This window comes from Meriones unguiculatus, chromosome 11 (genome assembly GCF_030254825.1).
Source record: "Meriones unguiculatus strain TT.TT164.6M chromosome 11, Bangor_MerUng_6.1, whole genome shotgun sequence".
Classification (NCBI taxonomy): Eukaryota; Metazoa; Chordata; class Mammalia; order Rodentia; family Muridae; genus Meriones; species Meriones unguiculatus.
Genome location: NC_083359.1, coordinates 89,498,988 through 89,571,076, shown reverse-complemented (window position 1 = coordinate 89,571,076; position 72,089 = coordinate 89,498,988).

Genomic DNA, 72,089 nt, shown 5'->3' with positions numbered 1-72,089 from the left:
GGGTTCTGCTTCACCACATCCTACACAAGGACTTTGGCCAGATCATCAGGATGCTTCTGTATTGCAAAACCCTGAAACTCTTCTTAATGTGGGTCAGCACCCATCCCTGGATACCCAGCTTATCCAGCGCTTTCCCTAGCTGTATATTCTGCTATCAAACTAATCTATTTCTCTTCCTTTTAATATTTTGAATAGAAGCTGCTTTCTACATTTTTGGTCTACTCTCTGGAATAACTGTTCATATTTCTTCCAAATAAATTGAAGCTTCTGTGGAGTAAGGTGTTTGGCAATCAGAGTTTTATTTCCTCCACATCACATCTGCCTTTCCTGTGGTTTCTCGGCTTTCCTTCAGTTTGCTTCCAATTATGGACTAAAAGTTTACACCATCTTTATTTGATGAGATCCAAAAGTGAAAAAAAAAATGGTCCACTCCTCATTACGTTATACTTAGCAGTAATTCCCATGCTTTTGTAATTTTAATCAATTAATTTCACTACTTGAAAAATAAAATGACTTGGAACCTAACTAACTTGAGATCAACCAAGCTCTTTTCTGTCTGGGTACCCCCTGCACTCACTCACTTTTCTCAGCAGCCTAATGTCTAGAATAGGAGGGCTGTGCTGATCTACTCTACTTAAGATAAAATAGGAGAAAATTATTACTCAAGCATTTTTTCATATATTATTGTATCACATAAATAATTGGCTTATTGAGGCCACCAAGCACACCCTGACAACTACTATCTCTTCAACTTTTTGTTTCCAGAATTCATTTTATTTTTTGGTTCTTTCTCTAGAAATCTTTCTTTTTTTGGTGGAGATTTTAAGAGAGATACAAATGTTATAGACATATTTCCTCACAAATTATCCTTGAGTATTTTACGTGCCTCTTCTTAAAATACCCAGGTATTTTATGAAATAATATGCTCATCTATTTCTGATTCAAGTATTCATATTCCTCCCTTTTATTGGTCTAGATAGAATCTTTTCAAAAATACCATTTTCTTTATTTTTCTTCTTTTCTTCTCTAATCTAGAGGGTAGTGTAGAAATTCTAAATGCCTATCCTATGCTTGAAGAAAGATCTGAAAACTTTTAAAGTATCTAAATACATTGTTTTTTTTTTTTTAAAAAATCAAGTACATAGACGATCTCCATAATTTTATTGACAACAGAAGTATCTTATGTGGAAAACAGTGAACAAAGTCACCCATACGCACTATTGATGTGTTAGTTTATTCTTTAGTTTACTTTCTTCCTGTTTCTCTTCCCCAGAGACCCAGATTTGATTCTCATTCTGTCAAATTAGTGCGCCTCGGATTAGGCCTACTGAGTGTTCATGCATCCATGTTCTCTACTCTTGGAAACATCACAATTTAAGGTTTCATCAGAGTTTACCTGGTCCAAGTTCTCATCAGTTATTGTGAAGACAAAAAGATCTAGGTGGATCCAGTATGCTACAGTACATTTGCCTTGCTAATATCAATTCTCTGTCTTTACATTTCCTGTAAATAAGGCATGTGGGGTTAAGAGGATGGTCTCTAAGTTCAACTCCTGCCTCTAACTATTAACATTAGAATGTTAATCCCATCTTCAAGCTGTATGCTCTTAATTTAGAGAGAGGTTTGGTTGGCTGTTTTCTTGTGATCATGTTCTTGACAAGCAACTCAATTTATTTTAGCTTAGAGTTTGATAGAATACAGTCTATCATGGTAGAAGAGGCATGGAAGCAGGGGGCTCTGGGGCAGCAAGAGCATGCTGTTGTGACTTTTAACCTCTTCAAAATTAGTGAAACAGGAAGCAGAGGGTATAAGAAATGGTTGGATTAAGCTCTACCCATCCTCAGTCTTTCAGCAAGGTCCTGTCTCCTAAAAGCTTCCTTCGCCTTCTCAAACGGTACTTCCAGATGGGGACCAAATGTTCAACCACATAAGCTTGTGGGGCACATTTTATACCTAAACCATATGAACAGTCATAATAGCAGTATTATAGGGTTGTGATGAGCATTAAATCACATAACTAATATAATAATTTCAGCACAGTATGGATCACATTATATAATAAGCATTCAACAAATGCTGGATATTGTTATCATTTCTATAAGCCAAGCTTGCTTACAACGGAAATAGAGCAACGATGGACAAAATAAGGTAATGGACTAAGACAGCTAGCAGTAACTCAATTTAAAGATGTCCATTCTTAATATTCATACACACAAAAATATCATTTATAAATTTAAACTTTCTACTTGTCATTTTCTAATACTATCTTCAACTTGAAGAATGTAAACAGAAACCAAGCTTAGGTTTGGTGGCTTTATTATCAGTTTTAAGCTAAAAAATCATTCATAGGAAACAATAAGAGAAGTAATAGTTCTTTAGTTTTGAATTATGAATATTATGAGGATTTTTCCAGCCTTCTATAATTGCAATGTGCAGTTAACCTTTCATTGGGAACCTGTGCTACAATTTTGGGAATTTTCAGAGTGCTGCATAATCAGTGTAACCCACGAAAACACCTGAAATCTGTGAAGTTGACAAAAAACAAACAAACAAACAAACAAACCCCAAACCACTGAAGAAGGCATGTGAGTGTGGAGCAGCTGTGTGGGGTACACTGTAATAGAATCTGAAACATCAGGCAGATTTGGCTCTGTAACACAGGGCCTTGTTTGACTGTTTCCTGTTCTATTGCTCATTAACTCATGTATTTGCTTATTCTGTCTTTAGTATCTACCCACTGCAGCCCCATCATACAAAGGAGCCACAGGAAACAGACATCAGTAAGGTAATGTCACAATTTGAAAGCATTCATCCTTAACAAAAGGAATTAATTTAACTAAAGAGAAAGTTTTGTCACATAATGGTAAAGAGAATATACAATGTGAAGGGAAGCTACGATGGGAATATGAAGGTAAGTGACTTGCATTCATCCTGGAAGAAATCAAAGAAAGACCTTTAAAGGACATGATGTCCAATTAAAGTGAGTCTTACTGTGTGAATTGTAGATTATTACTAGGGTTCCATATGAATTTGAATACACATTCAAATTGTTTTAGCTTCTGTGCATACTTTGCTTCTGGAATTAGCACAAGTGCCTGTCTGTGCTCCAGATTTGAGAAAGATTACCTCCTTTTTCAAATTAAATTATTTATTTATTCACTTTACAAAAGTGAATAAATTCACCTCCTTTTTATACCACTGACTTTCACTTTGTTCTGTGCCTGTGACTGCTTTTGGTTCTTCACTCAACCTGCAAGTGATTTTTCTTCTTAATGACTTTATTTTGAGACTTCTGAGCTGGAGCCTATCTGTAGCTGGGACATATATTTAATAACTCTCAAAGAACTGTCGTCATGTGGTCACAACAGAAAGCTGGGAACACTCCAGAACATCAACAAGGAAGTAGACAGTAAGTCTAGTGTGCCCTTCTCTCCAGATGCTCTGAGGCAGTGGGACAATTTCTAAGTCTCCCAGCTGTGGCTTGCTTCATTCAAAAGACAGTCTATTGAGTGCCACATTTTTAAAGGTATCTTTTTCTTAAAAGCTCCCTATGTCACTCTTTTTCTGAGAATGGTGTGTTGATTACAACAGAAATAATACGGCAATAGGAAGCAAATGAATCAAGAAAGCTATCAACAGAAAGAACAAGATGCCTCATGGAGTCAAAAATAGGGGAACTTGGAAGATATACAACATAGGAAAATCATTGCTGGATGGTCAGTTTGCTCTCATGTCTTTGCAAATGGCAGCTTCAAGTTCTGTTCAAATGGTGTGAGGGCTTTCATGGCTGTCATCAATTGCTATCACCACTGCTTTTAACTGACATGATCACTGATAGTTACAATTAGTGCCCATTAGTATAGAGTAAAATTAGAGTTTCAGTCATATAGAATTGCCCATTATGTCCATAAAATACACAAAGTTCATCACTTATGATTATCATTACCATAATGAATTCAAAGGGAATTATGAAAGACCTGTCACTTTATAATATTGCCACATGTGAATATCAGAATGGCAGAGCAACTGTCAAAACTCAATATTCTGATACAGGATACACATTAAATTTAAAAAATGAAGAATTAGGGTAAAACATGTTTAATACACCAAAGTATGAGAGAACACATAGACAAGAAAAATTGTTGAAGAACAAAAATAAGAATGCTTTTGAGAAAGTTAGGATTTTAATAAACATATGCCCCTGGTTTTCTGTTTTTGTTTTTCTTTTCTTTTTTAGGGTTTTTTTCTTTATTAATTACACTTTATTCACTTTGTATCCCCCCCCATGGTTCCCTCCCTCCTCTAGTCCCAATCCCTTCCTTCCTCCACCCTCTGTATGCATGCCCCTCCCCAAGTCCACTGATAGGGGAGGACTTCTTTTCCTTCCTTCTGATCCTAGTCAATTAGGTCTCATAAGGAGTGGCTTTTTTTTTTTTTCTTTAAATGTGTGCGCTATTCAGGGTAGAAATGCAGATTTACAAAGGGACAATGTGAGTGTAATTTCTACCCTAACATTTTAATTACAGTGGAAATTGGCCAATTGTAATATTCTTGTGATAGTGATTGTTAACAAGCACAGGATATCTTATGAAGAAGCAAGGGGAATAGAAGGACAAGGAGGGTATGGGAGCTCCACAAGGAGACCAACAAAACCAAAAATCTGGGCCCAGGGGGGCCTACAGAGACTGATGCATCAACCAAAGACCATGCACAGAGAGGACTTAGATCCCCTGCTCAGATAGCCAATCCACTGATAGTCTTCACATGGGTTACCTAGTAAGGGGAGCAAGGGCTGTCTCTGGTATGGACTCGGTTGTCCGCTCTTTGATCACTTCCCCCTGGTGGGGTGACCTTACCAGCCCATAGAGGAAGAGGATCCAGGCGGTCCTGATGAGACCTGATAGGCTAGTGTCAGATAGTAGGGGAGAAGGACTCCCCATTTCAGTGGACTGGAGGAGGGGCAAAGGGGAGGAAGTAGGATTGAGGGTGTAACTGGGAGAAGATGAGGGAGGGGGCTACAATCAGGATATAAAACGAATGAATTATAAAAAGTAAAAATTTTTAAAAAGAAAATTTTCAAGAGTAAAAAAATAAAAATAAAAAACCCTAAATGAACACAGTTTAAACTGAAGACTGAAAGACTGAGACTTAAGAAAAAGTTATGTGTTGCCCAAAGTTGCATCTTCCATCTTAGATGGTGCAGTGATCCTGAGCTTAAAATATCCTAGGATGGGGAGAGCAGAAAGATGGAAGAAGCCTAACTCATGTGTTCAACTCTCTTTCCCCCCTCACACCGCCAAATGCAAATCATAAGATCAATCACCACAAGTTATGTGAATATAAAAAAGTCCACATTGTGGACCTCAATAACTATTGGCTATTACTTATGTTCCCTCGAGGTGACAACAATTCAGTGTCTATTTCAGACATTTGAGTAAAACACCTGCTCTTCAAAATCATCAGCCTAGGTATGGAAGTAGTAAAAAAATAGTTTCCATCCTATTCCTTTGCCATGTCTTCTTAACAGCTTCCTGTCTCCTTTCTACCATTCCCTACACACGTGAAAGCATTGGTGCACTCCGGTCTTTCTCAGCCTGTGGGTTGTGGCCCCTCTGGGGGTCTCGTATCAGATATCCTGCATGTCGGATGATTACACTACAACTTGTGTCAGTAGTAAAATCACAGTTGTGAAGTGGCAGTGAATTAATTTTGTGGTTGGGGTATGATAACAACATGAGGAACTGTATTAAAGGGTCCCGTCATTGGGAAGGTTGAGAACCACCGATAGACTCATTTTCATTACATACGTGACTGCATCTTCGGTATACTTATTCTCTCTTTTTTTTTTTTTTTTCCAGAGCTGAGGACCGAACCCAGGGCCTTGCGCTTGCTAGGCAAGCGCTCTACCACTGAGCTAAATCCCCAACCCCTATACTTATTCTCAATGCACTCAGTTTGTATTTCAAGAAGGGTCACACGGTTATAAGCTATTACAGTTTCCTTTGATCACAATATTCATATCATATTTTATATTTTCTTTCATATTTGGATTAGAATGTATTTAATAACGTGGTCAGTTTTGAATGGATACTTTGTTTACACTCATTTATGTTATTAAACTACAGTTATATTAGTTAAATGATACCAAACAAACAATGATGCTCTTTTTTTTTTCTGCTGCTGTTGGTATTTTCTCTCTTTTCTCTTTTTCTTTTTATTTGTTCTTCTCTCATACAACACATCTCGACTGCAGTTCCCCCTTCCTCCTCTTTGCCCAGTTCTCCCAGCCTCCCCTCTCCTCCAGATTCACTGATCCTCAATTTCCCTATAGAAAAGGGCAGGCCTCACAGGTATATCCACTGAGAACTGCATAACGAGGTACAATAACACTGGGCACAAACGCTCATATTAAGGCTGGACGAGGCAACCCAGTAGGAGGAAAAGAGTCCCAACAGCAAGCAAAAGAGTCAGAGACACCCCTATTCCTCCTGTAAGGAGTCCCACAAAGAACCCAAGTGAAACAACCATAATATGTAGGTGGAGAATGCAGTGCAGACTCTTGCAGACTTCACGATTGCGCCTCAGTCCTGAGAGCCTCTATGAGCCGTGGTTAGTTTAGTCTGTAGGCCGTGTTCTCCCGGTGCACTACAATCCTTTCTCCCCCTCTTCAGGGTTCCCCAAGCTTTGCCTAATGTCTGCTTCCATGAACTGCTGAAGGAAGCCTCTCTGAGGATGACTGGACTAGGCACAATCAATGGGTATAAAATAATATCATTAGAAATCATTTCATTGATTTTTATTTTATTTATACTTTTTAATTTAATTTAATTTGTTTGTTTGTTTGTTTGTTTATTGTTTGGCCAGTTGTGTTTGGTTCTACCCTAGGTCTCTGGACTACCAGTTCTTAGCCATTCAGGCAGTATTGGTCATTTGCCTCCTCTAGTGGGAGGGGCCTCAATTTAGACAGGTCATCGGCTGGCCACTCCCACAAGCTCTCAGCCACCATTGCCCCAGCACATCTTGCAGGACTGTAACCCCAGCATTTGAGACGTAAGAAGATCAAGAGTTTGAGGTCACCCTCAGCTGTGTGATGAGTTACAACAATGATGCTTTAAAAACTCTTTTACATTTATCTATTTGTAGATACTTAGAATTAATCATTTATTTGCACAAACTGAACCCTAGAATGTTTAATACAATTTATATTGGTGACATCATATAACAACACATTACCATACTTAGTTCCTTGCCAACATAACTGAAAAGTGGTATTTTATTTTAATGTCTCGATTTTGAAACCATATTGGCATTAACAGTTTATATTTCATTATCTATGTCCTTTGGTTTTCAAGCGTTTCTGTCTTTGATATTGATGACAGTTCTCTTTTTCTCTTTGACAATTTTATCAGGGTACCATGTCTAAACTAATACAAAAGTCACAATATAAAATGTGACTTCATTAGTCTTGGTGTGTTCACAAGTCTATGTAAGCATCATCACAATTTAATTGTATACTATTTTCTGCTTTTAAAAAGTTATGTGTGTATCTGGGTGTGTCAGAATGTGCACATAAGTGCAGGTGCCTGCAGGGGCTGAATGAAGCAGACAGACTGTTCTGGAGCTGGAGTCGCAGGCATCTATTAGTTGTCTGATCTGGGTTTTGGGAAACAAACTGAGGTCTTCTGTACTTTTAACCTCTGGCCCATCTCTCCTGCCATACGCCTTTTATGCTTTCAACACTTGCCTCAAGAGTCACAAGCACATGCCTCGTCACTGTTCATTCCCTTACACCATCGCTGGATCAGATGCAAAGAAACATGGATCTACTTTTGCATGGACAGATTTTCAAGTCCTGCATGGGTCACATACACGAAATCTTTTCATCTCTTCCAGCTGTGTTCCATGCTGTGCTTATAGGATGGTATTTATTCATTTAGCATGGGTGCCAACTCAGTACTCATTACTTGTTAGGGTGGACACCTATCATAGACACCCATTTATTGACATTTATCTTATTTCCATATTGCTGCTATCATGAGTAATGTTTTCATGAATGTTGGAGTGTGGATGTGTATTTCCATTTCTTGTGACAGCATAACTACTAATAGGATGCCTAGATTACATCATAATTATACAACTAACATGGTAAGGTGTCATCAGCTATTTTTCAAAACAACTCTATCACTTTACATTAATACCAGTGACTGAGTAACAAGAACAAAAAAATTCCAAATTGTTCTTACAACTTGTTATTGTGGCTTTCTAACTTTACCTACTGTAAAGGTTAGAAAGTATGATGTCATTTCCCTAATAATTAATGAGGAACACCTTTATACATGTCTCCTTTCCACTTGTATATATAGATTAAATAAATACCTATTCAAACACGTTATCTGTTTTAAATTATCTTATTTTTCTCAATACTATTGAGTTGTAAGTGCTTTTTGCATATTCTGCCAAAACAAAAACAAAAACAGTCTTCATGGTGTTTTTTTTTTTAACTACACATTTTTTTTCTATTTAAATATGACCTATTTTTTGTTTTGGTATGCATTTGGTGTCACTAAATGAACAATCATTGCTTAACCCAACACAGGGAAGAATTATTTCTATGCTTTCTTTAAATAATTCCATAGTGTTTTTATGTTTACATTTACCTGCTAATGATTCATGAGCTTTTCAGTGACTATCAACATTCAGTCATTGATAATATTTTTCAGGGAGAAGCACTCAATTATGTTGCACTGTTTACATTGTTTGTAGGTTTCTCGCTGATGCCCCTCATCAGACTGCAGCAGCTTCTTTCTTTTCCAAGTTTATTCAGTATTTTTAACATGCAAGCGTATTGAATCTTTTGAATTTTTCTCCATCTATTGAAATGATTGTATGGCTCTTGAGTCCATGGCTCTTCTACTAAAGCAATCTTCAGTCTTTCAACCATGAAGGTTTGACCAGTTACCATATTTAATCTGCCAATATTTTTTTTAATTATGGTGTAAATGCTCACAAGAAGTGGTATGGATTCGTTTTCTCTTGTAGCAGTCTCTCTGCTTTTATTGTGTAGCTAATCCCCATGACGTAGAATGATCTGAAAATTGGCCCTTCTTCTTCTAGTTTTTGAAAGTCTGAGAGCAGTTGAAACATTGTAGAAATTATGAATAAAGGTATGATAACTTGGTCTTCTTTTGAGACTTTAATTTAATTGTTCAACTTCTTTACTTATTATGCATCCATCATATTAGCTAATCAAAATTTCCTTAAGTCAATCTTGTGGTTATTATATTTCTGTAAAATTGTCGATTTTTACTGGATTTCCTAATTTTTTGGCATAGGGCTTTTCAGTGTTCTTTTATTACTCACTTTTACTTCTGTAAATGAGAACTGCTCATTTTTATGCTCCACATGCCTGAAATTCCCATAGTGAGACCCTTTCGCCTTTCTCTTTATAACAACACTAAATCAATGCTGCTAATTATACAGATTTTATTGAAGAATTGTGGTGAACTCTATGCAATTTGAGTTCAGACATAAAATAACTTCGATTTGAATTTCAGATAGACTTCCTATAAATGATATGGATTGGGACATCTGAGTTTAAAGACTGTTGCAATCACTTACTAGCTGTGTGGTGTTCATATTGATGCTGGTGAGCAGTTGTTCAAAGTGTATCTGCTCCCACTGTGCCACTGTTGAACACACCAGTGCATACTGATTTGATTCTTTATCAAGAATGAGAAGTTTTCTTTCTTTCTTTGTTCTCTTTTGACCAGTTCCTGTTTTGTTTTAGGATTTTTTTTTCCTTGTTCGTAAAGTCTTAGTACGTCTCAAACAGCGTTACTTTTTAACACTTAACATTTTAAGAAACAATTTGCTTTCTCTTTGACCTGTAATTTGAGTTCTTTCTTTATTCTAAGAAAATAGAGTTTACAAGTAGATAATCGACTGCCCATTTTCATTCTAATATAATCATTTCATAACTTTTGGCTCTCTTCTGTTTTGTTTCATGTTATTTTATGCAAGTCATTTTTTTTATAATCTTGACTTTTCTTTAAACGTTTATTGTAAATATTAACTCTTCTAATGTGTTGTTCACTTCCATAAAAAATTCTCTTCCCTTTTATTACTCCTCTTTCCTTCCCTTTTTTCCTATGCTTCCTTTTGTTTTCTCTGCTTTCTCCTCCTTTGCATTTCTTTGTTTTTTCTTCCCCCATTTCTTTTTACCTCTTTCCTTTTCCACAGTGAAGACATATATTTAAGGACTTCTATTATTTATATTTCCACTTGAAATCAGAAAATACTGTATTCAGTTTACTGTACATGAAATTAATATTTTCTCCACATAATTCTTGAAATTAAAAAAAATAATCTTTACTTCTCACTTTTCCTCCTTAGTTAAAGTGAATCTCTTGCATGTGACTAATATTAGATATTGTCTTTGTTTTAATGAGACATGTCTTTCGTAGGCTCCTGTCTTTGGACAGCAAGCCGCCAATAGTTGCACTTTTTGGGGGACCTTATAAAACCTTTAGGAGGTGGAGCTTCCTGAATGAAGTGCATCACCAAGGGTGGTCTTTGGGGGTTTACAGCCTTGTCCTGCTTCTGCTCCCTCTGCTTCCTGTGCAGGGGAACCGTGATCTCTCAGCTTCCTCTTCCTGCTCTCATGCCTGACCCACCGCTATCAATGCTGAGCCTCCTGGAACTTTAAGCCAAAATAAAATCTTCTCTTATTTGCTTTGGGTCGTGATAGTTTGTCATGGCAAGAGCTACAACTGAGTAATACAGATATCTTTTTCATATTAACTGTCTTCAAAGGGGAGAATGCTATCTCAGCTCACCAATGGAAACAATCTAAGAAAATGGGTTGAGGAAGTCAGCATGTCTAATTCATGTTAATTACTCTTTAAAGAAAGAAAATGTGCTCTCTTCTAATTTGGATGAATAAATTTTCCAAGATTATATTGTAAGATGAACGAACTATGTTGACCAGAGGATAAGATAATTATCATGAATACTTCTTCATTTTCTTAGCTTGTGTCTATCTCTGCCCAGTGACCTCTTGGCACCAACTGGAGTTGTTTTCTGTAAATTCTCTTCTACATGTTTTCTGCATTATATTCTTGTTTATTTGTTTGCGTGTTTACTTAGATAGGAATAGAAGTACATGGAAAACATGGAAAAATCCCCACACTCATTTCCTCCCACCGTATTCTCTTATAGGTGGAACGACCCTCTCTCTAGAAATGTTTTCTGCCTCTTTTTATGCCAGAGCTCCTTATCAGTATGTAGGCCTGATCCCATCATTGTGAAGAAAATAACATTATTAGGACCTCAAAGACTTCCTACCTCACTGCAGAAAGAGATATTCTTGAGGAGGCAGTTCATCCCCATTGACAAAGTGCCTTATTTTTATAATCTCTATTTGGCTGACATCCATCTTTCCTTCTTGGAAAATGGAATTCTCATTCTTGCAAAATAGGTTTGGTTTTGTGTTAGCGTGCACATGTGTGAGACGGACTGAAATTTAGGGAAACAGGTAATAATCATTTTATGCTGTCATCCTTTATGAGCACTCTTAAAAATAAGATTTTTAATATAATATTACACAAAAATAAGAGCATGCTTCCCTTATCTTGATTGCCAAGCAAAACTTGTTATTTGCTGTGGGATGGGGGTGTGTCGATTTAAAATACTAAATTTTTAACCAAATGCCATTTGTGGAAAGAATCTCTCTTTTCCATTTTTGTGAAAACACTATGCAAGGGAGTTGAAATGTACCTTATCTTGTAGTATGGTTGTGATGAGGAGTTGATGTAAGTATGTGCACAAACATAAACCTGAACAGAGATGCTTTATAACCCGATGAGTCCTCCATTTTACAAGCTAATTAATAGTCCAGTCTTGGCTTCTAATAGGTAGTCTTCATTTCTTGATTGCTCAGCGTTTTGGCTATTGCTACATCTCCGTAGGTTTCTCCTGGGGGATACCAGGCCTTCCTTCTTTTGACCCGCTGCTCCTTTGTCAGCGAGTCCTCTCTATTCAGTATTCATCCATGACATTGTCTAGGAAGGGTCAGCAACCCCAGCCTTTGTCTGTTTGACCTGAAACAGAGAGTTGGCAGATGAGAGAAACCAAACGCAGCCCCTGACACTGCCCTGGTCAGGCGTTTGCGGTTCATGCTTCTCTCTCTCTCTCTGCAGAACACCTTCACTGCCCTGGTCAGGAGCTCACAGTTCAGGCTTCTCTTCGCAAAGGATCATCAACATCAACATGCTGTCTCCACGGCCATAAATTTGCAATGTGATGAGACACAACCAGATGTTGCCAAACGTGAACTGACTCGCAAAGCAGCTCGCCCCTGCTCTGCTTTGCTTTCCCACTCTGAGTAGCTGGGTAGCCATTTCCTTCTTCACACCCGCAGGGAGCTTTGGTGGTTTGGACTGAAGTCTGTCATATTGGGAAGCAATTTTATTTTTCAACCTGCCTACAGAAGTACTCATTATTTCTCTTACACAGAAGATTCCCCTGTGTGGCCAGAGGGTGGGGCAGACTTTCATTTCTTCATTTCTCGGTCTAGTAGTGGCAGACATAATGACTGTAGTCAGCATATTTCGAGGGGACAGGTTGTCCATCTTTACTCTTAATCTCAGCTCTGGACCTGGAGCATGAGTTTGCTTGCTTTAATTAATTTATTTTTTTTCTGTGTATTGGTGTTTTGTCAGCATGTCTGACTCTGTGTATGAGGCTGTCAGCTCCTCTGGAACTGGAGTTACAGACAGCTTGAGCTGCCATGTGGGTGCTGGAAATTGAACCCAGGTCCTTTAGAAGAGCAGCCAGTGCTTGTAATAACCGACACATCTTTACAGCCCCTGGAGCTTGTGTTTTAGATATGATTCCAGTTATTTGTGTGTGTTCAAACTAGTCTAATACCCCAGAACATAGTCCATTTCAATAAATGCTCTTTTAGTCCCTCTGGGTTCTTGTATATGCTTTCTTTTGAGTTGAATCACCTAAGTCCACAGGAGATTTAAAAAAAAAAAGACCCTGGTTTCCAGGTTCAGCTCATCTGCTAATCACCCCAGGCCCTGGTACACTTCTGAAAACCACAAGCTGATTTGCATAAATATAATGGTGGTGCTTTAGGAATAAAGCCAAGCTAAATCTAAAGCAAAACTCACTGTGACTCAAAACAGACCTCAAAAGGCAAATAGTACAGCCATACAAGCATGCAGTCCTGGGTTCAGATCCCCATTACCTGCATAAAAAATGAGAGACAAGTGAAGCCGATCTCTTGGGCTCCCTGACCAGCCAGACTAGTTAATACACACACACACACACACACACACACAATTATGATCTGCCATTATAAATAGCTTTTTTTTTTTATTTCCAGCTACTCCTTATAAAACTGCAGTAACAGTCACTCTATCACATTGGTCAGAAGACCTCTGAATTGTCTGTGAAAAAGACACCAAGTGTTTTCTCTTTTACAATTTTACCCAATGTTTTCCTTTTTATTTGCTATTAGTTTGAGGTGACTATTTCATTAGCTCATAATGCCAAGCAATTGGCTATTCCCATATGACCAGTAGAGCCAAGAAATGACACAAAAAAATACAATCACTATGACAGGCAAGACACCTTCGTTAATAGTAAGAATTCTCTAAGATACTTCAATATTTCAGAGGGGAAAATCCCTAGGTTCTTACATGGCCTTCATTGCTCATTGTTGTCATTAATGAATGTTGTATTGCCATTTCAAAATTAATGTTCTTTAATTTTTTATTTTATTAATTACACTTTATTCATTTTGTATCCCCCCATTAGCCCCTCCCTCCTCCCCTCCAGATCCCACCCTCCCTCCTCCCTCTGCATGCATGCCACTCCCCAAGTCCACTGATAGGGGAGGTTCTCCTCTCCTTTCTGATCTTAGTCTATCAGTTCACATCAAAAGTGGCTGCATTGTCTTCTACTGTGGCCTGGTAAGGCTGCTCCCCCCTCAGGGGGAGGTGATCAAAGAGCAGGCCAATCAGATTATGTCAGAGGCAGTCCCTCTTCCCATTACTATGTAACCCACTTGGACACTGAACTGCCATGGGTTACATCTGTGCAGGGGTTCTAGGTTATCTCCATGAATAGTCCTTGGTTGGAGTATGAGTCTCTGGGAAGTTCCCTGTGTTCAAATTTTCTTGTTCTGTTGCTCTCCTTGTGGAGACCCTTCTTTAATTTTTACAGGTAAATTTGCAATCAGGTAAAATGTTAAGTTTTGAGGCTTTTGTATTTTGAAATATTAACTTTATATTTATTTTGTAGTTTTTAGTACCTGAAATTAAATTCCACTGTACTAGTTTATCTCAGTTATCAAAATACTACTACATTTGGTTTGTTTGCTAGCTGCAACCTTAAACATCATTTAGGAAACAGAAACTTAAGTCTAGTACATTAGATCACTAGACCTTCCTAGCATAAGGCTCACTTTGGATCTTGGTCTTCAGTATATTAGGTTCAACTGATTTGAAAGAATATGAGTATTCATATACTCATTCCTAAAGAGTAGGATTTAAATTACTGAGAATTAGGCCCAGGCCTAGGTGAAACTCAAGTGTGCTGAGGTCCCACACTGTTCCCAAAATGGTTCCAGAACCAACCTTTCTCCTTCTCATTCTGTCTCCATGCTTTCAAAGCACAAGACAGAAGAAATCTGTGGCTGATTCTCAATGATTTCCTCTTGCCTTGCCCAATATCATGCACATTAAAAGTACGTCATAAAACATTCCCTAAATGTAGAATGGATAAATAATTGGATGGCTCCCTGGGTCTCCTCTATTCTGTATCTTCATTGAAATAATGAGGATACTCATACCTAAATATGCAGACAAGCTCAGAGTGTAGGCTTTGGTAGATGCTCTACATCCTCTCTGACTTGATGGGAATACTGTCACAGTCCTTGGCTATGGATACTTTCTGATTAGTACAGAAAGTAGCTGGAGAAACTGATAATGCAGGAAGGTCATCTCAGTATGTAGCATGGTGCTTATGGAAAGGACAGAGACTTCTGAACAAGTTGAGTCACAAAAGGAAGGCTGTAACTGTTTCCATAATCAAATACAAAAGTGTAGGGAGATTCATCAATCTGAATATCAAGAATTCAAAAAGGCAGGCACTCAAAGCTCTCAGGGACCAAGGCCTGTCTATTGTGACTGCTAATCCAAGTGAGTTTGGGTTAAAAGGGGTTAACAGCCCTCTGCTGTAACACATGATTGGTCTTTATGAGGTTGAAGCTCTTGTCTGTTTGAGGCCTACAGATGATGCTAAAGAGCCAATAATGACAGCAATTCAAAGCAATCTAATTATGCAAACGGGAGGCTAAACAATTTCATCATCCTTAAATTAGATTGTCCTAATGAGATAAAGACACCAATTAATCCTGAATTAATTTCAATAGCCTATTTCAGGCAAACACTTTAATATGCAAATGTAAATGAGAAACAAAGCCTACTGTAGAATGCCAGAGTTCAGAACCTCTCTCTTCACAGCTGCAGCGGGTGTAAATAGTGCCTAATGAGTTTGCATGGAAAGACACAACCAGTTGAAAATTTCAGACTTCATAAAGCACAGCCGGAGCCTCAGGTATCCTGAATGTGTCTGAAGTCAGACATATGAGGAGGGGAAGGTTTCCAGGGGAATGTTGTGGAGAGGTAGATACATTGCCAGAATCATGCTTGCTTTTTTCCAACCAAAAACAAATCAGTTGTCTAGGTAAGTCTTCATCTGTTTGTCTACATATATGTGTTTCATGTGTGTGCCTATGTCTGTGTATGAGTGTGGTTCCATGGGTGCGTATGTGTGTATGTCTATGTGTGCAAGCATGGGTGATGAAGAGAAGCTAAGCAAGAGAGCATGAATGATGATACAATAAGGTTAGGCAAGAGGGGACATTGAGAAGATACTCTTTTAATGAGTTGATGTTTAGAGAGCCAAGTTGCTATAACATACATCTGGACAGAAGTCTCTTCTGTACATAAAGTTGATTTTTAATTAGTGACCACTTAATCATTTTCAATTAGCCATCCCTGACCCATTTGATATTTCTAAATAATTAATTTCCTAAATAAGACATGGGAACTGATTCAAAAATCTTAGTTGCTTATGCAGAATCCAAAGGTCTGTGATTTTAATGGTATCTGGCTGGAGAGCTCTCTGATGAGCTAATCCTTTTGTAACTGACAGAATTTTCTCATACACAATCAGCATGATCATAATCTCTCCTGCTTAGGAAGGAAAGTGATCACTGATATGAAGAATGAATTCAAAAGGGGAACAGTGTTCCTCATGCTGTCTGTGTCCAACTACCAAAATATGAGCTGAGAGAATTAATGACTGATGACCAAATTCCTTGTCTCCATGGCAATATAAGCTAATGGGTAAGAAATAATATCAGTTTTAGGCTCAGCCCTAAACAGGATATTTATATTATTCCTTTGAAGGCTCAGGAAATATAGCAGAAAAGACACGGGAAGTATGTGAGATCAGAAAGACAGGGGGAAGGGTTGTGAAATGCCATCTTCTAGATTCAATGCAACAATTGCAATTATGAACCTCTGGCTGTTAACTCAGCCCTCCCAAATCAGCCCTATTAAGGTTTAGTCATGGAAGGAGGGGGAGCTCATGGCATCCACCTTTTTACCAAAGAGCGGTTGGCTAGTCACAGATTCTGAGAGAAGGGAAACCATTTTCTTTTGATGAGTACTCTCTGCTGAGAGGAATGGGCTCTAGTGGATAGCTCCCCCACCCATGGGCACACAGAATGCCCTTGTTAAATTCAATGGGTTCACAGAACAAAACAAATCATCATGAAAGTGGGAGAGAGATTGGTCGGGAAGAAGGGGTGAAGAGCAGTGACGGGGAGATGAGAGGCTAGATGTAGCAGTTGTCAATGTGCATTGTGTACATACGTGAAATTGTCTCAAGAATAAATTTGATTGGGAAAAATAAGAAATATAGGCTGCCCACACAATGTTCCAAGCACATTTACGCTAAAATAATTAATTTTTGAGCTAAAAAATGTATTAGAGTGTCCCTTAGTTGCTAAGTCAAGCAATCCTAAAAATGCTGTATAAATAGTAAGTGTGCAGGAAATATTTGTTAAAGATATCAGATTAACCTCCGTCATCAGATAGTTGAACTACCACTTGGAAAAGGAGGATGGAAGATATGTTCAAGACAACAGCTTCATTTTCAGGACCTAAACTAGTCTTGGAGCAAGATCCTCTAAGGTATGTCAGTTGAACATTTAGCTGGATGCTTACAAAACATGTGTGTCCAGGACAGATACCCACCTCTCTCTCTATGGGCTCTAGGTATTGTCACACTGTTCCTGGCAGATTCAGAAAACAGCAAGGGGAACTGGATTGCTATTTTTTCCATACCTGCATGTCTAAAACTTTGGGTCGCACAGGGGCTTACGGAGACTGAAGCACTAACTAAAGAGCATGCACGGTCTGGACCTAAGCCCCCTACACACATGTAACCGATGGGCAGTTTGGTCTTCACATGAGTCCCCCAGCAAGTGGATCAGGGGCTGTCTCTGATATGGACTCTGTTGCCTGCTTTTGATTCTCTTCCCCCTAGCTGGATGCCTGGCCTGGACTCAGTGGATGAGAATGTGCTCAGCATTGATGTGACTTGATGTCTTGGGGAGGTTTGATATGAGAAGGAAGCCTCCCCTTTCCTGAGAAGAAGGGGAGGGGGTAAAGGAGAAGGGAGAGAGAGGGTGGGAAGGTGGGACCAAGAGAAGAGGAGGGAGAAGGGTGTGTTTGGGATGTAAAGCAAAGGAATAAAACTTAATAATAAAATATTTAATTAAATTTAAAAAAAGGCTGGGTCACAGATGTAAAACAATAACCACTGGGCAGAAAGAGGGTCCTTACCCATTTAGTATTGCCTTAGTCCTGGGGTGAAATGGGGCTGTGGTAAACCTTTCCTGTATCAAGTTAGAATTCATAGAATTCTTAGGGGTGGGTTGTAGCTCAGAAGTAGAGTGTTCGACTATTCTGCAAGACACCCTTCACCCAATCACCAGCACTGTTCCCCACCCCACCAAAAGGAACAAAGAAAAGAAGGAAGGAAGGAAGGATGGTAAGAAGGAAGGAAGGGAGGAAGGGAGGAAGGAAGGAAGGAAGGAAGGAAGGAAGGAAGGAAGGAAGGAAGGAAGGATCAAAGACCTCTTAAAAATTCTGAGAGTATCAATTGTTTCATCTGCAAAATGGACCTTTCCATAACGTTGCATGAGTTAAACTAGTAATGATATAACTGAAGGACAGAACAGGAATTTGTTAATTGTTAGTAAAACTGTCACTTAGCTACCAAGTGTTGTGATCATTTTAAAGACTTTTGAAGAAGTCAGCATAGGAATAAAAAAAAAAAAAGATTCAACTTTCTACAGCTTAAATTCTCCACATGTTACAACCAAAGCATGTGATATCTTCAGCAATAGGGTCTTATAATCAAGCTACAGTGGGCCACCAAGAGCAAGGGCAATACGCTCTCTTGTTTGGAGTGCTTCTGTGGCCTCCTTGACCAATAACTCATAGAGAGGAATCCTTCACTTGACACTGAGATTTTTGTTTAATTACCTATGGCTTAGGGGGTGCATCATTACTTTGTGCAACCTCCCTTCAAAGTCCTTTTGTAAATACTATTTTAATACGTTTATAAAACACTCAGTTCCCCAGGACCAGAGCCTACCACAGAGGGCCTCCAAAAGACTCAGTAGGGTATCAAACCAGATGCTGAGACTCATAGTCAAATTTTGGGTAGAGTGCAGGCAAGCTTAAGGAAGAAGGAGGAGATAGAATGACCTGGAGGGATAGGAGCTCCACAAGGAGATCATCAGAGCCAAAATATCTGTGCCTGCAGTGATTCATACTCCAACCAAGGACCATGCATGGAGAGAACCTAGACCCCCTGTTCAGATGTAGCCCATGGGCAGCTCAGTCTCCATGGGGGTTTCCTAGTAAGGGGAGCAGGGACAGTCTTAGACATGAACTCAGTTGCCTGCTCTTTGTTCAACTCTTCCTGGTGGAGTGGCCTTATTAGGGCATAAAGAAGAGGATCCAGGTTGATGAGACCCGATAGGCTAGAGTCAGATAGTAAGGGAGGAGTGCCTCCCCTATCAGTGGACTTGGGGAGAGGCATAGGGAGGGATGAAGGAGGTAGAATAGGACTGGGAGGGGAATAGGGGAATAGGAGAGAGGGTGCTAGAGCTGGGATACAAAGTGAATAAACTGTAATAAATAAAAATAAAAAATGCTGGGTTCCCACAGGGCTTTCATGTATCCTTGGTGTTGGTTGTATCTCCTCTCTGTCCTACCCTCCCAAATCCTCCCGACTTAAACCTCTCTACCATCATTACTCACTCTTTTCATTTCTCATCACCTGCATTCTACTCTTCTCCCCTCCCTTAAGGTCTTTCTCTTCTGCTCTCCGAACTCCTCTGATGTCCACTGTCTATTTTCCTGACCTCTACATGCACTCCATGTTAAAACAAACTACTCTTAGAACTCCCTGCTAGGATTCGCCTATGAAAGAGAATGTTCAGTACTTTTTTTCTTTCTGGTTCTGAGTTAACTCACTCAGCATAATATTTTCCAGTTCCATCCATTATCCAGCAAATTTTGTAATTTCATTTTTCTTTATAGCTGAATAAAATCCCCTTGTATATATACAACACAATTGTATTATCCATTCATCAGCTGATGATGGCTATTTCTATTTCCTGGCAATTGTGAATAGTGTAGCAATGAACATGGATGTGAAAGTATCTGTATAATAGAATATAGTGTCTTTTGGGTCTGTGCCCAGGAATGGTTAAGCTGGGTCACACTGCAGGTCTATGTTTAGCCTTTTGAGGAAACTCCCCACTACTGTTTTCCAGAGTAGCTATACCAGTTTTTCACTCCCCCCATGACTAAGGCTTTCATTTTCCCTACATTTTTCCCAGCATTTTTTTTATCATTTGCTTTATGCTAGCCATTCTGACTAGAAGAAGGTAGAATCTCACCTTCTAGTTTTAGTAGTTTGAATTGGCATTTCCCTATGATTGAGGAATCTGACCACAGTTAAAAGTATTTCTAGCCATTTGTGTTTATTCTTTTGAGAACTTTCTGTTCAGTTCCACAGACCATTTTTTTTTAAGTTCTATTGTTCGTTTTCTTGGAGCTTATTTTTTGCAGTTCTTTTTATAGTTTAGATACTTATCCCCTGTTAGAGATAGGGCTACCAGAGTTTGTTTTCACATTCTGTAGTCTGTTTCTTCACATAGTAAACCGCTTTCTTTGAGTGTAGATGCATTCTAATATCACAAGGTTCTATTTGTTAATTGGAGGAATTATTTCCTGAATGATCAGTGTCCTATTCAGAAAGTCATTCCACTGTGAGGCTATACCACCCTGAAGATACCTGACCTCATCAGAAAGTCCTTCATTAGGTCTGTCTTCAAGTGTTTCCTTGCCGTTTTCCTTTAGAAATTGCAGTTTCCAGTCAACCTTTGGAATTCTTGATCAATTTGGATTTGACTCTTCAAATGCATAAGACTAAGAATCAACTCATTTCTTTATGTAGATATCCAATTTTCCAAGCATCATTTGTTGAAGATGTTTTGTTTTTCTCCAATGTGCATTTTGGGTGTCTCTTCAAAAACCAGGTGGCTATAAATGTGTGGACTTATATCTTCTTTATCACTGATCTGTGTGTCTGTTTTTATGCCATTGTCATGCTGTTTTTATTTCCATGGCTGTGTAGTATATCTTGAAATCAGGTGTGGTAAGACCTATAACAACGTTTCTATTGTTCAGAGTTGCTTTAAAAAAATATGAGATTCTTTGTATTTCTACTGAAATTTTAAGACTGATTTCTCAATTTCTGTGAAAATTGCATTGGAATTTTGACTGAGAACTCATTGCCTACGTTGATTGGTTTGGTTTCTAGGATGGCCATTTTTATAATATTAAGCCTACCAATCCATGAACATGGAAGATCTCTTTATCTTCTAGTGTCATCTTGAATTTTTTTTCTTCACTATTTAAATTTTTTCAGTATATATGTTTTCCACTTCTTTGGTTAGGAATATTCCAGAAATAATTTCTGTTGGTTTTTATGTTTGGCTACTTTAACTGGTATTATTTCTTGAATTTCTTCTTTAGTATATTTGTTCTCTGTATACAAGAAGGCTATCAATTGGAGTATATTTGAATCCTACTAACTTTTTGAACTTTGCTGAAAATGTCTCTTGTATATAGAATCATATTGTCTACATCTGGAAAGGCATATGCATGCTGCAATGTTAGCATGAATGTTATGGGATTATCTCCTTTTTGGTTGAATTCCATAGGAGGAAATTCGCACCTGGCTGGTCAAGAGCTGGTGGCTGGAAATATCGCAGGGGGGATACTACTGGGGACCCTACTAGTAGTGTTTTGCTAAGTGGACATGTGCTCAAACTTAGATCTATTGTACTCAAGCTTAAATCTGTAGACTATCAGAGAATTTTATTTCTGTATTAGTCAGTACTTAAGGGCTAGAAGCATCCTTAGCCCTAAATGGCTTATCTATATCACTCCTTCCAATGCTCAGGTAAGAGGGAGTAGAAATTATGAAAGAGCTGAAGGATAAGGAGACATGTTACAAAAAGACTGGAACTGACATAGCTCTTGCAATCATGAACTCAGAGCAGCTGTGGTTATCCACCCCCATCTTGCATAAATATGGGCCAGTCAACATTTCATTAGGGAGGGAAAGGACCTCTTTAGAGGGCCTGTAGACAGTTAATAGTAGCTAGGGGAAGGATTGTCAGTATTTCCAATGATATAGACACTAAGTTGATGATGTTCCTGGAAATAACCTCTCACCCATGCTCATGCCAGCAATACTAGTTAAACTCACTGGTTTCGTGGACAAACTTTTATAATTTTGGTACTTGATGAAGCTCAAAGTGTGGTTGTAGGCAGAGGTGGAAATGGTACCCTCCACTAGACATCTCCGTTCCTTCAGAAATAAATCTGCTGTGTTGGACCTCAGAGAACAAGAATCTCATGATGCCTCTTGACAGCTTCCCAGGGGACATAATGCTAAGCGTAAAAACGATCCTCATTTAGTGAGCTGGTTGATCAACCAACACTCTAGAGCCCTTTGATCTGTGAGAACTGTTAAAACTAGCACCAGCTAATGCTGCCACACAGGCTCACACATGCGCATGCAGACACACACACACACACACACACACACACACACACACCGATAATAGTTTGCAAAATTAAAGTTGCTAATCCCCAGAATATCAGGATTTTCTTATCCTACACAGTAACAAGTTACTTTAATGGCTATTTTCTTAGAGAAGAGGCAAGAGCTTAGAATGTGATTTTTAAAATTTATTGTTATTACATTTCTTCTTTTTCTCTCTCATATGCGTGTGTTTGTGTGTGTGTGTGTGTGTGTGTACACGTGAGTATGTGCATGTGTTGTGGTTCATGTGTGGAGTCAGTTTGTGAGAGTTGTTTTTTTTTTTTTTTTTTCCTTCTGCCATGTGAGCTTCTGGGATCTAATCCTTGTCAGGCTGAGAGGCAAGCACCTTTAGCTACTAAGTCATCTCCTTGGGCTGAAACTTAATGTCATTACTCCAAAGGGTATCAAACCATAATGTTGTTCCTTATGTACAGCGCACCATCCAGTACTGGACTGCAGGCTTTCTCAAGCTTTAATGGGCTGTCAGTCATATTTTAAACACCACTGTGAAATGCTATTTGCAGATCACTGTTGTGAGATAAAATGGGCCAGAGTTATGATAACAGATCAGCACACCCTGGCCAGCAGACTGGCTACACTGCTGTTTGATAAGCCTAATAAAACAGTGGAGCTTCTTGATATCTCTGCTCTACTAGGTTGGAACAGCCTGAGGTCGTCTGTCCTCTGGAACTGAAGCCAAAGCGAAGGAACAATGGCGTCACAACCTAGGGAAGCCAGCTGTCTCAGCAGCAAAGGTGGCTCCAGGCACTTCCTTGACAGGGTGGCTAATTTATTATTTTCTGGTATTTATTCTGGAGATAAAAATGGCCTCTTGATGAATGTTGCATGTTCATGGGAGCAATTTGTGGCTTTGAACTCCTGATGTGTTGGTCTTGGCAGGACACTACAGAAGGGGATGTGAGTGGGTCAGTAAGAATCCAGCCCACATTAAACACATACCATATTAATGATAGTTGGAAAGATCACATAGGAATTTCTAGACTAACATAAAATTGCTTTTTCTTTTATATAGTCATATTAACTTTATATATTCAAACTCAATATGTTGGATTAACTTAGAACCCTGGAAATAATTTGTGTATAGTAATTTATTTACTAATATATTTTCCGGTCATGACAGGCAAATATTATTCAAAGATTAAAGAGAATAAATCAAATGTTTTATAATGTAGAAGAAATGTTTTCTTTCTATAATACTCAAGCTTGTTTCTTTTCTTGGGCGTAATACTAAATAGCACCATAGTGTAGTGAGTCCCCCAGACTCAGACTCAAGTTGTAATCTTTGATTCAAAGAATCCCATAACAACACCTTTTACATCCTATCTATTCAACTTCCAAATCACCTTCTGCAATGGTTTGAATGAGAAATGCCACTCACAGGTGTGTGTGTTTAAACACTCCGTCCCTTCCAGTTGGGTGGGTGGGTATGGAGCCATTAGGTGGTGGATCCTTGCTGGAAGAAGCAGATCCCTGGGGATAGGCTTTAAGGTTTTAAAAGACTCATCCCACTCTCTGCTGGAGCTCTCTGCTTCCTGTTCATGGAAGAGAATGTGATCAGCCAGCTTCCTGTTCCCACTGCCCCGCCATGCCTTTCCTGACAGGATGGACTCCATCCCTCGGGAACCGTAAGCTATAGTAAACCTATCTTCCTTAAGTTGTGGTATCTTGCATCAGCAACAGAAAAGGAAATTAGAAGGCGGCTTGAAAGTTACTTGTGTAAGTGGGGAAATTTGGGGGATATCAATGAAACATAAATTCATGCTTTGTCCTCCCTAGGTGTTAGAGAGAGCCTCCTTATTTAGTCCTGCATGATATGTATATTTGCATGCTTAACATATGAACTGAGGCAATCTACTCTGAAATAAATACTGATCAGAAAATACTTAAAATTCCCAAAGGGTATCTCCTTAGGATTATTTCCAAAACTATTTGTTCTTACAATGTGATAAAATGTCTCCAATATTGTTATCGTTAAGAAAAATAAGTCCACATTGTTTTCTTCCTGTTGCTGGGTAATTTAAAGGAAGGGGAAAGTAGGCATTGTCCGCTTGTTGGGATTGCTTTAAAGTCAGAGCCTGGTTGGCAAGTATACCATTCTGCACGATCCGAGTTTGGTTCCAGAACACACATAAAGGTGAAAGGAGAAAAACTCTACAAAGTTGTCATCTTACCTCCTCATGCACACTGTGACACGTGTGCACACATTAATAATAATTAATAAAATATAAAATAAAAATTTAAATAATCTTATTTTTAAAATTGCTGGTCATGCAATAGATGCTCCTAAAATTGTTGTTTCAAATTAACTCATCCAGAAAAATCTCATTGTCCTTAACACAAATTTCTTTTTTTTTTTATATTTACTTCTGACCATCTCCTCCCCTCCACCCTCAGATCATTAGCTGATATCAATTCAAGAGAGCAAAGGACCCAGAATCGAATTCAGGAACCAGCTTCAGTTAGGCAGTTCAAATTTTTCAGGGTGAAGAAGATCATTGGCTAAGGGCTTAAGGTACTGGGATGCCTCATTTGCACGGAGAGGCATTCCAGGAATTCCAGGCACTTTCTGAATAGATTCTTCTCAGGAGACGTGAAATTGGACCTGTAATTTCTCTGAGGACTATATGACATTTCTCAGAGAGGGCTTGGGGATCTGACATTCCTCAAGTAGAGGGTGTAGGAATAGAAGCTCCCTGGGCAGAGAAGAGGGAGTCCTCCATTTTGCAAAAGCTCAGGGCTTTTAGGTCATGGTGGGCTTGGTGGGCTGTAACCTTAGCACCGGGGTTTCCTGACATCCACTCACTATACTTTTAATTTTAAAAAACATAGCCCTTTCAGTCGTTGTAATGGTTAACATCCATTGCCACTAGGACTGGACATGTTGACATTTCAAAAGAGTTTAACTGAAGAAATAAGAAATACCTCAGATATCAGCGACATCATCCTGCGAGTTGTGGTCAGAGGCTACATAAAAAAGGGTGGGAAGAAAGCCAGATAAATGCATTCGTTCTCCAGTGTCTACTGCCCATAGAGATGGGAAACGTCCCAGTCAGATGCTCCAATCACCTTGAACTCCACCATGCCTTTTTACTACAATGGGACTATTCTTCCTTAAACTGTCAGTCAAAATTAATTATTCCCTCAAATTGCTTGTATTAGGAATTTTGTAGTAACCATTAGACCAGGAATAGATATGGTTATATTTGTACAAGTGTCACCTATGTTTTCTTGTTAATTAAGAAAAAAAATCAAAGCAGAAATCATTACATTTGGGGTGTTATTGAGAGATGGTCCTTTATAGTTATTCTCTTAGTATATTAAATAGTTGATAGTCACAGAGTTTAAAGTATATTAATAAATGGAGACATTTTAAACATTATTGAGATAGTAGGAAAAACAATTTTAACTTAATGAATGGGAATCTCACTGACCTCAGTCTATAAATTTAACTTTAGATAATTATATTATCAATATGAAAACATTTAAAAAGAGACAGCAGTCTTGGAAGATAAAGTTTCAATATTGTATCATATAACAAGTTAACATGTAAACAGCATACTTCTCCACCTTTCTCTCTCTCTTCAAGTCAGCTGTTTAGAAAGAAAAAGAAACAAAGAAAGGAAAATGAGAGGAAAGAAGAAAATTGAAAGGATAAAATATGTCAAGAACTACCAAGAACTCTAATTAATGATTTTTAAGAGCTCCATAATAACTCAGACAGGAGCTCTTGTTTCTCTTGTTTTATAGATTAAACAACAAGTGAATCAAGATATTAAGTATCTTGTCCAAGGTCACAAAGCCACACCAGATGGTCTAGCTACAGCACCCTCCATCTTGACCACACTCCCATATGGCCTCACTTTGGGAAAGACTGACAGAGAATGTAGTGAAGTAAAAGGGATGTAACAAATTGTTGAACGGAGTTTAGGAAATTTGGAAATAATAACCAAAGATCTACCGTTCTAAAGATAAGTAAAAAAAAAAAAAATCCACTCTGCTTACAATTTCATATGTATTATATTGCATATTTGTGGCTATTTTATTTTGACATAATTCCAAACTTAAAAAATATCAAATTCAAAGAACAACACAATAAACTTCTGTAGACTCTCCAAAGAGATTCACCATTATGAATATTATGTAGAAAATATATTTATCATGATTTATAGCATCCATTCATCATTTTGTCCTTCTGAACCATTTAAAAATACATTAGAAACTGCAGAGTTCCTTGTCCCTAAAAATCTCAGTGTGCATTTTCTAACAAACAGAATTTTTCTGTATAACAATAGAAGTATCATAAAAATTGGGAAAATTTACATTCATACATTATTTCCTTTTAAGATATAATATTATCTATATTTAAGTTTCCCAAATTGTTACTTCTAGATCTTTATTTTTCAGAACCAGCAATACCCATACATAAGCTTCTTTTAGTATACACTGGTTCTTTGGTCTTCCATTTTTGTTGACCTTTAGACACATAGATTAAGAACCCAATATTCTATAGGTGTCTCCTACTGACTTTTTATGATTTTTTTAAAAAACTTTATCATATTTATTTATGCGTGTGTGCACGAGGTCATGGGACAACACCAGGAAGCTGGTTCTCAACTTCTCTATGTGGGTCCAAGAGATCATGCTTGGGGCATCAAGTTTGAAGGCAAGTGCCTCCACCTACTGAGCCATCTCACCATTTACTGAAGGATTCTTTATATCTAGGTTCAGATTATACATTTCTGTATGCCATGATATAGAAATCTGGGATGAATCTCACTTCATTTCACCAGAAGTTTTAGAACAATTGCTTGTACCAGTGTTTGTCTTTCAAACTTTGACCATGTGCTTAAGATAGTGTCATCCAGGTTTAACTACTATAACATTTCTATTCTCCATTTTGTAATTAATATGCAATTGGCATAGCATTACTTTGAGACTGGAATATATGGGTTCTTGTCAAAAGTCACCAACCTAATTTTAGTTAGATATTATTTTATTTCTTCTTTATTTTTTTAACCTGGAATTCTAGTGTTTCAGGAAAATCCTTTTTTTTTTCTTTTTTCTCCTCCAATATTATCTCTATTATCTCCCTTTTTTTCTTTCTTCATTCCTGTACATCATGACTTAAGTTTATTTCAAATTACTCTTAGAAGTTACTTTATCTCTGAGGTCCAATTCCAAACCTGACTATACTCTGCATTCTTTCATCGTAGCTACTTCATTGGCTTGAGCTAACACATTAGTGAAACAATGGCTTCCAACATTACTTTCATTAGATTTTCTGTGTACTCTTTAAAACCACATGAGTATCAGATGCACTTTAGACATCCCACAAACACTACAGTTTCCAGTACACAACCCTGCCCAACGCCTTCTCCCTCTAACCTGCTTCTCCTCTTTTAAGTCTTATTTTAGATTAAAAGAAAATCATACATCCAATCACAGGTATCAGAAACCTCTAGTTTATTACCCGATCATCTGCCCCATCTCCTTGATCAACCTCCAAATCCATCAGTACCCATCATTCTGTCTGTTAGTACTCCTCTTTTTTTTTTTTTTTTTACATTATAAGAATAGAATTTTACATATAAATACATAAAGTGCTTGCAAACACACATTTATTAGTACATTAGCTGTGGCAATTAGTGACTGAAAAATACTATGGATACATTAAACAGATATTGAGTTAGTACTTATTTTATACATAAAATAATTTGCGATTATTTTAAAGGATCTAATCTATAGAATAAAATAAAACATTAAAAAAATCAATGAATTTTAGAAATGTGGCTAAGATAGAGGAATCCTCTACTCCATTGTCAATAATGACAAAATAATATTGTTTCACTTCTTTTTTTTTTAATCCTCCTCCCCTGGTATTAAAGCCCGACACGGCAATCCAGTATGATGAAAAAGGGATTCAAATCAAAAGCTTGCAGAAGAGTCAGAGCCATCCCCTGCTCCCACTGTTAAGAGTCCCACAAGAAGATCAAGCTACAGAATTGTAACATAGATGAAGAGGAACTATGCTAGTCCCACGCAGGCTCCGTTATTGTCAGTTCGGTCTCTGTGAGCCCCTGAGGCCAGTTAGTTGATTCTGTGGGTTTTCTTTTGGTGTCCCTAACCCCTGTGGATCCTACAATACTTTGTCCCCATCCTCTGAAGGATTCCCAGAGCCTCGCCTAATGTTTGTCTTTGAATCTCTGCATCTGTTTTTCAGCTGCTGGATGAATCTTCTCTGAAGACAATTGGACTAGAAACCAATTTATAAGCATAGCAGAATATCATTAGCCATCATTTCAATGACTATTTTGCTGGTCCTATTCTAGGTATCTGGATGACCCAGCATGTGGATCTTCGCCTTCCAGGCAGTGGGCTCCCTCTCCTTGCTTGGGTCTCAGGGTTGATCAGTCATTGTTTGGCCATTCCCACAATTCCTGGGCCACCTGTACCACAACACATCTTGTTCTCAGCTGTTGTTAATACTTCTACATTTTTAACATCATAATCACTATTGAAATGAACAACTTTGTACCCAACAAAATCAGAGGAGAATCAATAGATAAAGATATAGTCTGTATGCATGTGATCTTCAGAGGGAGGAGGGAGGGTGGGATTGGGATGGGAGGAGGGAGGGGCTTATGGGGGGATGCAGAATGAATAAAGTGTAATTGATGAAAAAAAAAAAAAAGAAAACCTACTACAGTAGAAACTGCCTGGAATCTATGAGGGGACTAGAGAGGACTCTCAGTAGTCTGTTTCTGAATAGCACACATGCATCTGTATGTAAAGTTCTAGTAGGCATTTTTTTTATTAGAGTAAAATAAGTTATGGTTTAAAATGATAAATTGCTGATAGGGGATTATATGAAAAATAAAACATGCTTGACCTCTTGTAAGAAAACTAGGCAACTGTATTAATGCAATTTAGAATTGTTCTTCTGTTAGCTGTGTGCCTTCATTTTGTCTACCTTGAATGTCCAAGAAAGGAAGCCATTTTGATTAGAGGATGTGACTTTTATGAGCTGGTAGAACTCAGCTAAAAGGCTAAAGCGTCTGAACTGTGAAGAGCCACAGAGACAAAGGGAAAAAAATGTGAATAGAAAAGCAAAGGTTTGTCATGTCTCAAAACTTTTCATATCCAAGAACTATGGTGAATTGTGCAAAATTTCACAGGCAGCTGAGAACTTTACACAATTTGATTCATCTTATTTCATGTATATATTTCTTTAAATTTTTGGATAACTAAAGAGGATGCAGTGAAGGTAGAAATTAAATAATTTTTTTTTTTGCAAAGATCATATAACTTCAACAGAGCTATGATTTGTACACTGAGTGTGGAACTTCAAAGCCAAAAATCTCTTTGCTCTGAAACATTATATTTCCATAGAAGATCAAAAAATTGAAAAGTGCTCTTTAAAGCTATGGAGAAAAGTTTAATATTCACAGCCAAAAAAGAATAGTCTCAAAGTTCTTAAAATGTAGTATGTCTTTCATTATTTAATTCCTGCTCAAATTGTTCATTGTTATTTTACTTATTGCATTTCTTCACTAAAACAATTATGAAGTATAATTAAAAAACTGGAATCTTGCATAAGTCAATATATTTCCGATTACCACAGTACTCCTCTTTTTTATTATAAACTTCTTAACCCCAGCTCCCAGCACCAGTACCTTAAATGGTGACCACATTCTCCCAGTGGTGTCCTCTTTCCTGAGCTTTGCCTGTTTATGACACACGCTCCACATTTCTACTGAGGTAATCTGCCTTGAACACTTGTCTAGAAGAAGCATGATGCTGGTTGATTTCAAACCAGACATCGTTTTCCAACAGTTGACAGAGTGATGCTCTTGTAGCCTGGTGCAGTTGCCAAACTCAAAGTAAGCCAGAGTGTAGCTGAAACTTTACTCCCTTTACTCATCTACAAAATTTCAACACATGCTTTCTACCTCTTCCATTCATCACCTATGACAATGTTTCACATCTCAAAGGACTTGGGAATACTCTATACTTCACACAAAATGTGCTGCCAGCCCCAATTCTTCTTACCTCTTTTAGATTCTACTGTTTTTCTCTGAGCTCATCCCACTATCTTTTCATCTGAGACAGGATTCGAACCCTTATCCCATTCATTTAAATGACACAACTTAACTTCTCTTCTCTCACAATATCGTTACTACACAATAACACTATTGGCACAACCTATTGGCATAATTGCTTATTTATACCCCCAGACCAATTCTCTTGACAAAAATAAATATTTTCATTGAGTTTTCATTATCAATGGTTAACACGGTATCTGACTAGAAATATGCAGGCAACATAATCCAATGAATAATGTATCAATATAAATAAATAATAAAGTAATAAAATTTAAATGTTAGGCCCAATTTAGAAACTAGTAAATAATATTAAAAGTACTATTAGATAAAATCTTGTCCCATGGAACAACTCATCATAATTAAGTTTTAGAAAATGTTTGTGCACCCAGCTTGCCTACGCCACATCTAACTTTCAGGCCTGGATCACTCATCCAATGCCCAATTCCAGTTTCAAGAGTATAGCTTTCATTCAACATCTAAGAAACTTTTTTCTTGAAGCAGACCATTACAGAAGTCCACAACCAATCATAATGTAGAGAGCAACTGACTATGCGGTGCTCGGATCCACTTGATATATCCACAACATAACCCTTATAACCAAAGCTCAGGGAACATCACAGAAGAGAGGCGAAAAGACTACAGAAGCCCGAGCACCAGGAAACCTGCTCAGAGATTTTATCTTCTCTCTATAATACCCAAATTTCAGCCATGAAATCTGAACAATAAAGCTACATAAACAAGACCTGAGTGATTACATGACCAGTTGACATGCCACTGAGGATGGGGGAAACTCATAAGGCCTGACCAATAGCTGTATAGAAACAGAAAATAATTGACAGAGGAAAAAGACCTAATCTTCTCCAGGGATGCAAGGATGTGCCCTTTAATGTGTGTGTGTGTGTGTGTGTGTGTGTGTGTGTGTGTGTGTGTGTATTTGATAAAAAGATTATATGTTAGCTATCCAAGTATAGAAGAAGGAGCAGAATTCATTATATAAATACAGCTGGACAGATAGATTCAACACTGAGCAAAGAATTTTATCTAAGTTAAGAAATGAGATGCGAATTGGAAGAGAAGTCAAAATATTGCTATTCACAGAAGATACGATAGTATACTTAAGTGACACCCCAAGATTCTACCAGAGAACACCTATGGTTGATAAACACCTTCAGTTCCCCCTCAAAAAGGGGGAACTGTAGAGAGCTGCGGAATGCTATGCCTTAAAGATGGAGCTGGTTTCTGCCTTCCACCTTCCCGATGGTGAGTGCTCTCTGTCACGAACAACTCCACATTTGGCTAAGGCCGAGGATCTGGCTTGCTTCCATGTATGTGGACCTATCTGCATTGCCCCCATGGCACGCCTGGGTTGGCTACCCAGAGGCTATTTAAGCTGTGGGCTGGCTTTCCCTGGGGTCCAAGGATTGTTCAACGTTCCTGAATAAACTGCATTGAAAAAAAAAATAAACACCTTCAACAAAGTGTCTGAATACAAAATTAACTCAAAAAAAGTCAGTAGCCCTCTTTATGCAAGCAACAAAAGGGCTGAGATAGAAATTAGGGAAATAACACCCTTCACAATAGCAACAAATAATATAAATTATCTTGGTGTAACTCAAACCAAGCAAGTGAAAGACCTGTATGACAGGAACTTTAAGAACTGTCAGGTCTGAAGAAAGAAATTGAAAAATATTTTAGAAGATGGGAAGATCTCCCATGCTCGTGGATCAGTAGGATTAACATGGTAAAAATGGCCATCCTTCCAAAAGCAATCTACAGATTCAATGCAATTCCCATAAAAATCCCAACACAGTTCTTTACAGACCTGTACAGAACAACCATTAACTTCATAAGTAAAATAAAAGGCCCAGGATAGCCAAAACAATTCTGTACAACAAAAGAACTTCTGGGGCTATCAAAATCCCTGATTCCAAGCTAAACTACAGAGAAATAGTAATAAAAATCACATGGTATTGGCATAGAAACAGACAGGCTGATCAATGGAACCACGTTGAAGACCCAGAAATAAACCCACACTCCTAGGGGCACTTGATTTTCAACAAAGAAGCCAAAACCATACAATGGAAAAAAGAAAGCATCTTCAACAAATGGTGCTGGTCTAGATGGATGTTTGCCTGTAGAAAAATGCAAATAGACCCACCTACAAAACCTTTGATCCAAAAATTACCCTGCTTACAAGAAGTACATGGACAAAGAGTGATCAATAATTGAGAGAATGTCCAACCAATAATTGACCCAACCTGTGACCCACCCCCACAGTAAAGAGCCAGACCCTGACACTATTAATGATGCTCTGCTAAGCTTGCAGACAGGAGCCTAACTTGACTGTCCACTGGGAGGCTCCAGCCAGCAGAGGATCACAGAGACAGATGTGGGACTTGCAGCCAAGCATGGAACAGAGATCTGGGGATCCTGTGGAAGTATTGTGGGAAAGATGAAAGGACCTGGAGAGAACAGGAACCTGACAAGAGCAACAAAGACAACTAATGCAGTCCCATGGGGTCTTTCAGAGTCTGAGACATCAACTAAGGAGCATGCACGGTTTAGTCCTATTTCCCCTGAACACATGTGGCCAGTGGGTGGCTTGGTCTTCATGTAGGCCACCTGATGAGTGTGTGTAGTGGGGAGGGAGAAATATTTCTAACATGGACTCTATCGCCTGCTTTTGGATCACTTCCCCCTGACAGGGCTGCCTTGCCTGGCTTCAGGGGATGAGCTTATACTCAGTCCTGATGTGACTTGATGTGCTGGGGAGGGTAGATATGGGGAAAGCGGTTTCCATTTTCTGGGGGGGCAAAGGGAGAAGGGAAGAAGGGAAAGGGGATTACTGGGAGGAGAGAAGGGAGGGGGCAACATTGGGCTATAAAGTAAATAAAATAAAATAAAATAAATTTTAAAAAGGAAAACAAATTACAAAGAATGAGAAGACTATTCAAAAAGGGAAGAATGGCTCCCCTCCCATAGCTGTGATCCAATAAACAGAGTCGGGAAGAGAGCAGCAGATGACTCACCTGCAATATCTTGAGTCTAAGGAAAATATTTGAGGATTTAATTATTTTAAGACTTATAGTATGAGTATGATATGCCTTATTACTAATAATAGGATTGAGCTAATATCGTCCCAATCTCTCCTTCATAGAGTAGATTATTTTTACTTTTTTAATGGCTTCAGATCTTCTTCAAGTACATACATACATGCACACACACAATCCAGACACACCACAGAGACACAGACACATTATATGCAACACACACATCATACACACACACACACCACAAACACACACCATATGTAACACATATATGTACCACTCACACTACATGCCCCACGACCACCACTAACAACAACTGATCATCTTGTACCTCATGGTATTGCCTGGTTCTGTAGATCTCCCCTAACTCACTATTTGAGCTTTTCCAGCATTTCTCAGAAACCACTTTTGGTTAAGCACAAATGTCACAAATAGGTATTTACTCCAGGGAAGTAGACAAGAAGTTTTTCAAGAGGAAGAAAGACAGCTGCAGATGAAATAAATATGAGGAGAAATCTAAATTTCAGTTGAGAAATGACAAAGAGAAAAAAAATACAAGCAAATGATAGGCTATCAAGGAATACAGAATTTTACCTGGTCACGGAACATAAAAGAACGTAAGTGTCATCTGCCTTGCATAAATGTCACCTTTAGTTTCAGAAGCTAGGGGAAAAGAGAAATGAGGAAAACAGGGGGAAAGGTCAGATATCTTTATAAACAAAAAATTATGAGTGACCTTCAAAGTAATGTCTTCTTCTTTGTGATTTGATGACTGAGCCTGATCAGTGGCTTCTTCAGGTGGCCACAGAAGATTTGGATGTGACCTGAAGTATCACAAAGATCAATGGAGGACAGCTTTGTCACAGGACATTACCACAGAAGGTCAATTTCCCAATGCCCTTGTACATTTCATTGTCAAGATAAAAGACAGTAACCATGGCTTAATGGGCATTTTGTTTGAGCCTCCCTTTCTGAATGCATTAATCCAAGACTCCCAGCTTAAGTCTTAAAGTTGCCTCTTCGTAATTAAAGCAGATACTTGATTTTGATAAGCTACTCACAGATAGCTTTGTTGTCACCTAACTGCTATCCAAATCATCAGTGTCTCCCACGCAATATAAAAGTGACACCTTCCCAGGCTTTCTAAAACTTGTTCTGAGTACTTCTTTTTATGAACCAAATGAAAACAACTATTTTGCCCAAATAAACTGTCATCCCTTCTAAGGGACATTATACATGTAATCATCTACTGTCTCTCTTGGTTGTTGTGTGTAGAATTGTTTGTTTGTTTTGCTGTGTGTATGTATGCAATGACTTATTATTGTTTGAGTATTTCATAGATATATATACACTGTATCTTGGTCATATCTCCTCCCAATCTTTCCTTCCCAGATTAGTTACTTCACCTCATTCCTGGCAACCTGCTCTAGTCCCAACTTCAACCCTTTAAAAAAAAATCCCTGGATAAGATGATCAAGCCTCACTCAGAAAGATAGACGGGATGGACATTGGAAGGAGAAAATAGGGAACAGGACAGGAACCTACCACAGAGGGCCTCTGAAAGACTCTACCCAGCAGTGTATCAAAACAGATGCTGAGACTCATAACCAAATTTTGGGCAGAGTGCAAGGAATCATATGAAAGAAAGGGGAGATAGAAAGACCTGGAGGAGCTCCATAAGGAGAGTAACAGAACCAAAATATCTGGGCATGGGGGTCTTTTCTGAGACCGATACTCCAACCAAGGACTATTCATGGATATAACCTGGAACTCCTGCTCAGATGTAGCCCATGGCAGCTCAGTCTCCAAGTGGGTTTCCCTAGTAAGGGGAACAGGGACTGTCTCTGAGATGAACTCAGTGGCTGGCTCTTTGATCACCTTCTCTGGAGGGGAGAGCAGCCTCGCCAGGCCACAGAGGAGGACAGTACAGCCAGTCCTGATGAGACCTGATAGGCTATGGTCAGATGGAAGGGGAGGAGGACCTTCCCTATCAGTGGACTTAGAGATAGGCATGGGAAGAGATGAGGGAGGGAGGGTGGGATTGGGAGGGAATGAGGAAGGGGACTACAGCTGGGACAGAAAGTGAATAAACTGTAATTAATGTTAAAAATATTTTTTAAATAAATCCACTGAGTCTAATTAATGTTGCCCATATGAACCTGGGTTTGAATTTATACCAAACACTGAAACACAGACATCCTATCAGGAGTAATACCCCTAAATGTATAATGGACTCTGCTTCCTCCAGTAGCTATCAATTCCTAATATTGCCTCAGTTAGATCAAGACAGTCAGCATTCCAAGATGAATGGCGGAGGGGCTCACCACTCCCCAGCCCTCTTTGCATTGGGACTCTCAATGCAGTGTCTATTGCTGGTCTTCCTTTCCTCTAGAACAGCACAGTAGTGTTTTTCTGGAACTCACATGTTCTCTGTGAGTGTTAAGTTCCAGGGTTTGGTTGAGAACATCCAAATCCTATAGCCTAACTGAATTGAATTGAACAGACACTTCCATTTCATTAAAAAAAAAAAAAAGATACACCTTCCAACATCGCTTTAAAAAAAAACAAGAAAGAAAAAAAGGAAGAAAACTGCTGCTGGGAAACGAGAAGTGACCCCAAAGCATTATCATCCTCATTGCATCTCAGTCACTGCTATGGCAGAAGATTTGTAATCTTCTCCTGCTGCAAACCAGTCATATACAGAATGCCGAAGAGAAAGCATTTCCTTTTTGAAATGTCACCGGGGCATCCAGGCAATCTCTTTTAGTTTTATCTTGGCAAACAAATGTCCACTGATCAATATAAATGAGGAACAGGCACACCAACATCAATAGGAAATGACTTTTGTGAAGTACGTTTTGATTCATGGCAATGGAGTAGACCTTCCCAAGTTCTGTTCTATTATCAGCTGGAGAGCGGGAGATATCATAAAAGGGGCCTCCAGATGACTGTCATTTTCAAGTGGGGTGCTCTTAAGTTATAGACTTCTGCCACCTCAGAGATAAATGACTGGCTGCCCTTGACTGACCCTGTCTTTAAAGAAGAAATGGCTGTCTTTGTAGACAGGGATGCAGCCTGGAAAACGTTGAACGACATAACATTTAAAGACAATTTTATTTCTTTATCAACTGATAGTTCTCTATTTCACGTCTCCGGTTTTTATCACTCGCTGGCATATGTGTTGAAATGAGATCATGAGGTCTCAGCACTCTTCCCTTGGCCTCGTCCAGACTTACTCTACTGAAAGAATAATCCTGTGAGTAGTGAAGGTAGCAAAATGATGTCACACCCCAAGGGCAACTGACAAGATGGGCAGCGTCGAGTGACTGGTTCTTTAACTATCATGTCATATTTTTAACATAAACCAGCCACGCTACGTTTTAAGAGTAAAAATTGTAATAAGTCCTGTGAGATATATAAACCGTGATAGGATTGTTTAGAATTATGCCACATATGGAGAAACATTTCATGAAAATCTTTCTAAGAGAGCCGAAAAAAATAAAACCTCCTTATAAACTGTAGGGGCTCACATGGAATTTACCTTTAAATGAGGTTTGACAGTGAAGGTAGAAAATAAACAGTGGCGTCTAGACGCTGAAGCAAGAAAATGTGGGTGAAACTCGAAGACTAACTCTTAATCCAGGTCACGGATGCTTCAGTAGCTTCTGGAGCAGACTGAGGCTAAGATGGACCTCTGCCTATGTGGTCATGATGACTAAATGCAAAGCACTTTGAGGACACCTGTCAACATGTTCCGGGCCCTATCTCTGCCATTTGTTATCCATTTCCCCCCTTTTCTTCTTCCAGGAGGGCCAAACATATTTTATCTTCAAACTGATCTTTCTAAAAAGACTGGACTGGACTCTACATTCACGGCTGGAGAGGTCATTTTTAACCCCTGTTTTATGTCCAGTATTTGGGATCAGATCTTGACAAGTGTTGATGACACTGTTTCAGGTCCTGCAGACATCCACTTCAAGCCTATTTTCCCCACAGCGTTAGGACCCATGATACGAGGGTTGCGTTGCATTTCCCTTTATTGTTTTAAAATGTATGAATGAGTTAATAGAATGGCATCAGACTTTTTAAAAACTGGACAGGACTCACAGTGAGAAATATATTTACATAGCAACTGATCACTGTCTCGGGATTTCTATTGTTATGATGAAGCACCATGGTGAGAAACAACTTGAAGAGGAAAGGCTTTATTTTATCCTACACTTTCAGGTCACACGCTATCACTGAGAGAAGTTAGGGTAGGAACTCAAGCAGGGGAGGGACCTGGGGGCAGGAGCTGATGCAGAGGCCATGGAGGGGTGCTGCTTACAGGCTTGCTCTCCATGGTTTGCTCGGTCACTTTCTTATACCATCCAGAGTCACCTGCTAGGGGTAGCACCACACTTAATGGGCTCTGCCTTCCACGGGAATATTTAATCTAGAAAATGCACCATAGCCTTGCCCTCTGGCCAGTCTGTTTAGGGCACTTTCTGAAGTTTCTTCTCTTCAGATGACTTTATCCTGTATCAAGTTCCCATGAAATTAGTCAGCACAAGCAGACACACAAACACAGAGGCAGTGGAGACCTTATGGTGAATTTCTGAAATTAGAAGATATGCTGTCTGGGAGGATGAATTGGAAGAACATCCCATCTTGCACGTAATGGACCCTGGGCGCATGACCTGTTCTATCTGAAAAGCTGCATTTATGTCCTCTGGCAACGTAGCTCCAGAGCTGAACCCCTCCTGTAAAATGCCCCAACTAGGCAGCCACACTGGGTCTGTGTATGTACGCCTACGCATTGCTAAAACACACGCTTTGCACATGCATATAAATTAAGATTAATTTGAGAAATACTTGTTTCACCTTTCGAAACGTAAAAATGTTATAATCCATAAACTGCTTTTACAACTTACAATAAGGCCATTAAAGTCACATTTAAACTACTTTCAAACAGTTTGTAATTTCTGTTTTCTTCTTCTCTCAACGGGGCTTTTTTTTTAACCTTAACTTTCCTTGTAGACATCTAATGCTCTTTCTTTCAGCTTTTGAGGCAATGTGATCAGAAATCATCATTTGTAATATTTTTGTATTTTGTGGGGGAAATAGTTTATTTTTGGGATGAGTGGTTGTACATTGTACAACTGAGAAAAAGTATATTCTTTTACAGATTTTGTTTTGATGCAATAAGATGCATACATATTCACTCACACACACACAAACATGCACTCATGAATAAGCACACACAAGTACACATGTGCTAAACTTGGCACACACATGCACACACATACACATGCTCATAAATGAGCACACATAAATATATATGTACACATGTAGACAAGCGCACATGCACACACACAAACTCATGAATGAGCAGGCATGTGTACATGCACACACATACCTACATACAAATGCATGCACGCACGCACACACACAGCTAGACTGACTGCTGATGTCACTTGTGTCTTCGACATTCTTAGGTGCTTTCAATCTTCTTTGACCTACTTAGGCTGACAGTGGTATCCAAGTCTTCTTCGGGTTAATCTCAGGCAGTTTCTGCTTGACGCTGTTGTAAGGTTGTTAAAGAATCGGCATTCCCATGTGTTGCCAATTTACCTCAAATATTATAACTTTCAGCCTTTAATATGCTGCCACATCTCAGTTCAGGCTTTTTGGCATATAGTCCGCTTTGACAATGGTATGATAAAATATACTTGCATATATTTTACATCTGCCTGAGAGGCCTATGTAAGCACCTTTTAAGTTTTCGCTTTTTAGGATTATCTTAGATGTCTCCATAGAGTGGGAATTTACTTTGTTTTCTTGTCAGTTTGATGTGCTTGCTCTTTTTACAATAGCACTTAAGCCTACTTCATTTTAAGTTTGGCCTTCTCATTGATTTACAGAGTGCTTCCCGTGTAACATATTTACTGAGTTTCCAAGGGGTCTGGCTTCGTACTTATGCTATGTATCTGGTTGGACTGGCTAGTCTGTCTTCACAGCCTGATAGGTGAGGAGACGCTCCTCCAGTCTGTTACCTTCAAGTCGTTTGTCTGCTCACTCTTGTGTTAGAGGGGATTCTTGGGCAGCCACCTTTTAACTTTACATTAGACAGGATTGCCTCCACTTCACCTTCGCTTCTCCTTTGCTTGATATTTTTAACGTTCCCTTAAGATACTTCTATGAGCGTACATTAGCTGCTCAGAGGAAGGGCTTCATGCTGACGCTTCCGTACATGCATGGATTTGGATGGCATTCATCCCCACTCCTAGAAATTTGCAGCTGTCAACTTGACACCACCCAGAGCTATCCAAAGGAGTCTCAACTGGGAGATTGGCTCCGTCACATTGGCCTATGGGAATGGGTTTTGTTTTAGTTTTAGTTTTTGGATGGGGGCGGGGTCATTTTCATGATTGCTAAATGATGTAGGAGGACACAGCCTTCTCTGGGTGGCACAACTCTAGGTGGGTTAGTCTAGGCTGTGTGATAAAGCTCCCTGAGCCTGAACCAGCAAAAGAACAAGAGTGCAAGCTAGTAAACAATGTTTATGTACGGTTTATGTTTCAGTTCCTGTCCCGGTTTCTGTCAGTGATAGATTGTGACCTAGAATTGAAAGCCAAATAAGCTCCCCCCTCCCACAAGTTGCTTTCGGTACCGATGTTATTAAAGTGACAGAAAGGTGGCCTTAAACACCCTCTATTTGTATCTCTCCATTTGTACATGATAAACATTCTTGTCGCTCTCTCCTTAATTGAATAAACTGCTCATGAATGGTCATGTCTGAGTCCTGAGTTTAGAATTAGGAACTTTCTAAAGCAGTTTGTTAGTGGCAGATAGCCAATTGCTATACATTTTCTCAGTAATTCATGAGTGCTTATTAAAAGATACATTGTATCTGAATGGGGTTGTACATACCTGTAATCCTGACACTTAGGAGGCTAAAGCAGGAGCATTGTCCAGAGTTTGAGACTTGCCTGCCTGAGCTATGGAGTGAGCGTCATACCAGCCAAGGCTGCATGCCACCACACTGTCTCAAAAAAAAAAAAGAACACAAAACAAAAACACACACAAACAGACACAAAGAAACAAAAGGTTTGTTATAATTTTATCTCACTTCAAGAAAATTAGTTTTTGAGGAAAGGGAATTACTAATGATAAATATTTATTTTCTTTTATTGTATCATTTTTCCTATCCAGAAAATATTGCAGTAAGAAAAGTGTGTGTGTGTGTGTGTGTGTGTGTGTGTGTGTAAACATTTTAATTTATCTTTTGAGAATTGAAAAGGGCACAGAATGTCCTGGAACTGGAGTTACAAATGTAATCGACCATATCAGGTCTGAGAATAGAACCCTGGTCCCTTGGAATTGCAACCAGTGCTCTGAACCACTTAGTCCTCTCTCGTTTCTACTCCTCACCCCTCCCAGTAAGAAGATTGTTACATATACATTCCCTCCTTTGGTTTTTATGTTGTTGTTGTTTTGATCAGTTCACATTCCACATCACCCTTTTTCTGGGTAAAGTTTTCTGAGTTTTTGAAGTTCTGGATATATATTCATAAATCATTCCAACACCACTTTCTGAAAAACCATTTTCATAAGAATTTGGGCATATTTCACATCAACAGAATTACTTGAGAGCCAATAATCTGAAACCTGAGAAAGATCCGAGACCCTGAAGACTTCTTAGGAGAGGTCAAGAACTGAAATAGACTTTTTAACAGGCCTGGCAAGAGTCCTCATACTGTGCCCATCTGATTAAGCAGACAAGTTAACTGTGTTTGAAATGTTAGTGCAAGCAGAATATAATTTACTGAAAATCCTGGAGACCAGAACTATGCTGTGGATATAAACATGTTTTTGTTTTGGTCCCAGGTGTAGGATGTGGGACTGATTCAGATGGTCCACAACAGCAGACTATTTGCTTCGTGTGGGCTCTGAGAGGAGCTCTTTGCCAGCTGCAGACAGTTTAAATCTGAGGACTCTGGAGAGAGAAAAAAAAATGCCAGAGCCCAGAGAGTGTGAAGAAGAGAAAGAACAATGCTGCTCCTGCTTCCCCCTTACTGTTCCTGGTTGCTGTTGTGAGACAAGAAGTTGGGGATCTCCTGAAATGAGTATTGGATTGGGTCCAAGGAACCCAACAACCCTAACCAGCAGGAAGCAGCTAAGAGAACTGTGGCCCCCTCCCACTAACCCTTTCTCTCTCCTACTTGGTGTTGGATAGGATTGGAGAGGAGTAGAGAGAAAAGGATATAAGAAACATAAGTAAAAGAGTTTTTTAAGTACACCGACATAACTATTTCAAAGTTCTAACTGTTGTCTCAGATTTTAGAATATTTGAAAACATACAATGAATTGCCTTGACAATCAAACCCAAGTTTGAGCACAGAATTCATTTTTCTTTTATACGCCCGTTAAACACATATGCTGAAGGTAATTTTATACAGTTGTTTTACTGTGCCTATGTTTTGATGTGATTCATCTTAGTGGAAGTTTCCCTCCTAATGCCATATTAGCACTCCAAATTTCAAATTTTGAAGCCACTCAACTTTAAATTTTAGAAGAGGGATGTACAACTTCTAATTGTGTATGAGACATTCTGATTCTTACTGATTTTTCTGGTGAATTTTCATACGTGAAGCTTTGAGTTTGGTAACACTTTCTCTGTCAGTACAGTGAAATGGGTTTCTGCCATTGTTGGCATCCTCAGTCTTATTTGGCGGGGGGGGAAGGGGGCAGATACTGTTGGCATGTGTATAGAATAACAATCCAGGGGGCTGGAGAGATGGCTCAGTAGGTAACAAGCTTGCCTTGCAAAGACGAAGACCTGAGTTTGATCTCCCAGGACCCAAGTTAAATATACCCAGTGTGCAGGTGTTCGTTCCCCAACAGTAGAAAGACAGAGACTGGCCGGTTCCTGGAACTCACTGCCAACCGTCCTATCCCACATGACAAATTCCCAGTCGTGAGAGGCGCTGCCTCAAACAAACTAACAAAAACGCAATGAACAGACAATATTATGGGTGAGTTTCGACACTCAGGCTTACCCTTTGGCCTCTATAACCACAGGCGCACATTTGTGTGTTCACCTGGACACACATGTGTACCTGTACACATACCAACACACATTCATATAACAGAATGAATGAAGACATAAATAAAGAGTGCTCAGATGTATAGTTTCCAGCAACATGTAAACATATGGAACTTTCCTTATTCTCAATAGTGTTTATCGGTAACTCAAGTTTCCCTAGATACACCGCATCCTTACTTCTTAAATCCTCCATACACGTTCTTTCACCTTCATTCTAGCACACGTATGTGAAATGATTCTTACCTTCTGTATAGACTCCATGTGTGCACCCAGAACATAGGAGACGGTGAGAGTCTTTATGCTCCCAGTTTTCCCAAGGATGTTACATATCAGCCTTGTTCCAAAGGTGTATGAAAAGTCATCATCAGGAAGGGAGGAGGACCTCCCCTATTAGTGGACTTAGAGAGGGGCAGGGAGGAGATAAGGGAGGGAGGGGGGATTAAGAGGGAATGAGGGAGGGGGCTACCACTGGGATACAAAGTTAATAAAGTGTAACTAATAAAAAATAAAAATAAAATAAAAAAATCATTGTCAAGAATGCAATTCTAGAATATAGGATATGGGATTAATTACAAGTATGTATCCTACATGAAAACAGGATTCTCCCCCATCTCTTTATTTATATTCAGAAGAGCATAGGCTAGTGCCTAATCTAGTCAAGCAATTGTTTATTTAATACATGTGATATCTGTATGTGTATGCTCGTGTATGTCAGGAGCATGTGTATGTACATACAGGTGTTGTTTCTCTTCACCTGCCTTCCGTTTTGAATTTCTAAGAGAGAAACTTATGGGGTAGGTAGCACCTCAAGAGCTTGTTTCAAGTGGGCTATGGGGGTGGAATTCAGGTCCTCCTGCTTGAGTGACAAGCACTGTGTAGACTGAGCTAGCTCCTCATCCCATTTAATTTTTTTCACTTAATTATTTTGAAATTAATGCTAAAGGCAGAAGAACACATTTTCTGATATATGCTCACTGATTTTACTCTCAACAAGCTGTGCAGAGGGGTTCTCCCTAGTCCACAACCTCGTCCTGGCATTAGTGCTACAAATCAGCTTTGAACTTCAAAGCTACTGGACAATTTATCAAAAATCTGTATTAATATAATGAGATTTTATTTTTGTCTGGTTGGGAATATAGGAACTCAATCATACTGTATATACTAATTTTATATGTAGCCAACTTTATAAAGTCTCTCATTGAATCTTGTAAATTATAGAGTATTTTGTATTTTCTGTGTGAAATCAGCTGCAAATGCTGATGATTTCTTCTTAATTTCAAATATTTGTAGTTTTATACACTTAATGTCTTATTTTTCTATTAAAGACCGCTAGTAAAATACTGACCCAAATTCTGTTGCTGACTTATTTTGAGAATGATTTCACATTTGCATTATAAAATTACTCATTTTTCTAAGAATTCTTGATCAGATAAGGAACACTTACTTCTAATATATTTGCATTATATTTTCACACGGTACTTAATTCTCCTCTTCTTTGAAATAATCTTATATCTTGGCTTCACAAATTAATTTGAAGGCAATATATTTAGATAGTATATTATATATTCTTTTTATATTTCTAGGATAAATATGAAATAATGTTCATATTTCAAGAGTTCACACTGTTTGATATTAATTTTTGGATTTAAAGTGTTTCAGATTTTTTATTTTTGATATTTTGGTCTATTTTCCAATTGGTTCAATTTTATGTTTACTTTTAGAACACAACTGGTCCAACATCTTCCCATCTCTTGAAAATTTTCATTGGTCTCCACTTAGAGTTACTGTAGTCTTACCAAATGAGGTTGATATGGTCTCCACTCCTGCTTCTGCAAAGAATTTCTGTCTGGATTAAGAATTACCCAGTCCTAGAACCCCTGCTCAGATGTAGCCCATGGCAGCTCAGTATCCAAGTAGGTTCCCTCGTAAGGGGAACAAGGACTATTTCTGACATGAACTCAATGGCTGGCTCTTTGACCTTCCCCACCCCCCTGCTTCCCCTCCCTGAGGGAGGAGCAGCCTTGCTAGGCCACAGAGGAGGACATTGCAGCCAGTCCTGAAGAGGAGGACCTCCCCTGTCAGTGGACTTGGAAAGGGGCAGGGAAGAGATGAGGGAGAGAGGGTAGGATTGGGAGGGAATGAGGTAGGGGGCCACAGCTGAGACACAAAATAAATAACCTGTGATTAATATAAAAAATAAGAATTATAATAAAAAAGACTTATTTATTTTTGTATAGGAATGCTCTATTTGCACGTATGCTTGCTTGACATAAGAGGACATCAGACAGAAGATTGCATTATAGATGGTTGTGAGCTACCATATGGTTGCTGGGAATTGAACTCAGGACCTCTGGAAGAACCAGTGCCTTTAAACCACTAAGCAACCTTTCCAGTTCACATTCTATATTCCTTTAACCTCTTAAGTAAGAGCCTTAGGATATCCACTGCTTGCATTCATAGTACGTGGTGAAGCTGAAGTGATGTATTTTAATTTTTAGTACAGACTTTGTCCATTCTACAACTCTTTTTCAACATTAAATATAACTGCACATCATGGTTTGAATCCAAATGGTCCCCACAGAATCAAGCAATATTACACATGGTCCTGAGCTGGTGATGCTCTTTGCAGAGATAATGGAGTTTGGGGATACAGAGTGTAGCTGGTGGATTTAGGACCATAAATCTGACCCTCGCTAGTTATTAGATATTTTGTCCATCTACTCGGGTTTCCTGCTTCCTAATCTGCCCAGATGTGAGCAAGCAGCCCACTGATAGGGGAAGTCTTCTTTTCCTTCCTTCTGATCCTAGTCAATTAGGTCTCATCAGGAGTGGCTGAATTGTCTTCTTCTGTGGCCTGGTAATGCTGCTTCCCCCTCAGGGGGAGGAAATTAAAGAGCAGGCCAATCAGTTCATGTCAGAGGCAGTCCCCGTTCCTATTACAATGGAACCAACTTGGATAATGAACTTCCATGGGCTACATCTGTGCAGGGGTCTTAGGTTACCTCCATTCATAGTCCTTGGTTGGAATATCAGTCTCAGGAAAGACCCCTGTGCTCAGATTTTTTGGTTCGGTTGCTTTCCTTGTAGAGCTCCTGTCCTCTCCAGATCTTACTGTTTCCCACTTCTTTCCTAAGGTTCCCTGCACTCTGCCCAAAGGTTGGCCATAAGTCTCAGCATCTGCATTGATAGTCTGCAGGGCAGAACCTTTCAGAGTTCCTCTGTGTCAGGCTTCTGACTTGTTCCCTCTTTTCTCCTTCTTCTGATGTCCAGCCTCTTTGCCTTTCTGGATAGGGATTGAGCATTTTAGCAAGAGTCCTCCCTCTTGGTTAGTTTCTTTAGGTGTACAGATTTTAGTAGGCTTATCCTATATTATATGTCTATATGAGTGAGTATATACCATGTGCGTCTTTCTGCTTCTGGGATAAGCTCACTCAGGACGATCTTTTCCAGATCCCACCATTTACCTGAAAATTTCATTATGTCCTTGTTTTTTATTGCTTAGCAATATTCCATTGTGTAGATATACCACAATTTGTGCATCCATTCCTCCACTGAGGGGAATCTGGGCTGTTTCCAGCTTCTGGCTATTACAAATAAGGCTGCTACAAACATGGTTGAGCAAATGTCCTTATTGTGTACTTGAGAATCTTTTGGCTATATGCCTAGGAGTGGTATAGCTGGATCTTGAAGAAGCGCTATTTTTAGTTGTCTGAGAAAGTACACTAAACTTGGACTTTAGTTTTGTGCAGGGTGATAAGTATGGAATTATTTGCATTTTTCTACATGTAGACTTCCAGTTAGACCAGCACACCAGACACACTAAACCCCTTAGAAGAAAAAGTGGGGAATACCCTTGAACTCATTGGCACAGGAGACAACTTCCTGAACAGAACACCAACAGCACAGGCTCTAAGAGCAACAATCAATAAATGGGATTGATTTCCAGAGTGGTTGTACAAGTTTACATTCCCACCAGCAGTGGAGGAGTGTTTGCCTTTCTCCAAAACCTCTCCAGCATGTGTTGTCTCTTGAATGTTTTATCTTAGCCATTCTGATGGGTGTAAGGTGAAATCTTAGGGTCGTTTTGATTTGCATTTCCCTGATGGCTAATGAGATTGAGCATTTCTTTAAGTATTTCTCTGCCATTCGATATTCCTCTGCAGAAAATTCTCTGTTTAGCTCTGTACCCCATTTTTTAATTGGATTACTTGATTTTTTGCTGTTTAACTTCTTTAGTTTTTATATATACTGGATATTAGCCCTCTGTCAGATATAGGGTTGGTGAAAATCCTTTCCCAATCTGTAGGCTGTCATTTTGTTCTGAGGACAGTGTCCTTTGCTTTACAGAAGCTTTTCAGTTTCATGAGGTCCCATTTATTGATTGTTGCTCTTAGAGCCTGTGCTGTTGGTGTTCTGTTCAGGAAGTTGTCTCCTGTGCCAATGAGTTCAAGGGTATTCCCCACTTTTTCTTCTAAGGGGTTTAGTGTGTCTGGTGTGCTGGTCTAACTGGAAGTCTGCATGTAGAAAAATGCAAATAATTCCATACTTATCACCCTGCACAAAACTAAAGTCCAAGTGGATCAAAGATCACCTGAGTTTATCTTAGCCATTCTGCTGGGTATAAGATGGAATCTCAGAGTCATTTTGATTTGCATTTCCCTGATGACTGTGGAAGTTGAGCATTTCCTTAAGTGTTTCTCTGCCACTTGTTATTCCTCTGAGACTCACAGCCAAACTTTGGGCAGAGCACTGGGAGTCTTATGGAAGAGTAAGTGAAGAGAAGGACCCAGAGGGGACAAGAGCTCTACAAAGATACCAATAAAGCCAACAAATCTAGGTCCAGTGGGGACTGTAGAAACTGATGAACCAACCAAGGACCATACACTGAGAGGACCTAGACCCTCCACTCAGATGTAGCCCAGAGGCAGCCCAGCCTCCACGTGGGTTCCCTAGTAAGGGGAGGAGGGATTTGTCTTCTCTGACATGGACTAGGTTGCCTGTTCTTTGATCACTTCCCCCTGGTGAGGAGTGAGGGGAGCCTGCCAGGCTACAGAGAAAGAGAATCCAGGCAGTACTGATGAGACTTGATAGGCTAAAGTAGATGGTAGGGTTGTATGGCTTCCTGTTTTTGCTGTCTAGGGGAGGGTGGTGGGGAGAAAGGACTGCAGGGGTGGGACTAGGAGGAGACAAGGCAGGGGGCTACAATCAAGATATAAAATGAATAAATTATAAAGTAACAAATACATTTTAAAAATCAATTTAAAAAACTTCAAACTTTAGTATTCCAGCCTGAAGTCAAAAAGAAATAAGGCTAGCCTGTAGAACAGTTGATACCTTCCATTTTGAACTTTATTACTGGGAGAAAAAAAAGGAAACAAAGTTCTTTTGAATATTTGTGAGCACAAGCTGACTCTCACGCAGAGGAGACGCCTTCATTCTAGATACCTGTTTATTTCTGGTTTCTTCTTTCTTCTTCAGATTTCACAATGACCTCAAATAAAAGTACATAAGCAAAAGTCATCATAGAAAGAAAAATGATACCTTGCCTCTTCAAATATCAATATGTTGACTAAAACTTAAATATATTCAATTTGTTTTAAAATATGAGTTATGAAAATGAGGTTATAAAAATATCCAAATCTATTGGGAAAGATTCATGTTGAGTTTTGAAATTTTTTAAATTCTTTATTAATTAAACTTTATTCACTTTGTATCCCCCCTGTGGTTCCCTCCCTCCTCCCATCCCAATCCCTCCCCCCTCTGCACGTATACCCCTCCCCAAGTCCACTGATAGGGGAGGTCTTCTTTTCCTTCCTTCTGATCCTAGTCAATTAGGTCTCATCAGGAGTGGCTGCATTGTCTTCTTCTATGGCCTGGTAAGGCTGCTCTCCCCTCAGGGGGAGGTAATTAAAGAGTAGGCCAATCAGTTCATGTCAGAGACAGTCCCTGTTCCTATTACAATGGAACCCAGTTGGACACTTAACTGCCATGGGCTACATCTGCGCAGGGGTCTTATGTTACCTCCATGTATAGTCCTTGGTGGGAGTATGAGGCTCAGGAAAGACCCCTGTGCTCAGATTTTTTGGTTCTGTTGCTCTCCTTGTGGAGTTCCTGTCCTCTCCAGATCTTACTGTTTCCCACTTCTTTCATAAGATTCCCTGCACTCTGCCCAAAGGTTGGCCATAAGTCTCAGCATCTGCATTGATAGTCTGCAGAGCAGAGCCTTTCAGAGGTCTTCTGTGTCAGGCTTCTGACTTGTTCCCTCTTTTCTCCTTCTTCTGATGTCCAGCCTCTTTGCCTTTCTGGATAGGGATTGAGCATTTTAGCAAGAGTCCTCCCTCTTGGTTAGTTTCTTTAGGTGTACAGATTTTAGTAGGTTTATGCTATATTATATGTCTATATGAATGAGTATATACCGTGTGCATCTTTCTGCTTCTGGGATAGCTCACTCAGGATGATCTTTTCCAGATCCCACCATTTACCTGAAAATTTCATGATTTCCTTGTTTTTTATTGCTGAGTAATATTCCGTGGAGTACAGAGCTAAACAGAGAATTCTCTGCAGAGGAATATCGAATGGCAGAGAAATACTTAAAGAAATGCTCAACCCCATTAGCCATCAGGGAAATGCAAATCAAAGCGACCCTAAAATTTCACCTCACACCCATCAGAATGGCTAAGATCAAAAACTCAAGTGATAACACATGCTGGAGAGGTTGTGGAGAAAGGGGAACCCTCCTCCACTGCTGGTGGGAATGTAAACTTGTACAACCACTTTGGAAATCAATCTGGTGCTTCCTCAGACAACTAGGATTAGTGCTTCCTCATGATCCAGCCATACCACTCCTAGGCATATAGCCAAAAGTTTCTCAAGTACACAATAAGGACATTTGCTCAACCATGTTTGTAGCAGCTTTATTTGTAATAGCCAGAAGCTGGAAACAGCCCAGATGCCCCTCAGTGGAGAAATGGATACAGAAATTGTGGTACATCTACATAATGGAATATTACTTAGCAATAAAAAACAAGGAGTTTTGAAAATTTTTAATTGATCATTTTAGACAACAGATTAAATACAGGTAAAAAAGACAATTCAGAAACTGAAAAATACATCAGAGAAAATACCCAGAGTGCAACTACGGATACAAAGATATGAAAAAGTATAAATAGCTTCCAATTCTTGGAGAAAACGAAATTTCCACACATATTTAATGGCACTTCCAGGTGAATGAGAGACGGTCAAACAGCATGTGAGGCAATGATGTAATAAGCACACATGAAACAGTTTCTTTTGAGAAAGCTGTGAGTTTCTCATTCCTGATGTGCAACGTGTCAGAAAAAGCTGCATGGATTCTAGACAGTATTGCTTTCCAAAGAAGCCAGGGTGGAAAGGGTACAGCAACTACATAGCAACGCTCCTGACATGACAGTGTGGATGGGGGAGTTCTACAAGCTCCCCCGCTTACATGAAGAACCACAATCCGTCAATGGCTGCTGAGACAAGAAGAATCCATTTCCTCCAGTCATGAGCTCTCTGAGAGGTTATCCAGTGTCAGGGGTCAGTCCTGTGTGTATGTACATAGAAACAACGCTAAATGGATTCAGTAGGGGTTCTGTTTGTTACTTTCGTTTGTATGTAACAATAATAAGTAAAGAAGAGGTCACACATTTAAGAAGGAGGTGGGGGAGGACATAGGGAAAGATTACAGGGGGAGGAAGGAGTAAAAATGGTGTAAATGTGGTTACCAGGTAAGAAATGCTAAAAACAAAACAAAACAAAAATCAACATTTTTATTTAAAAACTAAATCAAAGAAAATGTTAACATCTTTGCCTATTTGAAACTTTTATTTATTCATTTATTTTTCTTTTAGAAATTCAAAAGTACCAAGTTGTGGGCTGAGGGTATAGCTCCATTGGTAGAGAGCTTATCAGGCATATATAGAGGCCTGGGATCCGTGGCCAGGAGTGCACAAAGCTTAGTATGGCATTACATGCCTGGACCACTGGAACGAGGGCAGTGGAAGCAGCAGGATCGGATGTTCTATGCAATCCTACGCTGCACGGAGGGTTTGAGGCCAGCTGGGTACACATGAGAAACTGCCTAATTAAGGAATAACTAACTAACTTAGTGAAGAGAAAGAAAATAACAAATAAACAAAAACACTTGATAAACCTTTTCTACTTCTACCTTTTGTTGTTCTTCAGTTTTGAAACTTGCATATATATATATATATATATATATATATATATATACATGTATGCATATGTAATATGCTTCTGTTGTCTGGTCTAAAAATTTAAGATGTCATTTTTACACTGTCTCGTCTTCATCCCTTTTAACGTGTGCTATCCTTTGGCCTCAAACTGCGTGTAGACTAAAACTAACACTTGGATCCTTTAGAGCTTTCAGATCTTTCCTAGACTCTCTGTTTTATTTCTTACGCTGCAGAAATCCATTCCACTGACTAGTTCTAGGTTGCTGTTTAGATAAATTATCTAAAATTAGATAATTTTCTAATGATAATTGAAAATTTTGTTTTTACTTCCAAAAATTATAGTTGAGACATTTAAAGGTTTCTAGTCTCCCATTTTTAATTTTTTCCTAAATTCACCCCTTTATAAATTCTTCTTAAATATTGCACTTATTATTTATTAGGAGATGTCTGATAATAGGGATATATTTAGTTTTAGGGGCTGTACATCTATTGTTGATTTTCTTATAATGCTGTCTTACTCTTGAATATTTTTTCTCTATATTTAAAATAATTTCATTCCATGCCCAGATGTCGCTGATTTCAGCCCAGGAACATTCTGAGAGCCTAAATTACAGGTACTTTCCTACAGGAAAAAAAAAAATCATCTTCTCCTGGGAGCAAAAGATTATTCTTGGGTAAACAGCTTCAATATTGTATCAAACTTCTGCATTCTGAGGTGGACCCAAGGCTTGGTGCTCTTGCGCTTGGATCTGAGAAAGCACTCTAGCTCTCGCTGTGGCTCACTGCTAGATGCTCTGTAGATTTGGCCCACTGTGTTCCAAAACTCCCCGGGGTGGTGCTTTTACTCACATTAGACTCAAGAAATCCGTCAAAAGGTAGTTTTGTTGTATCTGGTTCTAGGTGGGATGCCTTTGGCAGTCCCTCAACCCATCATACCAACACCTGCCACTTTTCGAGACCCTCCTCTGAAATTCTTTCACTTCTCAAACAACACTAATGTGAACACTAAGATCCCCTGTCTTTATGAAGTGCAGACCTTCACAGAGTCTGAAGTCCTCTGGAGTCCCGGGACTTCTCTAAGAAGGAGCCAGGGCAGGGAGGAGGGGGTGGGGAAGGGAGCATACCCAGGTGGGTCTTCATCCACAGCCTTGTAGACTGACAGACTGACACCAACTCTGCTCATTTCCTGTGATCACTCTGTCTTTTCATATATTGACTCTTCTCTGCTCTTCTTCACAGTCTATTCTTTTTCCAGATAACAACACATTTCTTTATTTTAGTTTATCTAAGCTCATCTCAAAGCCTGTAAAAATTGGCAGAAGCCAAAACCTGACCAGTGGCTGAGGGGAACAGAGATCAGAGATGAAGTTAAAAAGCAGAAATAGAGGAGGAGGGGGGAGAGGAGAAGGAGGAGAAAAAAAAACAAAACACTACTATGGTGATACACACACACACACACACACACACATATATATATATATTCTGAACAACAATACTGTGACTATCTTTAATATAGTCCTGCATGTAAGGAAGTCTATTTCTGGTTCCAAAAAATGAGGAAAATCCTAAACTCATTCTTACTCGTAGTCAAACATAATGTTTCTCATGAGGATATTTTGTAGAAAAGAAGCTTCACCCACATGAAGCTAACTGCCCACATTTTATGGTAATGTTTGAACTCATAGTTCTGCTTTCAGGAATGTAGCTGTCTGTATAACCAGAGTTATGCAGAATGAATAGAATGACATCTATTCAAATGCAAGAGAACAATTATTCTCAGAAAAGAAGCTAAATAGTCCTTTCCTTTAGAAATGAAGCTGGACCACCAACTCTAGACTATGACATCAACCTTTTGAGACATAAAAGCTTCAAAGAACATCACATTCTCATACTAGACAGAAAAAGTTCATCTTTATCTTCATCTCTCTTCTAGTTGCATTTCTGCTGCTATGACAAAACATCCTGGCAGAAAGACACAAACGTGGAGAAAGGCTTTCTGTTTGGGTTTTGAGTTTTTGATTTTGTTTTGTTTTTGCTTTCGACTCCAAGGACATTCCATCATGTCAGGGGAACCAAAGCAGGCATTCAAGCACCTGGTTACATCACACCCACAGAGATATGTCTCTGCTTGCTTGCTTTCAGCTGGCTTCCTGCTCCCTTATATACATCAGGACCCCATGCTGTGGGAACGGGTCTGCCCATGATGGGCTGGGTCTTCTTATGTCAATCAAAAGGCAAGGCAATACCCACAGACATGACCACAGGTCAGCCTGATCTTGGTAGTTCTTCATTAAAACTCTTTTTACCAGGTGACTCTCGGTTGCATCAACTTGGCAGTTAAATCTAAGCAGCCCAGCTTCCGTGTTTTTCTCCTCAAAAGAAATGTTTCCCTTCCTTCAAGGTCAAGAATATTATTTTACTTACCATTTCGTTTCTACTACCAAACAAAATGTTGATTATGTGGTCACATTCTATATTCCTTTTTGCAGGCATGAATTGGTTGGTAAGGGTGCAAGTTTCCTTTCACTTAAATATGCAAACATTTTTTAGTAGGGGAAATAATACTTAGCTCCTAAAAATATCTTTGAGGGGATAAACAGAGAACAAAGAGAGAACAAAAAAGCTAGCCAGCGGAGGAGAGAGAGAGAGAGAGAGAGAGAGAGAGAGAGAGAGATAGAGAGAGAGAGAGAGAGAGAGAGAGAGACTATGTGAATTCATCTGTGCCCTCCTCCTTATGGGAACAACAGGTTTGAATGCTGATGAAGTGGATCACCCCCTCCTCTGTGTGCACTGGACTGGAGAAAGACAGAAATGCACAACAGACTCATGACCAAACAGAAACGGTCCAGTCTGTTGACGCAGCGCATATTTCTGCGCCCAACCAGTAAGCAGCAGAAGCTGACACGAACGAATATGGTTCAAAGCAAATGAAACAGCCATCAAAGATGCTTCTCTCCCTGACGCGGTGGCTGCTAGCTTTCTGAGATGCCCAGCAACAAGGGAAAGAGGAATCTGCATAAAATATTCTGAGCAGAGCGTGGGGAGCTGGTTGCCGAGTAGATAAACAATTCGAAAAACACCCAGGAAGAATGTCTCTAACCTTCAGAAAGCTGAAAGGACAGGCAAGAAATGAGACGGACGACACCGTCATGGAAATTACAGCCTCAGCGATTTGGAGACGTTTTATTCTGCGAAAGAGCTGGCACGCCGGAGGAGGAAAACACAGGAAGTTTGAAATCTGCCTGAAATGGCATGGTGCATTTTTCTCGGGATATGATATTAAATAAGACTAAAATTCTCTCCAGAAAATAACATCTCCTAAAGTTCAGCTCATCTTTGGAACAACTCAGAATTGACAGGAAATATCTAAGCAACTGCAAATGTCGGCTTCCTAGAAATCACGACACTAAATAGTCTTGGGAAAGAAATTGCTCAGAAGACAAGACACATTAGTCTGTTAGTGAAATGAAACAGGTGCAGGGCGTGAGAGAGTGGGTGTGTGTGCACATGAGGTGCTCCCGTGTGTGGAGTCCAGTTCAGGGCACAAGGAAAGGCTGGGTTTTTCTTACCCTTGGAGGGTCTATGGAGGGGACACGGTGAAGTTGGATACAGTCGAATCCCCAAACGCAGATTGAGTCCTTAACAGCTGAGTTCGCAGCGCCCAAGAGCAATCTGAATGCAAAGATGTCAGTCAGGAGAGGCATCCTAAAATAGGAAGCTTTACACTCCGATTTAAAAGGCATGTTTTAAAAAGTGTATTAAGCACTTGATGTTTTAATTTTGAGGGATGAATTTTACTGTATATGATATAGTTTCTGTATATCTTATATGATTTAATTTGTACTTTAAAACTGTTTTTAAGTTTCTATTTATAGACAATGAGGTTTTCATTGCAGAATCACACTGTGATGGTTAATTTTAAGTGTCAAACTGACTCTGCTTTTTATGCCCAGACAGCTAGGCAAACATTATTTCTAGGTGTGTCTGTGCGGGTAATTCCAGGAGAGATTAGCATTTAAATTGGTGGGTAAATGGGATGGGTATCATCCAACCCTTGGAGAGCCTGAATAGAAAGGGAAAAGAAAAGAGAAAAAAAAAATAAGCAAAGGTTTGTTGAATTGAGTGGCCGACTATAGAGCTAGGTCATCCATCTTTTTCTGCCCTGTGCACTCCTAGTTCGCACGCTGTCAGGCCTAGGCCGGAAGCCACCTCATACATAGACATCTTGTCACTCAGATCTCTGACTGCCCACATCCCTGATTCCCTCAGGTATTCAACATTACACAGACGACTGTGACACTTCTCAGCCTCTGCTATCGTGAAACCAGGACTTGGCGGCAGATAGCTTCATATTGTTCATGTCCCATTATGATATCTATTATATACAATATGGGTTCACGCACAAATAGGTTACTCGTGTGTGTATGAGAACATATATACTTATCCTATACTTTCTGTCTCAAGAGGAACCCTGAAGAGCACACACATATTGTTAACCCTTCGAAACCAGGTCTAGCCTTTTATGCACTGGTCAGTGGGGTGCTTTTAGTTGGAGGGGAATGAAACATTAAAAAAAAAAAAACGTGATTAGAATTTTGGGAAAAATTATCCTAGTTGCTTTTTATATTTCTTTAAGTATACTAGTGTATTAAAAGTCTTTGCACAGTGGAATGAAGTTGGCACAATGAATATATCCATTTAAGGAAAGACGGTAAAATCTTCAAACAAATGAACAATATAGAGAGTTCCTTTGACAACGCTGAATCCCTATACCTACATCCAAATGACAGTAAGTGTAACAGTAACTGATTTCCCACTTCATTCTTGTCGAGAAGTGGTGCTGATGAGGAGGATAACAGTGAGCCTGCAGGTAGAAACCAAGTGTTTTCAGCTTCACGAAGAGGAAAGATGCAGAAACCTCTATGATCCACTTATCAGATACTTTCCTCCTCAACATCTATACTGCTAAGCAGAAAAAAGTCAGAAGCAAAACTTTCAACTGAGTGTCTTCCTGCCGCTGAATCACACTGCAGACACAGTAAGCACAGAAGGTGCTGATTTCTGCTCGCACCAATGTGTCATGATAGCCTAAGAAGCAATGCTCCTAATTTTGTTAGGGTAAATGAAAGCCACGGGGGAGGAGAGAGGCTGTTAACCAAAAGAAGTGAGGGGATGTTTCTGTGGCCCACAGACAACCTTGCCTCCTTCTGGGACAGTGCTGTTTCCTTTACAACTATGGAAGATGGATGTGGTGGCATATGCCTGGAATCCCAGTACTCAGGAGGCTGAGACAGGAAGATCAGGAGTTCAAGGCCAGCTTTGGCAATATAAGTTTGAGGCCGATGTCGGGTGCATCAGACTCTGTCTTGAAACACACACACACACACACACACACACACACACACACACACACACACACACTGATGGATTTAGAAAGTAGGACCATATTGAGAGAAAGAGTTCATTTCGGAGGGTAAGACCATTAATTCTGGAATCAGTACTCTCTCACATGCTGGATCCATCATTTCCCTTCAGGCAAGTTATGTAATTCCTATAGAATATATAATTCTTCACCTGGAAAATGAGGATAATAATAGCAAATGTTAGTATGTTACTAATATTGTTCATGTTTTGTTTTTTTTTTTTAATTTACAGAGGTGAAATTCACAGGAGCACCAACTGCACACGCACTCCACCATAAAGTTAAAGGGGAGAGAGCACTGCTTAACCCATTTTATAATTTCTGATTTACTCTAAGTCTGAAAAAAATTATAAAAATATTATAAAACGTAGAAGCGATCATGATTAATATCCATCATAAACATCGATACAAAGTCTTCACATGCACTTTTAGCTTGTATAGGCAACATTGCAAAGACCACATATCGTCATTATCAAGGTGGGTTTAGTGCAAGAATCTAATGAAATACTCCAAACTGAAGCGCTGTGACTCTTCATGTTAACAAATAAAGAAAGAAATATAATAAAAGCAAGGTCCCGATAAGGGAAAGAATATATGCTTGACAAAATTCAGCATGTGGGTTTTTTTTTTTTTTTGACAAAATCATTCAGCAAACTAAGACAATAAGTAACCTCACTCAGCTTCCCAAAGGCATCTATTAAAACCCATGGCTAACAGATTTAATAATGCCGAAGGATTAAATGCATTTCTCGTCAATCTTCATGTGAAAGATGAGGATAGCTGACTTCACATGTCTGTTATACATTGTATTTTTAGGTGCTAGCCAAGGCAAAAAAAAAAGCATAAATAAATAAATAAATAGCAAACAAATAATGCCATATCAAAAGAACTCTTTATTTCTATATTGAATGAACTTAGTAGCATAAAGTCCAATGTAATCAATTTAAAAACACTATAATTAATTAATAAAACAGAGAATGCTGTACTTTTTCAGATCAATACCGGGAAAAAAAATCAATTGTACTTCTAAATACCAGAAATAGAAAGTCAGAAATTAAATCATAAAATATTAATTTCAAAAGCATCAAGGCTTAGATAGGTATATCTGAGAAAATATGCAGAAGTCATACGCTAAAAGAAACTGCGGAGAAAAATTAAGGAATACTTAAGTAAGCTGAAACATATTGTGCTTATAAGCTGAAAAACCCAGTATTGTTAAGATTTTGCTATTCCACAAATTAATCCATACAGATTTTAAAATAAACCAAAATAAGTGATGAATGCATTTGCAAAACCATCATTACCATTCTCTGGAAAATGGTATCGGAGAACATGTGTGAAAAAAAACTCCCTACTAAGACCTCTAAAGCACAAGCAGGGGAAAACAAGGTGATTAACTGGGACTGTATATTAATCCGTATCTGCTGCAAAAGGAAGCTTCTCTGGTGAGAGTTGAAACATACAAAAATCTACGGGTATGACTGTAAGTCATGAGGCAATTACTTAATATCACACGCACTTAGCAGAATAGTGGTAGTCTCTCCCTCAAGGCCTCTGTCCTGTCTAGCCTCAGGTAGTTGGCCTCAGTAGCAATGCCAGTTGTGGGCTTCATCTTTTAGAGTAGGGATTAAATCCAAGCAAAACTTTTTGAATATCTTATTGCTAATGAACCGTGGTGTGAAAATTAATACAATTGTAAGTGTAGAAGTTAATTTGTGTTCATACCAACGTGCTATGATAGCCTAAGAAGCAATGCTCCTAATATTGTTAGGGTGAATGAACGCTATGAGGGAGGAGAGACGCAGTTAGCCAAAAGAGGTGAAAAGAAATTTCTGTGGCCCACAGACGACATCGCCTCTTTCTGGGACAGTATTGTTTTCTTTAAAATTCAAGAGGTTCGGTGTGGTAGCATACACCTGTAATCCCAGTATTCAGGGGGCTGAGACAGGAAGATCCAGAGTTCAAGGCCAGCCTTGGCAAAGAAAGTTTGAAGCCAATGTAAGTTGCATTAGAATTCTGGAGTCAGCACTCTTTTCATGTCCTGGATCCATCATTTCCTTTAGGAAAAATAGGTTAAAAAAATATATATATATCTTCATCTATAAAAATGGGATGACAATAGCAAATATTAATCTATTATTAATATTGTTTATACATTTTTTTATTTCCAGACGTAAAGTTCAGAGGATTGCCAACTCCATATCCAATCTTCTATAAAGTCAGAAGGAAGAATACATACTTAACTCATTTTACAATATTTGTACTGCTCTAATACAAAAAAATTACAAAATAGAGAAACAATAAGTTAATATTCAGTATCTGTATACAGTAGATTAATATCCATAACCAAAAACTGGCTTGTTAGTCTCATGATATATGTGCCCCTTTTACACAATAAGCATGTTTTGGCAGGCCAGTTGTTAGGTACTCTCACGGATTCACCGATGGGTGAGATTGCAGATTTCTCCTCTGGTAACACACATGGCACCCTCCATCACTATGAAGGCTAATCAGTGGAGATGAAGCTTCCAGAAAACTACTCAGATAATACAAAATAATCCTAAACAATAAAAAAAATGCTAGCGTGTATCCCCATCCAGATCGTAAATTATATTACAGAGCTAACATAATAAAAAATAACATGGTATTGGCAAAAGAAAAAAATTACAATTGAGGATTCACATTTAAGACCACACTTTTACAGCCACTTCATTTTTGTTGAAGATGCCATGGCATACACATTGGAGAAAAAACAAAAAACAAAAACAAAAACACTGTCTTCAACGAGTGGTCACAATCAAACTGTATGTAGAAGAATTAAATTTGATCTTTATTTCTCTGCACAAAACTCACCTCCGAATGCATCAAGGACCTCAACAGAAGACATGACCTTGAATCTAATAGAGAAGAAAGTAAGAATATACCCGAAGTGATTGGCACAGGAAAGAACTTTTTATACAGGGCTCCAGTAAATACAACATTAGAACCAACAGTTAAGTGGGATCTCGTGAAGTTTGTTAAAAGATTTAAAATATTCTTTGCCAAGGAAGATATTCATTTTGATGGCAACTAAGCACATCAAAAATATACCATTTCATTAGTCACTGCAACACACTGACCAAAGCCACAATGAGACATTGTGGTATATGTTTATCAGAGTGCCTGAAACCAATCAAACCAACAGTATCAGTGTTGACAAGGCTGTGGGGAAACTGGAATTCTTCTTGTGCCATTGTTGGTGATGTGAACTTTGGCAGCAATGACTTCATGACAATGTTGGCAGGTTTTGTTGCTTTCACTTAAAGTTAAGCAAACAGATACCCTGTAGCATGTGAACTAATGATTCTATCCTTGAGTCTTTATCTGCTCCTGGGTAAATAATGCTTCTACTCATTAAGATTTGTGCACTAATGTTGATGGAAAAAAATTATTTTTAGTAGCTAGAAACTGGAAAGTCCCAAATGATTCACTATCAACAAGTGAATGAATGAGCAAATTGTGGTGTTCCAGCCTTGATGGATAGTGTTAACTGTTAATTTGACAGAACTGCAAATCCCCTAGGAATTGGACTTCTAGAGGATTATCTTGATTGTGTTAATTGAGGTGTAAAAACATACCCATTGTGCTGCCATACCATGCTGGTATCTTCAGCTATATAAAGAGAGTCCTGTCCGGAATGCATTCATTGCTGTTTCCTGATTTTGAATGTGACGAGAACTTCTGCCTCAAGCTCCTGTTTCCTTGACTTCTCACCATGAAGGACTGTACCATTGGACTATGAGCTAAAATAAATATTTTTCTCCCTTAAGCTGAGTTTATCTGAGTGCTTTATCACAGTAGTAGAAAAAAAAAAGTGGAAGATACCAAATAATACAATACAGGTCAGTGATTCAAGGAGTGATTATACACCAGGAGGGCAGAGCAGATAAACACATAACATAGATGAGTTAAAATAGTCATGAATGGTAAAGTCAGACAGCAGTGAATAAAGCTACTTGATTCTATTCACTCAAAAATTCCAACTTGCTAAGTAATCTATAATGACAAGAAGCAAATCAGTTATTTTTTTCTTTTTTTAATTTTTTAATTTTTATTAATTACAGTTTATTCACTTTGTATCCCCCCTGTATCTCCCTCCTTCCTCCTCTCCCAATCCCACCTTCCCTCTTCACCACCCATGTCCCTCTCCCAGTCCACTGAAAAAAATTTTGTCTCTGAAGAAAGAATTAGAAGAAGATATCAAAAGATAGAAAGATCTCCCATGCTCATAGCTTGGCAGGATTAACATAGTAAAAATGGTCATCTTACCAAAAGCAATCTACAGATTCAATGCAATCCCCATCAAATTATCAATACAATTCTTTATAGACCTTGAAAGAAAAATTCTCAACTTCATATGGAATAATAAGAAACCCAGAATTGCAAAAACAATCCTTTACAATAAAAGATTGTCTGGAGGTATCTCCATCCCTGATCTCAACCTGTATTATAATAAAACAGTAATAAAAACTGCATAGTACTAGCATAGAAACAGACTGGTGGATCAATGAAATTAAATAGAAGACCCAGAAATAAAATCCAGACTGTCACCCTGCACAAAACTAAAGTCCAAGTGGATCAAAGATCTCAACATAAAACAGGACTCACTAAACCTGTTAGAAGAAAAAGTGGGGACAGCCTTGAACTCATTGGCACAGGAGACAACTTCCTGAACAGAATACCAACAGCACAGGCTCTAAGATCAACAATCAATAAATGGGACCTCATGAAACTGAAAAGCTTCTGTAAAGCAAAGGATGCTATCATCAGAGCAAAACAACAGCCTACAGATTGGGAAAGGATCTTCACCAACCCTATATCTGACAGAGGGCTAACATCCAGAATATACAAAGAACTCAAGAAGTTAAACAGCAACAAATCAAGTAATCCAATTTTAAAATGGGGTACAGAGATAAACAGAGAATTCTTAATGAGGAATATTGAATGTCAGAGAAACAAAGAAATGCTCTGGATTCAGCAGCTGACACTGCACTCATGGCACACACAAATAAAAATAAATGTAAACATACCAGAGGAGAACAATCATCAATAAGGAAAAGCCCCTGTTCCCCTTACTAAGGTACTCACTTGGAGACAGTGCTGTCATGGGCTACATCTGTGTAGGGGTTCTAGGCTATCTCTATCAATGGTCCTTGGTTGTAGTATCAGTCTCAGGTACTAGCCATCAGGGGATGCAAATCAAAATTACCCTGAGATTTCACCTTACACCCATCAGAATGGCTAAGACCAAAAACGCAAGTGACAATACATGCTGGAGAGGACATGGAGAAAAGGGAACCCCCCTCCATTGCAGGTGGGAATGTCAACTTGAACAACTACTTTGGAAATCAATCTGGTGCTTTCTCAGACAATTAGGAATAGTGCTACCTCAAGATCCAGCTATACCAATCCTAGGCATATATCCAAAACATGCTCAAGTACACAACAAGGACATTTGCTCAGCCATGTTTGTAGCTACTTTATTCATAATAGCCAGAACCTGGAAACAACCCAAATGTCCCTCAAATGAAGAATGGATACAGAAATTGTGGTACATTTACACAATGAAATATTACACAGCAATTAAAAACAAGGAATTCATGAAATTTGCAGACAAATGCTGGGATTTAGAAAATATCATCCTGAGTGAGGTATTCCAGAAGCAGAAAGACACACATGGTATATACTCACTTATAAGTGAATATTAAATATATACTATAGGATAAACATACTAAAATCTGTACACCTAAAGAAGTTAAGCAAGGAGGACCCTGCAGAAGATGATCAATCCTCACTCAGAAAGGCAAATGGGACAGACATTGGAAGAGGGAGAAAACAGGGAACAGGACAGGAGCCTACCACAGAGGGCCTCTGAAAGGCTCTACCCAACAGTGTATTAAAGCAGATGCTGACACTCATAGCCAAACTTTGTGCACAGTACATGGAATATTATGAAAGACAGAGGAGATAGAAAGACCTGAAGGGGATAGGAACTCTACAAGGAGAGCAACAGAACCAAAAATTCTGGGCCCAGGTGTCTTTTCTGAGACTGATACTACAACCAAGGACCATTCATGGAGACAGCCTAGAACCCCTACACAGATGTAGCCTATGGTAGCACTGTCTCCAAGTGGGTACCTTAGTAAGTGGAACAGGGGCTTTTCCTTGTTGATGACTGTTCTCCTCCTGTATTTTTACATTTATTTTTATTTGTGTGTGCCATGAGTGCAGTGTTAGCTGCTGAATCCAGAGGAAGACATCAGATACCCTGGAGGAAGAGCTGAATGTAGATGACTGTTAGCTGTCCACCATGGGTGATAGGTACCCAACTCTAGTTCTTTGGAAGAGCAACAAGGGCTCTTAACTGCTAAGCCATCTCTCCAAACCGTGTCCCTTTCCTTTAGATTTATGTTTGAATTTACTAACTTCCTGATACTGTAACCAATGGTTTGGAGTAACACAAAGTTACCAATAAGTACATTTTATTCTCTAAGTCTTTCTGGCACTTACCACAAACAGTAAATATACAGATGTAGTTAAGAAACCTTGAGGCTTTGTCATGGAGAGCAGTGTCCCTTCCATAGTCTGAATATGCCACATGATTCCACATTCCTAAATCTTCAGAAGACAATATTGTATTTTTATCATTAGGAAAAAAGAAAATTCTGAAAGTTAAGAAAGAATTCAATTTTCCAGCTGTACATGCTCTTGATTAAATTAAAAAAAAAAAAAAACAGCAAACATTCATTTGGGCTCAAGTTTTCTCACTCAGCAGAATCACTGCTTAAAAGTTTGTTGTTAGGCGAACGTGATAACCACTACACTACGGAAACGCACTCAGATGTAGCCTGTGGTAGCTCAGTAACCAATTGGTTTCCCAAAGTGAGGGGAACAGGGACTATTTCTAACAGGAACTCGATGACTGGCTCTTTGGTCTCCCCACCCCCGAAGGGAGGAGCAGTCCTGTTAGGCCACAGAGGAGGGCTTTGCAGCCAGTCCTGAAGATACCTGATAAAACAGGATCAGATGAATGGGGAGGAGGTCCCCCCCATCAGTGGACTTGGAAAGGGGCACAGTGGAGATGAGGGAGGGAGGGAGGGAGGGACTGGGAGGGAATGAGGGATCGGGACACGGCTGGGATACAGAGTTAATAAAATGTAACTGATAAAAAAAATAAAAAGAAAAAAAAAAGTTTGTTGTTAGAGGGATTTTACATGTGAGCACATCTTGAACACAGCAGCAGGCTTCCTAACTTGCTGTGTGTGTTTGTGTATCTACTCACCAGTAGAAATGACTAAATCCCCAGGCATTGTTCCACGAAAGGAAAATGAACTCCCTGGGACAGAAGGTGATCTAAGGAGCATCTGACTGCTGGCTGCACTCGGAGTGCTTGTGGTCACGTGGTTTTGTTGTGGAAGTGTAATAGCCTGAGTAGGGTAGATAGAGATCCCCACAGCTGGATGGAGATGTAGTTCATTGATGCACATGAGAGAAAGTCATAGATTTTTAAATATGTATTTTGTACTGAAAATATTTTTTTTCATACAAGGTGGTCTGATCCATCTTCTCCATCTACCTGATCCTCACTCACACATCTTCACCCATTTCTTTCATTCGTTCTTTAGAACATAAACAAGCAAACATACATACGTAGCACAAGGAACACACAATCAAAAAACTTACAAAAATATGAAATTAGAAACCATATCGTACAAGTAAAAACTCAGTAAGAAAAGAAAATGTCCAAACAAAGCAATGTAAAACAAAAAGTCTACAAAAATACCATTAAATTCATTTGTGTTGGCCAAGTACCGCTGGGCTCGGGGTTTACCCGTAAGTGTGATTAATGTATCATTAATAATCCATTGAAGAAAATTAATTCTTCCTTTGTAAGCAGATGTCAATGAGAGATAGCTTCTTGGTTAGGGGTGGGTGCTTGTGTCTGCTTTCCCTGTTTCAGCACTGGGGTTCTGTACGGCTTGAAGCTGTGAAGGCCCTGTTTATGCTACTACAGTCTCTGTGAGTTCATATGTGTGCCAATTCTGTTGTGTCTTGAAAACTCTGGTTCCTTGGTAGCATCCATCCCCTCTAGATCTTGCAATCTTTTTGCCTCCTCTCTGCAGAGCTCCCTGAATCCTGAGGGAAGGGATTTGAAGAAGACATACCAAAGTCTCTCACTATCTTCACCTTGTCCAGGTATGGGCCTCTGTGTTAATTCCCATCTTCTGTAAATGGAAACTTCTCTGACAACAGATGATGAGACACTGATCTTTGGGTAGAGCAGGATGTCATTAGGAGTCATTTTATTGTTACATTCCTTTAGCATAACAGTAATACTTGACCTTCCCCTAGGCCTATCTAGCCTCAGGTTCGTGGCCACCTAAGCAGCATCAGAGTTAAGTTCCAACATAAGTTCTGAGTGCAATGCAGTTAGAGCAGTTGGTCATTCCCACAACATTTGTATCACTACTGCACCAGGTTATCATGCAAGAAAGTCACCATCATAGATCACAGAGCTTACAGCTGGGTGGGTTGTTTACCTTTTGCCTCTGGTGTCATGTAGCATATCTCCATGAACACTAGTCAGTAGAGGTAAAGGCACCAGTCAGGCACCAGCTTAACTTTTCTATATTCAATGAGAGATGTAGATATTGTCTTCTGCAATAAGGCCTTACCATTAACTTGTGGAGAGCAGCCAATAGCCTTGGCAGTAGTCTGAGGTGTTTCAGTGTTTCAACAGGTTTACAGGTCTCTGAAGCACACCAGAGAGTCCCTGATGGTATCTGGAAGAACCAAAGACAAACAGACAACTTCTGGAGTACAGAGCGTGAGCATGACCACCTTTGCTCCTTTGTTTTTGTTTTCTTTCCAGGTTCATTAAAATGTAATTGCAAAGTAAATATTGCATCTTTATCTAATGTTTCTGATGTGACATTTTATACATGTGCACCCTGAGAAATGATTACTGCTGTCAAGTTAACTGACATATCCATCATTCCATTATCATTTTTTTTTGTGGATGTGCATGTGGCAATAATATATAAGATATCTGTTGGCCAGTTTCAAGTACAAAAAAATTTATTCAGTGAAAATTCGAAACTTTACATTCCATCCTGAATTTCTCGACCTGCATTCATTTTGATATATTATTCACTGTACATATAAATTACTTTTTTTATCAGCTCAATTTTTAACAGGCACCTAGGATGACCCCATTTCTTGACTATTATGAATAGTAACATAATTGTCATGGAATGCAGATATCTTTGTTATTAATTTTTATGGCTCATAATCAGTTTGTATGCCAATAGATGTCACACATATCACTTCTTTCAAGAATTTCATGTATTCTGACCATAGTCAAACTGATAACATCCTCTGTTTCCATTTCTCCTATCTTCCTTTCTGTTCATTTTCTTCACCTGGAATCTTTATGTTATATATATATATATATATATATATATATATATATATATATAATATATATATAATGGTTTTACATACCTATGTACACTCTGAGATTCACAAATAAGAGAAAGTTGTAATATGTTAATAATTGACAAATGGATTGTACTAAATTAAAAAATACCTTCCGTACAACAAGGGAAACAATTTAATAAATAGGAATTCTATCTGATGGGAGAATACTTCTTCTTTCTCACTATCTGATAGTGAATTAATACCTGTAATACCTAAGAGACACAAATAAGTAAACACTAAAAATCCAAATAATTCAGTCAAAAATGCTAATGAAATGGATGGGTAGTTATCAAAAGATAAAGTACGAATTGTCAATAAGCATGTGAAAAAAATGTTCAACTTTCTTCACTATTGGGAAAATGCAAATTAAAACTAGTTTGAAACTCCACTCATTTTATCCAGTCAAAATTGATATCATTATGAAACACACGTCAAATGATGGTGAGAATGTGGTAAAATGAAACAAAACTCTCCTTATACATGGACCCTGCACATTGCTAGTGCCATGTAAGTTGGCCCACTATCATTTTCAGGTAATCATGTCAATTCTCTTGGATGCAGCATCATGAGTAGATTACTACAGAATGATGCATTTTTAATTTTTAAAGGAATCTCAGTACTGTTTTCCATAAAGACTGTAAACAGGTATACACACACACAAGAGCACACTGGGATTTCGATTTGTCCACTTAACCAAGAACACTTGATATCTAGTGGTTTGTAATCATCGCCATTTTAATAAACAGAGATATAGTGAACTGTGGCTTGGATTTGAATTTTTCTGATAACTAGTCATGTTGACCATTTTTTAACATATTTACTGTATGCTTTTATGTCTTTAAAAAGAAATTCCATGTATGAGGATCATGTATTCATGTCCCTGATGAATAGTTTTACGTTACTTGACATAAGTTAAATTTATTAGAAAGGAAGGAATCTCAATTAATAAAATGCCTTCATAAGCGGCAACCTTTAGGGTATTTTTCTTAATTAATGATTGACTGGGGAGGGACCAGTCCGTTTTGGGTGGTGCCATCGCTAGGCTGGTGGTTCTGACTTCTATAAGAAAGTAAGCTGAGCAAGCCACCAGGACAAACCATGAAGCAGCACCCCTCCATGGCCTCTACATCAGTTCTTGCCTCCAGGTTCCAGCCCTATGTGAATTTCTGTCTTCATTGCTTTTGATGATGAATTCTGTTATACAGAATTGTGGGTGAAATAAATCCTTCCCTCCCAAGTTGCTTTTGGTCATATTTCATCACAGGAATATTAGCCCTAACTAAGACAAAGTCTTTTGCCCATTTTTCATTGACTGACATGTGTGATGTATATATGTTAAAGCTTAACTCTTTCCCAATGCCTGGTTTAAGATCTCTTTCTTCTATTCTGTTGGTTGCTTCTTCATTTGGTTGTTTCTTCTGTTGTATCGAAGCTTTATGTTATTTTCTAATCCCCACACATGATCTTCATGGACAATGATCCTCATACATGGAAGAATATATACCTATTGCTAGTTAATGGAATGCACCAATATGTAAATTCAGCCCATTTGTTATTACAGTGCTTCAGTTTTATAAATATTTTTCTCTCTTATTTATCCATTTTTACAGTGATGTATTAAGTATTGTTATTAAACAATAACAATATTTTATTGTTTCCTCTTTTATGATTTACTTGTATAAATATTTACTTTGTGTATTTAGGCGGCAGTACAGTGAAATTTCTGAGTGTGACTTGGCTTTAGTCAACCCAATTGAACATGATCCAGTGACCTAGGGTCCTGGACTCAGAGACCCCAAATATTGTCTTAGAAGAGTGGCTTGCACATGTGTTGTATTGTGCTAATGAAAATAAAAGACATGAACATTTGTGGGAATAAACAATCCATAAGAAGACTTTATGAAGTAGAATTGGAGGAGAGTGAAGAATTAAGAAAAAGTGAAAAATTGGTGAAGAGAAGTCTAGGCATGGAGGGATTGCCATGAAAGAAAGAGCTATTAAAATCACCCAGGGAGTTTATAGAGCTATGGAAAGTATAGGACAAGGACCGAGGTAATCTGTGAGTCTGGTTAGTTCTCTGTGTCCTAACTGGCAAAGCCAATGGAGGACCCTCATGCCCTGTGCATTTTCTACTGCCCCAAGCAGGGAGATGATCATGCCCTGTTTACATGCTCTGCACCCAGTTGCAAATAGTTAAAGCCCCTCTCTACGTCATCAGTCTCTAACTCCAGACTTATTAGCTGCTCTCCTTGACTGCCAATGCTGGTGCCTGGCTGGAGCTGCTACCTCTGACCCTGCAGGTGCCTCAGGTGCTGATAAGTATACTAGTCTCTCTTCATCCCCACGGTCATTTTAATTAACTCCTTGAACAGGATGGTCTGGAGCCTCTTTTCTGCAAGAGGTGGAGGCTTTTGTGGACACCGACTTTACTTCACAAAATTAGTGCATTTAGAAGCAAGAATAGATACTCAACCCCGATCCTGCTGATCTAGCTACTGTAACCGTAACCTTTTTTATTTATTTTCCTACAACATGTGTGAGCCACTTACAGTGTTTATTTAGCATGTACCCTTTTCCCTGACCATCTATAGAGAACTTGTGGCTGCATTACTACCGACTTGGGTGTCTATATCTTCATAATCATTATATGTTCTTAATAAACCACCTCCTCTGTCTGCTTTTCCAATGTTTAACTTAAGTTCTATTTTTGTGTAAGTACAGTGAAATCTGCTATTTGGGGGAACTATTTGCACAGAATGTATTATTTTATTTATTTGTTCTTAAATCTCTAGTTTGGTAATTAAATGCAGTCTTTAAATCTTTGTCCTTAAATCTACAAGATCCTCTTTTAGCCAGCTCATGGTTGTATCTTTTTGGAAAAATCCAGTAAACCACTTTATTCCTGTTTGTTGAAGAAATTAATCAATTTAAATATTTGCAATTTAAGTATTATTCAAAGGTTAGGATTTACTCTAATCATTTCTTTACTTTGTGGACTCTTTGGTAGTTTCTACATTCTTCTTTTCCACTACTGCTGTTATTGTTTTGGTTTTGGTTTTAAGTGATATTTTGGTTGTTGGGTCTTTGTTTGTTTGTGTGTTTGGTTGGTGGTTTGTTTGTTGTTGTCTTCAGTTACCATTGGGCTAATATACATTTCTTGCTGTTATAGTGGTCTATTTTTAGATGTTTGTGTGCTATACAGAACAAACACACTGAGGTTCTGGACTCTGGCTGTAGCAGGAGTCTCTTCACCAGCATGTGCTTGGCTCATGTAATCCAGCTCTTATGTTTGTGTGTCTGTGTGCCTGTCCTCTCTCCATTCTCTCACCACCTTTAGTTAAGTTTCCAGAACCCAAGCCATCCTGAATGCAGAAATGCTCCTTCACTACATAACCTTTCAAAGATTCTGAGTGGGCTGTCCGGTAGAGTACATGCATAGTCTTGGGGAATTTCTTCAGAGTATCTAGCTTGGTGCCTGGATTTATAGAGAGTAAATTAAGCCTGTAAACTTTGACCATGAGGCTCCGACTAGAACATGAGTTCACAGGAGCTGACCTAGCATTGGGATTGTACTTGAACCTGAGTCTGCTTGGGCCAGACTTACAACAGGAAGAACTTGTAAGTCTCGGCCAGGGATATGGTGACAGCATGACTCTACAATATGCCATGGTCTGAACAACTGGCTTAGGCAGGGGCCTGGTCTTCAGGAGATGGATCTGGATATTAGGACATTAGGATCTGGTCTGGTCCTGAGGCAGGTGTAATGACAGGTGCTTGTCCAACACACTGGCTAAGCTGTATTCCACTTGTATTTAAAACCTAGTTACTTTAGCCAGAAATTGGCTCTAAATTACTTTGTAATCTTATTAAATATTTTCCTCTTCCCAACACTTTTCTTTTTCTAGACCTATCTATTGACTCATACCTCTTTTCTTTCTAATTCCATCACACCAGATTTTGTTTTCAGCCTTTACGGGTAATCCACTTTGAATTCGTTAACTGCTTTGGCTGTTTCCTCTTATACACATCAACTTTTCTCCATCAAACATGAACAATAGGCTCACTAATAGCAGATCTATGGCACTAAATGTCCTATGGCCACTTTCTTATTCCCAATCCCTGTTGACTCACTCATCGGTGACCATTATACATTAGAAACTAGGTTGGTAAAATAGGGTATGGCTAAGGAATGGCTCAATAACAAAGCTTTCCAGCCTGCCTGAGGTCCTGGGTTCAGTCGTCAACTTCATAAGTGGTGAACAGATAATAATGGAGATAGGTAGGTACTTAGATTAGGTAGGTACTTATTGACTATAAGTACTTAGGTTATAGTCAATAGATAAATGATAGCTTAGTTGATAAATACTTACATCATTGTGTGAAAAAATACAGCGAATTAACTCACTTTTAAATTGTTTTTATTTTTAATTATTTCCAGGCTAGAGGTACTGGATCTCCTTGAAGCTGAAATTATAAATCGTTGTGAGGCACTAGATGTGGGTGCTGGGAACAGAACTCACTCAGAATCTCTGCAAGAGCTGAACATGCTCCTCCAAGTCATCTCTACAGCCCCTTGGCTCAATATTTTACCTCAGAAAAATTAAAATTTTGACAAAAGAAGCAGAGGAATTTCAAAGTCACAGTGTACAAGGGAAGCAACCGAAGAGGCACTTGGTTTTTAGTGCTGAGTGCATAGGCACGTTTTGACAGTACTAACCAGCGTGCACACGAGTATGAGTCAAGCTCCCTGATAATGTTCAGATGGGTTAGCCCACTTGAATGATGGCCAACCATGGACAAAAATCATCCTAACCTAATTCTTTAATGATGTTTATACAATTTAACCTTCCTTTCCAGCCTCAGTTTTCTCATTTGAAAATGTGACTTAGTAAAACCTTTTGCTGTGGTTTCTGCAAATAATAATTAAGAAAACTCATAGCAAACACTCAACATGACATCTAAAAACTAGTAATTACTGTCTATAAGATTTTGTTGAAACATCTTTCAGATAACTTAGTTAATTTTATTATTAAAATTGTTTTTACTTTATTGTTGGATACTACATATTTTATTACATATTTTTATTACAACTATACACAGGGCTACTTAGATTGACTTTCCTAGGAGAGTAGGGACAACTTTCCTAGAACAACTTTCCCTGGTTGCCTTAGTTATGCTGAGTTTTAATATTCATTTCCCTAACTAATATGATATTCCTTGTGCACTTAATGAATATGGTCATTGAGGTTATTGATTGAGCTATTAAATAGCATGAAATGCAGGAATAATTATGATGGAAAGTCAATTGTTGTGTCACTGCAGGTTAACATAACCCACTGACATCAATCTTTGCATATTTACTGTTGATATCTGCCCACTTTAATACATATATATGGCTCTTATGCCAACTCAGGTAAATGTGGAGTATCTGTCATTCCCGGAAGCATCAACAGCCTGACTGTGGCACGATAGAGGAGAGCCACATTTCCTCTAACTGTACTCAGCCATCAGTTGGTCATGGAATTCAACAGTCATGTGAAATTACTTTTTCAAAGTCATAACGTAGTTCTCAACAATCTCACTTATTATCAATCCTAAGTGAAAGTGTACATGGGTCTGTCCTTTCTTCACGCACTCACCACCCCTAGTCACGTTTGGTTTCCGGCCCCTACATCAGGCAGCTTCCTAACTGCCTGTCACTCCACTTCTAGGGGATCTGACAGCCCCTTTCTAGCCTCTGCAGGCACCTGCATACATGTGGCACACATACAGACAATCAGGCATGCACACATGCACATTAAGTAAATGTTTTTTTAAAATGTCTATTCATGTGAACCCAAGTGTAACTGTTAAATTTTCTTTATAGAATGTCTGTGTCTGGTTATCCTACCTGGCAGTTGAGGAACTGAAATGGGAAGATGAAATAAAGATCCCCGATCACATAATTTGTGGGCTGCAGAGCTGAGCTGGGAAAGCCGAATTTGGATGATTCAAGAGAAAGTGATTAAAACTACTCATTTATACTTGTAATAAAAGATGAAACACCAGAATACGCATGGTGTGTTAAAAACGTTTTAACAAACACACAGCAGCATAACAAATGACTGACAGACGTTCGAAAGAACTCTGTTTTTAAATGGATTTATGCTTTTAAAATAAAATTTAAAAAATAATTTCCAACTTACAATATACAGTGTCAGTGACTTAAGATACTCAAATACAAATTTTATTTCAGGAAATAAATTATTTTATCTGTTTGGTAAAGGGCATTAACAGCCTTAAAAAATAACCATTCTACTTCTTGTAGTATTGTCATTTCAGGAAAATAACCTGAAGTAAAAACATGCAAAGGTTAGGCACAAACATACTACAATATTATTTTCTTGAAGGAGG